The 72,089-nt window shown below is 35.5% G+C and overlaps 3 protein-coding genes, 2 long non-coding RNA genes and 1 pseudogene across 6 annotated transcripts; all 6 read right to left on the bottom strand.

The window, feature by feature from the left end:
- Positions 1-24,768: 24,768 nt before the first annotated feature.
- On the bottom strand, positions 24,769-25,439 carry LOC145051153 (bZIP transcription factor 29 pseudogene; annotated as a pseudogene). Its single transcript, XR_013683449.1, has 2 exons — positions 24,985-25,439; positions 24,769-24,874 (listed from the first exon to the last, which is right to left on the bottom strand). The product of XR_013683449.1 is annotated as a bZIP transcription factor 29 pseudogene (transcript).
- Positions 25,440-25,638: 199 nt separating this feature from the next.
- On the bottom strand, positions 25,639-26,146 carry LOC145052201 (uncharacterized). Its single transcript, XR_013684018.1, has 3 exons — positions 26,042-26,146; positions 25,863-25,961; positions 25,639-25,684 (listed from the first exon to the last, which is right to left on the bottom strand). It is a non-coding gene; the product is annotated as an uncharacterized LOC145052201 (long non-coding RNA).
- Positions 26,147-26,220: 74 nt separating this feature from the next.
- LOC145052200 (uncharacterized) lies at positions 26,221-26,689 on the bottom strand. The gene is made up of 3 exons (XR_013684017.1): positions 26,631-26,689; positions 26,439-26,489; positions 26,221-26,356 (listed from the first exon to the last, which is right to left on the bottom strand). It is a non-coding gene; the product is annotated as an uncharacterized LOC145052200 (long non-coding RNA).
- A 7,372-nt stretch (positions 26,690-34,061) lies between these two features.
- On the bottom strand, positions 34,062-34,442 carry LOC145051152 (putative mitochondrial protein AtMg00820). The gene has a single exon (XM_078999278.1). It carries the CDS (start codon positions 34,440-34,442, stop codon positions 34,062-34,064), a length of 381 nt encoding a protein of 126 aa, XP_078855404.1.
- A 1,425-nt stretch (positions 34,443-35,867) lies between these two features.
- LOC145051151 (uncharacterized) lies at positions 35,868-36,692 on the bottom strand. Its single transcript, XM_078999277.1, has one exon. The coding sequence runs from the start codon at positions 36,690-36,692 to the stop codon at positions 35,868-35,870; it is 825 nt and encodes a 274-aa protein (XP_078855403.1).
- Positions 36,693-45,379: 8,687 nt separating this feature from the next.
- LOC145055638 (uncharacterized) lies at positions 45,380-46,344 on the bottom strand. Its single transcript, XM_079004003.1, has 2 exons — positions 45,613-46,344; positions 45,380-45,534 (listed from the first exon to the last, which is right to left on the bottom strand). Exons 1-2 carry the CDS (start codon positions 46,105-46,107, stop codon positions 45,490-45,492), a joined length of 540 nt encoding a protein of 179 aa, XP_078860129.1. The 5' UTR covers positions 46,108-46,344; the 3' UTR covers positions 45,380-45,489.
- Positions 46,345-72,089: the final 25,745 nt, after the last annotated feature.

The following is a 72,089-nucleotide window of genomic DNA, read 5'->3' as shown; positions in this document are numbered from 1 at the left end:
TCATCATCTACTCTTTGATTTGAGTTATCATGTGTAAAGACGATAACTCAACCCGTAAAAAAGCCATCAGTAGTGATGACCTGAACCAAATACTCACAAACCTCTTCAAATCCCAAACACCAAACGCCAAACAAAACATATCCAATAGCCTCAAAATCATCATCACCCTCAATAGCCAAAATTACGCATTATGGGCTCGCATGATTCGAGTGGCAATTGGAGGGAATTCAAATTCGTTATTAAATCATTTATCTAGTAATCCTCCAGATGCAATAGATGAAAGCTACGAGCAATGGGAACATAATGACTTAGTTGTCTTCTCATGGCTAATACAAAACATTGAACCAAGCCTTGCTAGCAATCTCACTGAGTTCCCTACATCAAAGTCATTATTAGATGCTCTTGTAGTTACCTACAACAATGGAAAAGATAAGCTACAAATGTTTGATCTTCATGTTAAAGAAAATGAAATCAAACATAATGGAATGCCCCTTGAAGACATCTGGATTGTTTTACAAGGGATTTCGGGAGAGATAAAAAGAATAGACCTGAATCCTATGAAGTGTTCTGTTAATATTTCAACATACAACATAACAAGGGTGGAGAAAAAATTGTTACAGTTTCTGAATGATTTGTTCATCAAAAAATCTTAGGAGAAACATCAGACAAAACACTTTCACAAGTAGTAGGCACAAGATTGGCAATCAACACACCAGGTGAAACTGAAGGTGCCACCCTAGTTTCCAAAGGACACCATCGACCTTAAGAACAACCAGAAAAGCAGGATAAATATCACCTGAAGTGTGAGCACTGTGGAAAAACAAGACATGCCAAAGAGCAGTGTTTTAAGCTTGTAGGTTTTCCTGAATTTTTGAATGATGAAAGCAAACGAGGTGACTAGGTAGCTGTTGATGTTGGCAACACAACAACCAACAAGTTTTGGTGAATATCGAGGGGCCTGATACGACAGTACCACCTTATATGGGAGAAGCCAATAATGTTCAAAATATTAATAACAAACAAAAAAAATTGAATTTTGGATTCGGGGAAACCGACACCATGACCTTGGAACAATCTGATTTGGTTTCAAAAACCACACCCACTAAGACTCACATCCAAATAGATAATGGAGGAGTGGTGACAATGGAAGGAGGAGGCACAGTTGACATTTTGCCAACTTTAAAAATCTCAAATTTTCTCTATGTGCCATCTTTGTCTCACAAATTCCTATATATTAGTCATATGACTAAAGTGTAACACCCTGTTCCGAATCGTTTCCTAATGTGGGGTGGTGACCGAAGATCGGGTATCATCAGGCTTAGGGCCTTTGTGGAAAAGAGATTTCGACCCATTTGGGTGTGGGTAGTGGAATTTGGATGATCCGGGAGTTTGGTTTCTGTTTTGGAGCCAAGGGGGTATTTCGGTAAAGTGTCAATTCGGGCTTTTATGGAAATAGGATTTTTGTTCAGGAAGTTTTAAGGCAAGTATAAGTCGACAGAAGTGTAAAGCTTCTTATTAATTTTTCATGGTTATAAGGATTGTCGAAAACGGACTTATAACGAAGAAGTTATGGCCTTCGGAAGATCCATGGTTTTACAGTTAAATCAAGTACGCGGGGTGTACCCATGTGTACGCATGGCGTATTAGTGCTGAGGCCAGTATGTAGGGCGTACACTGGCATACGTTGGGCGTACTTAATAAATTGATCATGCATGTCTTATGGAGTACGCTGGGCGTACCAGAATTATGTTCGGCGTACTCCAGTCATATCCAAACCCTAATTTAGGGTCTTGGACGCTATTTAAGCTCCTTAACTCACCACCAAACCCTATTATCTTTAGCCTCCATCCCTCTAAACCCTAGAAACGAAACCCTAGCCCCCATTTGAGTGTTTTTTTGAGCTTTTGGTGGTATGTCATGCTTTTTGGTGTTCATAGACGAAGAAGGAACTTCTTGGAGAAGTGTGGGATTTCTTGAAGCTCTTGGATCCAGGCTTGCTGCATCTTGGTCTACATTCTGGAGGTATAAAGTTTCTATCTAGATGACTCTAGATGTTAGATCTAGGCCTGTCGAAAAAACCCGAAACCCGTTCTACCCACCCGACCCGTTCCGAATTTGGGTAGAATGGGTCGGGTAGAACGGGTAACGGGTATGAACATTCGGGTAATAGGTTAACCCGATAATAATATAGGTCGGGTTTTAGGTATGAATATTTATTTTCGGGTATACCCGAATACCCGAATTCGTTTTTTAACTAATACCAAATATACAATGTAATTACGTACGCACACTTCAAATAAAACAAAACCCTTCATAACATATTATAATGATTTGTATTGTTATTATATATGTATTTGTTAATTTTATGGAGTATTTTCCTAACCAATTCTTTATTAAACCAACCAACATGTAAACAACAAAAAAAATATATCAATAAGTGTGACTTAATAAATTTTCGGGTATACCCGAAACTTACCCGACCCAACCTCAAACCCGAATACCCGAAACCCGAAAACCCGAATTACAATATAGGTCGGGTATCGGGTATTATTTTCTTAAGGAAATACCCGTTCTACCCAAAACCCGAAAATTTTACCCGTTCGACACCCCTAGTTAGATCTAGTTTAAGATGTATTTTGGGTTTATTTTAGTCCTTAGAGTCTTCCTTGTGAGTATCAGCTACTCCAAGAGATTAGAATGATGGATCTTGGCCTTTGGGATGTACCTTGTTCATAAAAATATCATCTTGATGAGTTTTTGTGGTGCATGCATGAATTTGGGTTAGTATTAAGGATTTAATAAAGGTTTTGGTCCCATTAATCCTTGCAAATGAATAAAGTTTCCAACTTTACATGTTAAGACATCTCATTAGGGTCATATCCAAGTTTTGAAGTCATTGGCTTAACCACTAAGAGCTTAATATGGACTTTTGGTCCCTGATGAGTACGTTGGGCGTATATAGGAAGTACGCTCAGCGTAATGAAGGTTTTGTGCATTAGTCATTTGTACATTGTGCTTTGAAAGTGAGTATGTTGGGGCGTACCATTCTAGTACGCGAGGTGTACTTCCTAGTTGGCATTTTGGACTTTTTTGAGGTTTGGGCCTTGTTGGGCCATTGGACATCTGACTTTGGTCCACGGATAGACTTAGGGTTTTATTGGAAGTAATTCCATGATTGTTTTAGGAGCCAATCGGGTTATTGGGCCATAATGGGCTTTTGTTGCTTTTGATTTGGGATTTTGATTGCCATTTTGGGTTTTGTGCTTTTATGCATTTTAGGTTGGGTATGGATCAAGTAAGAAAAGGGTAAAATGGTCTTTTACCCTGTAGGGGGTTGGTTTATGGAGTGGGCCTTGGATTTTGGATTATCGGGATAATTATTGATTAAGATTGTATGTTGTTATTTGGCACGAGGTTATCCGATTCAGCGACTCGAGCAGTCATTCGATTATCAGTGGATTGAGGTGAGTCTTCTCACCATATCCATGGGTCGAAGGCACCAATGCCAACCCATTACTTGTTATGTGGAATGCCAGTTGTCTTTGGGATACTTGCTTGGAAGACCCCGGGGGTAGCCCGTGGCATTTGTATGGAAGACCATAGGGGTTACCCATGGCACTTGGATGTCAGGCCATGGGGGTAGCCCATCACATTACAAGGAAAAGACCATGAGGGTATCCCATGGCACTTGGATGTCAGACCATGGGGGTATCCCATGACATTTTAGGGAAAAGACCATGGGCGTAGTGTAACGCCCCGATTCTCAGGTATTGTTTTAAATAGGATTTCTTGGGTTAGGCCCTACTCGACGAGCTGGTTGCCCTACTCGTCGAGTAGTAGCGGGATGGGATCACGAGTTAAGTGACCTACTCGACGAGTCCATATTGGGCGAGTAGGAGCTGGCAGATGAAAACCTAAATCCCGGGGTTTTGCACCCTATTTAAAGGGACCTTAGCCTCCCTTGGGCCTCTTTACAGGTCTACAGAGTCCTTGAGAACCCTAATACATGTGTGTGTGCCCATTGTGTGTTTAAAGCATGAAAAGAGAATCTTTGGAGGGAGAAGGCTTGGAGGAGAAGGAGATTGGAGCAAGTAGAGTGTGGGAATCAACACTTATCTCAGTTATCATCTTCTAGAGGTACCCAAATCGCCATTTTCCTTGTAGATCTCTTCTATTGGTTGAGTTTTGAGGTTTTTGGTGGAGTATTAAGTTGGTAAGATGAGCTATGGGCTAGATCTAAGGTTGTAACCTCATATCTGGACCCTCCTTGGATTCTAGAAGCATAAAGTTACAGTTTTGGTCATGATTGAGGTCCCTCTTGAGCATGAAGCTCCATTAAGAACTTAAAATAGGCATTTAGAGCCTTTTATCCATGCATGCACGTAAAGTTTTAAGCATGCCCTAGAAGCTTGGATCTATGATTTGGAGTCGCTGCATGGATCAAAGCAAGTCTGTATGGAAAAGGGACTAAATGGACTCGGCGAGTCGCAAGGTTGAATCGACAAGTCACATGAAGATGGCCGTGAACTCGATGAGTTAGATGAACAACTCGGCGAGTCGGATGAAGACTGTCATAAGACTCGACGAGTTGAAGAACAACTCGGCGAGTCAGATGAGTTTTCTCCAGGATATGTATGCGTGTGTATCCATCGAGTTGCAAGGAGGAAACTCGACGGATGGCCTTAAAGTTTGATCGAGAATCGAAGGAATTTGACGAGTCACCCCGATGACTCGGCGAGTTGGAATGTGCTTCAAGGAACTCGGAGAGTAATCGAGGGTACTCGGCGAGTTGAGGTCAACATGGACTGTTGACCTTGACTGAGGACTTTGACTTTGACCAGGGGTTGACTAGTGGGTTATGGAGTATCTTAAAAGGTTAAGGACTTATGAGTATGTTGTATAATGATGATAGGTGGTGGAGCCTATGTCGAGTGATCTGAGTGTTGGAGTTTACCTTTCGAGTCGACATTTGCGAGGTGAGTTATCCTCACTATATCGATAGGGTCTAAGGCACCAAGGTCGGCCCTTTAGTTGTTATCCTTATGGCATGCTACATGTGGATATGCTCCGTTAGAACAGAATCAGGATAGACTATGTGTTATGTTTTTATGATCCGTAGGGATTGCTATGTTAGTGACTTGCTAGGTCAGTGCTCTAGTTATGAGAGATTGTTATGTGTAATGATCAGAGAGATAGATATGTTCGATGTTTTGTATATGCCAGTGAATGTTTGTATGCGCACATGGTTATTTTCTTGTTGATTTGGGTTGAGGCGGTCCTGCTTTGTGCTGAAGGCCAACATACCCTATGAGCGGTCCGGGGAGAATGTAGGCCCACGTGGCGGTCCAGTCATGCCGAAGGCTCGGTGTAGATTCAGTGGGCTGTAGGCCCTGGAGTGTGGTCCAGTCAGGCCGATGGCCCAGTATGCATGTTGTTGATTTGTGGTTACAGATTTGGTATTTCAGCGTGGTATTGGTATTTTGGGGGTACTTCGCTAAGCCCTCAGGCTTACAGCTTGCAGTTTATTGTTTCAGGTACTTCAGGAGGAGGTCATGGCAAGGCAAAGGCGTGACCGTACCGCTCCTCATCCTTATGATCTTGTTTTGGGACACTCTGATGGATATTGATAAAAATGTTTTGTAAACTGTTACTATCTGGTTTTATTTATGCTTGAAAAGTTTAAATTTGGCGTAAAATTTATGGGTATTACATGTAGCCCATGGAAAATGTATGTATGGTATGTGGTATTTTGGGGAACTCACTAAGCTTTGTGCTTACAATTTTATGGTTATGTTTTCAGGTACTTTCGGTTCGAAAAGGAAGGGCCCAACTTGATCGCAACGCATCCACCCATGTTTCCGCATTATGATGATTTTGGGATCTTCCTATGATAATTGTTTTCTTATAAAGTACTTTTGAATATTTAGAAAAAGGATGTTGAATGTTGCCTTAAAGATAATTAATGTTTTGGTTAAATTAAAAATGAATTTTTTACCTTATAATTTTAGGATGTTACATAAAGAGATGAATTATATTGTACTAATGTATCCCTTCTTTTGTATCTTACATGACATCAGAACGAGGGTGATTCTTGGGTATGGAACTGAACACCAAGGATTATACTATGTGGATGAGGTGAATCAGAGTGATGGATTTGACTCTATTTCACAGGTCTTGTCTGAGTCCAACCGTTGTAGGGTTGAGTCTTTTACTCGAAGGATTATCTAAGCTTTGTTGCATGTGATTGTATTCATGAAGTGGTTAGCTGACGTTATTGGGAGTTTTTCTGTAGTTGATGGCAGGGTGAGGTCGGAAACCTTGGAAAGCCTAGGAAGTGCTTTAGTGGGTTTACTTGCGCTATTTAGCGAGAATTTGAGTATCAGTTGGAGAAGGTGACTTAGAGGATTTGGGATGATTCTTGAGGAAAGTATGGATAGGTGTGGAAGGTAGTATTGGGCTCGTACTACTGAAAGCATATGATCTATACTCAAATCGGGGAGAGTCTTGGAGAATCCAGGAAGCCTGTGGGATGAGGATTGTTGGGTATGTTCAGATCTTTTGCATGTTGTTTTTTAATATGGTGGCGAGCACTCAGGAGGGTCGTTCAGGTTCTGGTTCCATTGTAGGTGTTGGTACTGAGTCGATTGATGATCGGATGCGGGAGTTCATCTCGTCAGAGATTACCCATGATATTTTGGAGCAGACTGCGGTGATCTTTGGTACAGTCATGGAATGGGATTTTGGAGATTATGGATGAGCGTCTGGGCACATTTCGAGTTGAGTTTATGGCTATTGTTGGAGCCTGCACTCTTTCTTTATGTGATTTTATTTTCACCCCTTAATTTGTATAGTTTAAATTTGAACTTAAAAGTTTTAGTTTTTGAAATTTAAGTAGTTACACCCTAATGTTTTGAAAGGTTTCAAAATTTGTCCTCAAGTTTTGGAATTTAAAATTTAATTAAAAGGTATTAATTTTAAAATATTAAATTCTAAGACCCTAGTATTTTGAAAAGTTTAAATTCCACCCTTATGGCTTTATTAAATTAATTAAATGTGTGATTAAAAGAAAGTTAATAAACCCATAACGATATGGTTTAATTTTAATTAAATTAAAAGTATAATTTATTAAATCAGACCACCTAGTATTTTAAAAGTGTAAAATACACCCTTATACTATATAGAATTAAAAGTCAGTCTTACCGTTAGTAAGTCTCATTCACAAAGTTGGTCTCTATGGGGTGTTTAAGGAAATTGCCTATAAAATGGCGATTTATTGGGTATCCACTCTTACCCACCGCATTCTTGACTAGTGGAGGGTCGTTAGCCGAATGGGTAGGATAGGACACAACCTTCCATTATAATTATAATGAAATACGAAGTAACTAAACACTCTCATAAATTCCCAAATCTTAGTTACTTTAGGAAAAATGTGGAGTTGGTGCTAAACCATGAAATTACACATTGCACCTTGTTGGTCATTAGTGCAGCGTGTGTGGTTTTCGGGCACACTAATATGGGACCAATGAAGGATGGCAATAGGTAGCTCGTAGATTATCATAGATCAATGGAGCGTGTGTGGTTAACCGACACATTGATTAGGTGATAACATCCTCGAGAGTACCAAACTAATTTGCATGGTTATCCACACCTTGTTTGTGGTTCTCGGGATCCCAATCACAAATTTGAAGGGCACAATCGAGATTTAAACATGTCATTGAAAAGTTCAATGAATCTTAAAGGATCTAGGAGTTTCAATTCATTTAAAACCTAATTTTCAATTTTCATTTTTCATTATGGAAATTGGTAAATCGTTATTTACCTACCTTCAAATGTTCTGCAATTTGGATTATGGCATACCTCTTCCAAATTGTAGAATATTGTGTTAGATCCTAGCCTTAATATTTCATTTGGGTGATATATTGAGGATTTTATCAACGAACTTGAATTTCTCCCGTTTTGTAGATGTCAAAGTCTATCAACTATGATCTTCCTGAATCCGTTGAAAAAAGCTTTTCACTTGAAGATGATGTTCCACGATTGGATTGTGGAAATGGAAATCATGCTTCACTTCCTCCACCTCCTCCAATAATTCTCCCTGACCCACATGTTCGAAGAATTGAAAAGTTCACTACTAGAAAAACAGACTTTTACGATGCTCATTGCGCGTTGTAAAAGGCTCAGACGATGCGCAAATGCGCGTCAAGGAAGGCCCTGTCATAAAGAGAGACGACGCTCATTTACGACGCGCAATTACGACGCGCGTTTACGACTCACAATGCGTATCAAGGAAGGCCCTGTCATAAAGGAAGACGACGCGCGTGTTAATGACACGCAACGCGTATCAAGAAAGACCCTGTCAAGAAAGGCCATGTCATAAATGAAGATGACACACATTTTTGCGTATCATAATTTTAAATGTTTAAAAAAAATATTATTTATAGATTTACTTATTTTCAAATTAAATTTGTATTTAATGTTTCTGAATAGAAAATAAAATATCATATACAAAAAATAGAATCCATTGCATAAATTTAATGTCATACAATTCTATTTCTTACAATATATAAATTTCCATCTAATCTACTATGTACATCAAATTCCTACTAAGTAATGTTGCATCTTGCCTTTTATAATTCTTTAAGACTAATGCTCCAAACAGCTGATTATATGGATAAGCAGTTGTGCATTGGATGCATCCCGGTTGCTGATATCCTTCCACATATCTTTGCACCACATAAAACTAGATCATACCTTTGCACCACATAAAACTAGAAGATGGAGAGAGCTAGACTCCATATCCTTAACAGCTCCACCTAAGGAGATGGAGTGATCCTTTTCATTTTGATCCCATTCATCCAAATAAGGGAAAATCAATAACAAAATGAAAATGAAAATGAAGTGAATTGACATTCTAACTTGTTTCTTGAGGATAGAGTGCAACTTTAAGTCTTGATTCAGCTGTTGTATCTGTAATCTTTTGGATATGACTGGATGCCACATCTTTGAGATAGTCACCCATGCGTGTCTGAAAGAAATTGTAATTATTTCAGATAAAAAGTACATAAATTAGCACTATAACTCTAAACAAACAAACTTGTGTCCCTGTAGCTCGGGACATTTTTTCTTGCTCCTGAAGATCCATTCGAAAAAGATTTGTTTAATAATATATTAACTCTTAACATATTAAATAAAAACAATAAAAAAATAAAATTAAATAGAGGTATGTATATGTTATATGTATATTTGCATCTTCACGGAGCTCATGAACAAAAAGCCTTTGTTTCCTGGTAAAGATATTGTCCATCAAAAGCACATATTAACAGAGGTATGTATATGGTATATGTATATTTTTACTGGTGTAGCCTTGTTTCCCTCCAAGGGCAAACCAGAAATTTGAGTTTTCAATTCCTTCTTTAGCAAATTTCACAGTGGTGCCAGGCTGGACAACAAGACAAAATAAACTTAAATTCAACCAAAACAAGATACGATACGATTCAAACTTATCATCAAAAACTCACCTTTTTGATAAAATGTATGTCATTGCATATAACTGCAACTGGTGATCGATTGTTGCAAGTATGCCATTGCATATAACTGCAAGTTCATCTTTTATCATAAAATGTATGTTTCTTTTAAATATCACAAATACTTTGCTAAATAACCTTTGTGATTTTATTTTTTAAAAAAATTTAATATCATCAGGAAGGGTGATTACTTCCGTTACTTGGCTGAATTTAAATCAAGTGGAGATCATAAAGAGGTTAAAGATCTGTCTCTGAAAGCTTATGAGGTTATTTCATTTCTTCCCATTACACCATTCTACTTTCAGTTTCTTTGTTTTTATTCATTGTACTTTAAAAATAAAATGCTATAATAAATAAATTAATGAAAGTACAATGCTATTTCTTGAAGGCTGCAACAGCTATTGCTGCATCTGACCTGGCACCTACTCATCCAATTAGAGTTGGTTTGGCTTTGAATTTCTTAGTTTTCTACTATGAGATATTAAACTCTCCTGAAAGGTTTAATTAATCATTATGTCATTAGTCTTTACCAATTTCTAAAATACAATCAATATTTCTTTTTGTATTTAAAAAATTGTTTTTAAACCAATCAGGGCATCCCATACCTTCAAAAATTTGGCGATTTTTGCATCTATGCTATGCTGTTCAACACTACTCTGGTTTCTATGCCAGGTGAACAATGAAGAACTAGATTGAAGAAGAAAGCATTCATACGTATTCAATGAGGTTGCCACCTGAAACAAACAAATTTCATTAGCCCTAATTTTAACAATTCCAAGGAATAACTTAGAAGGGGCTCATAATCATACGGCATCTACTTGAACGGCTTTATTATTATGGGGTGAAGTGCCAAATATCTGAATTAGGGCTACACCATCTAAAGTGTAGGTTTCATCATTCAATCCTTTGTCTGCAATGGAGTTATTGTATCCAGAGCTCAATCCACCCTAATAACACAACATTTTCCATCTGAATCTAATATCACAGCAAAATATTTGAAAAAACTAAAAATGTGACGTAAGTACCTACCTTTAAGACAACCATAGGCTGAAAGATGGAGACAAACTGTGGAGGCTCTTTCCCTTGAAATACACGACCCTGAACTGGTCTTCCCTTGAGTGAATTGAACATTGTAGTAGCCAATCGAGCAGCAATGTTACCTCGATGCTATCTTTGCCAATCCAACATCACAAATAGTAATCTTCTTTCTTTTCATTAGAATGGTAAGTGTAAAGAACAATGTAGCAATCTCCACTGTAGAATTTACCAATATCTTCTTTGGGTACTGTGGTTTTAGCATTGCCATTAATCCTCCACACCTCAATTTTCCCATTTTCTTCAAGCAAAGGTGGGACTTCTTCAATTGCAGTAGAACTTTTAGCCAACCCTTTGAGCCCAACTCCTTGTTGCTTTCACAAAGCTAGTAATATACAAAAATAACACTGAAAATTTCATCCTATTTGTTTTCATTCTCTTTCCATCAAGGATACACCAGTAAAAAAGCAGCAAGCGTTGACCTGGCCATCAAACCCATGATTTGACTGCATCCCAGTAGCTGATATCCCTTCCACATATCCCTGATATAATACCTGTCTTCTTGTTTTAACTCCAATATGTTGTTCAAGATATTCCTGAATAGATACATGGGGTGAGGTTCAAACTGTATGTAGGATTGGATAATGGATAATGGATAATGGATAATGGATAATGGATAATATAAGCATCATCATCATATGATATGGTATAAAAGAATGAAACCTAACCTGTGTGTAACGAGTGTCCAGATCAACAGCTGCCCTTTGCTCTGGAGTTTTGGCCATCAAGAAACGCATTGCAATGGATAAGGTTTGACGATCAAACTGCATCAACCATTTTCACCATGGTAGATGATGATATCAATAATCAGTTAAATATATATTATATTATTTTATTAAAAACAAAAAGAAAAAAAGGTGATCTAGGAAGGAGTGGCATGAATCAATATTTTATTTGGTTATGTTATGCTATTGCCACCACCTTTGCTGATTGGTCATGATGTAAACAGTAAAAAAAATACATACATACATCTTTCATACATATTTTTTAGTGTTTTTCCATATTGTTGTGCTTAATCTGTATAGGAACATATAGGAAAAACCCTTTATATTAATTAGATACAACTTTGCTGAAAGTAGATCACATAGGTGTATGGATTCAGAATATTCTAATGGCATATTTGATTTTGTCATTGTAAAACTATACAACTGGTGTTTTGTTTTACATATACTTGTTTTTGTCATTGTAAAACTGTACAGCTGGTCAGTGATGACCCAACTGCCAAAAGCTAATAAAAATTAATGAATAAATTTTGCGCTTTCTAAATGAGTAGATTAAGTGCCTCATCACCAGGCCTCAAGAAAGCAAACATGGCACATGTAATGGCATGGGTGCCTGAGAAGAACTGAACTAAAGTTTGTTAAGTAAATTGAGAACCTAATAAAAATGGTAGGAAGAACAAATGAATGATTAAAAATGGAAAACCTGTTAACAAACAATTGTTGATTCAACACCAAAATTTTCTACAAAATCTTGGTCTAGGGCTTCTCTGCCACCTGCTTCCTGTCTACAAAATCTTGGTCTAGAAAAATTTAGCTGGGAAAACAAAAGGATTTAGCAAGATAGGGTTCTGCTAGAAGAATGAAAACATAGGGAAAAAATCAACCGAAACACACCTTAATAAGACATAGGGCTTGTAAATTAGAGCAATAGAGGAAGTAATCCTAAGGTCGTCGGACCTAATGTTACCGGCAAGGGGAGAGGAGGTGAGATCTTGGAGTGATAGTACCTGAAGGTTTCTAGTTCGAATGATTTGGGCTCTGTGGAACCTTGATGCGAGGCCAATCATAAAGCATCCTAGTGCTTCATCGCAGTGGAAGGTGCGTTATGAGTGTCAATTCGCTTAGGTGGCGAAGCAGCAGCAGTGGTGAAAGTTAAAACCCTAAGTCGTCGGTTAATAGAGAACAACATTACATGCTTCCTTCTGTAGACATTTACCCCAATTTCCCCTTTCGTCTCTCACTCTAGAAACCCTAATCCCTCCGCCACAATGAACACCATTACAGTTTCCACGGCGCCTTGAAAGCCCCAACCTGAATCTCTCGATCAGAAGCTACTGAACTCCACAACCTGCACACACGCTGACCATGCTAGATCTACCACCGGAAGCTTTTCGAAGATCATACGCGGGATATATTTACAAATTAAAGCCGCAAAATTGGAATTCATCGGAGATATGGTGGTATATGACATCGCCGGTAATTGACGACACCATGGAAGAGGATGAGGGGTGTAGGGTTGGGGTTTGTTGTTGTTGGAGTTATTTGAAGAAGCGTATCTAGAAGGAAGCAGGTCAAGGAATAGTGCAAGAAAACTGTTGGCGAGTATTCTCAAGAACAGCAGAGAGATGAAGAAGGTGAAATTACAGCAACGATGAAGTAGATGAATGGAAATCAGAAGCCCTTTTTCTTGATTGAGATGATGAAGTCGAGAGATGGAGATGAAATCGTAACCTTCGATCTTTGATTGAGAAGTTGCACAACAGTGTGAGGAGAATGAAAGATGCGTGAAAATGCTTAGGGCAGGGAGGGTAGCGGGCTTTTCTAATTTTTTGGCTTTTCTTTTCCTGCTTGTAACTAAGGAACGCGCATTCATTAAAATTATAAAGCGACACATATAGAGGGCACGCATTTAAGGTACAACGCCCTCCGTGTTTTTAATTTTTTTTCTTTTGACACTAATTTAAAGGCACGCAATAATGCGTGACCTAAATCCTTAAATTTTCTGAAGAGATGACACTTTTTTAATGTCACTCTCGTTTGCGTAACATAAATTAATGAGTGTCGTAATTTGCGCGTCGTAAAAGGCTATTTTTCTAGTAGTGGTTCAAAGTCACTCAAGTCCTATTGGCAAAAAGACACGAAGATGGAAAAGTATGTATGTGCTCATGTCTTGGATATTAAGTTGCATATTGATAGATTGGGAATGTTGGGTGTCGATGTCTCAAGGAAGTTGGCTGTTGACTTGGTTCTTCAGTCACTTCCCGAATCATATAGTGAATTCATTAGAGAGTATTATATGATGGACGACGACGTAACCCTTATTGATTTGACTTATTTGCTTATTGTTGTTGAATCAACGATGATTTGGCGCACTGGTCAAGCAAATTTGTCTGGTAAATAAATGTCCCATCCTTCTATGGGAAATGGCAATATTGTAAGTCCAGAAAAGTTTTCTCTACGCAAGAGAAAGGATGAGTCTGAGATAGTCCCCTATACCATTCCAGAAGAATCCATATGTTTCTACTGCCAAAAGAAGGGGCATTGGTTACGAAGCTACCCTGACTACCTGGGAAATCTAAGAGATGGTAGAGTCAATATGTATGACTCTGCTTCAGGTAAAATCCACTATCTAACTCTATTAAGTTCCTATTTGTATATTCTTAATACATGATGTGATAAGATTGCATTTTGATGTGTTGTAGGATCGAAGAAAAGAAAGGAAGCTTAAAGAAAGAAGTGAGCTGAGTCTAATTGCGAAGAAATAGATTTCGATGGCATGATTTGATGATCGGATTTTTAAGTTGCTGCTTAGAGTTATGATAGATTGCATAGGAATAAGTAATAGCATAGTTTTCATTTGAATTTGCGTTGTAAGGAAAAGTTTTCCGCACCTTTTATAAATAAAATAAATTTTGAGTTTTGTCTTATTTATATCTCCTTGCAATGTCATTTGTGAAAATTGATGTGTGTTTCTATTATAAGCAATATTAAGTGGATGTGATTCTTGGTTATGTTATTTGTGGTAGTGTCGGAAATCTACCAAATAAGGAAAGATTCTCATCGCCCAAGTTTCAATTGGACAGAAACTTGGAATCATGCAACTTGTAATGTATGATGAATATATACCTTTGTATTTGGGAAATTAAGACTAATTCCTAGTTCACATAAGTATGTGAGTCAAGTGAATGAATAAAGGATCTAGTACGCATTGTTGTGCACTAGGTCTAGTCCGCCACAAAGAACAATAAGATTATTCGTCATGATTTACTAAAAGTCTAGTAAATGTGGTTATGCTTACAAGATTAAGTGTTATTTTGAATCATTGAAAAGTTTCAATGAATGGCAGAACGAATAAGAAGAATCAATTAGGTAGAAAGATAAAAGTTTCTCCAATCTAAAAAGATGGGAGAGAACTTTAGTATCATGTTTTATGATCGTCTTATTGATTATGTAACCAAATCACAATTGATCCTCTAAGGACACCTTAGTGCACTAGTATGGCTAAGAAGAGGAATCAGAAATTGTTGAAATGGTTAAATCAAAAGGTCAATCATACTTCGTTCCAAAATCAAGTCTTAGAGTCATACTCCGAGATTGTGACATGAGTGACACATCTTAAGAAGTTTTAACACACTCATCAAATGTGGAGTAGAAAATTGTTTTTCTTACTCTTGCACGTTTGAAATTGGTAAATTGTGATGTCTTAGATAAGACAAAGACCAACTAAGACCAATTGTGTGTAGTGTTTGTCTTGATAAGAATTCGCACTAACTCTTGAATATTTGTTTGTCAATAAATGTTTTTGACAAGAGAATCTTATATGTCAAGAGGTCAGTGGGAGTCTAAATGATCTTGAAAAGGTTCAAGAACTAATTAAGAGTAAACCTATTAGACACTAGCACATGACTTGAGGTTTGTAACCTATCATATTGACAAAATTTTGTTTCTATGTCATTCCAGTAAAGTTACTTATTCATATGAGTTCTATTAGTTCTCAATTGGCTGCATAAAGGCAAGCACCTTGTTCAATGAAAGTGCATTGACTAGTATAGGTAAGTTGCTAAATAACTTGGAAGCAATGGTAGGACCCTTGATGGCAAGAAATTAAGAATGAACAAGTTCTGTCCATAAGAGTTTGGATTTGCCACGAACATTATCTTATGATTATGGTTATGACAAATGCACATGGATAAGAGCACATACACCATAAAATCTAAGTGTCATAAGGTTTCTTTCCGTTCCATGAAAATAATTGTGAGGAAACGCTTTCACTAAGAGAGATTTTAAGGAGATGGCAATTGTGATATTTGCATTCTCAAATTTGATTATGATTACGGCATCCCTCTTCATAGTTTGAATTGTGAAACTTGGCAATTAGTCTAAACATTTAGGACTTATTGCTATACGTTCTAAATTAGTTTAGACATACATATGAGCTATCTAAGGAAAGGTGTATGAGTTTAAGAAGCTTAGATAAAGGATTATCGAAGCATATGGTATTAGAAATATGAACTTTGGAAGTCAATAAGTATTGATTACTAGAAGTCCAACTGTTTTTTGAATACGTGTCAAAGCTAGTGGGACCATAAATGTTATGTTGGTATGGATATAATTATCATGTTAGTGGGAGCATGATTATAATTTTAATTGTTGCAAGTTAGCAATATTAATTATAGAAAACAAAAGTTTCACTTTGCAAAGTTGTAGGGATTGAAAAGTTGTTTTGCTATAATTAAGGGAGAGAATATTATACTTCATTTCAAATCTAAAAGCTTAGATCGAGAAATTTTAATTGAGTTTAGTCAAAAGACATATATGAATGTTATGTTGAAAAGGTTTAACATAGGGGCATTCTATATATGGCAGTATTATAGCAAGAATCTGGTAAAGTATCACGTTTTTCATTATGAATCATGTCCCATACGCTTCGGGTATAGGATTGATTGCATATGCTCTAATATTCGAACGTTCTAAATTTTCCAAATGTCTAGGGCATTAAGAGAGAAAAAGAACTACAAACAAGATTTGACTAAAATAATTAAACGACTGTCAAGGACAATCTAAGGTTCGCCAAAGATTGGTCATTTGTGGGCAGTTGGAAGTATAGTATCGGATGGAACGTATTGACATTATTATCAATAGATAAGATTATATTAATAATGAGTTGTCATATGGTAATTATGGAAATGTTTCCATGTTGGGAGCTGGACGTTAAGAATCTATGTCTAGATTAGAAACTTTTATGCAAGAAGGATGTTCAAAGGAATGTACTTTGAATGTGAGACTTTATATCTATGGAATTGCCTTGTAGCAATCTACAATAGAGCACTTTGTAACATCATTGGCAAAGTCTTGGTGACTTTGATGTTGTGACATTACGAAGGGATCGTTGCATAAAATGTTAGAATCTAACATATTCTATTAGTGGCGCAAATATTGTATTCTTACTCTAACGATAAGGATTGGGAGTTGTGAAATGAGCATCATTGGAAATGTTTTCAATTGGTCTATTTCACAAAGTATGGACCATAGGAAAACAAAGTGTGCATGGTTGGAGCATGGTACAATTGCTGTTATAATTCAAGTAACAAGTTGATTATCTGAAACATTATACAATGAATAGTGAGTAATCAATATGGTGATTAAATAAAGGTGTTTTATTTATACTCAAAAGTTTGAGGTCGTATAGGATTTGTATTATTCTTGTGTTTCACTTTGCATGTTTTGACTTCCCAAATAATAGGATTATTCAAACCATCCACAGTCGATAAATACTTTGGAAGTAGGTAATGAAGCTAGACTGTCATAAATCTGACTGTAGATTGTCTAAAACGTTTTAGACATAGCAAAAGTTTGCTGCAGTGTTCATGAGTGCTCTTGAAATAAGATTTGAGTATTGGATTAAACCCACGCTCACTTGAATCACTTCATGGACTTTATCACGAGTGATTAGTGAGACGATAATATCTTATATTCTTGAAACGGAGACGTGTGAGTTGTAGTTTGCAAGTCGGTTGCGCATTGATAATATGTAAATGCACCAGTAACTTGGTGTTATAAAACATATTGTTGTGTGTGATTTGATGAGTAAGTACAAGCGAGCATTTGAGTCGAAGTTTAATTGTTCCTTTTACCCAAAGTGGGATAAAAGTGATATATGCGGTCCCCTCGATGATTTAGTGATGACACCCTAAGCGCTTGGCCAAGCCTGGACTAAGTTGATGTGTTCAATTGTAGTCTGTTGTCCAGTCATAAATCGGAAATCGGGAAACAACACATAAACAGAGAGTATGATTAAAATCCATGTCTCAGTTCATATGATATCTAGAATGGAGGAATATATGATCCCTTATCTAAAGGACGCGTTTCTAATAAGATCAGAGTTGACAGTGGCTTTTGAAAGCTACGATTTTTTATCATGTTCTGAAGTCGTACTTGCAAAATAGTTATTAGACTTATCCAAGTGGGAGACTGTTGGATTAGGTGTCTAAGCCCATAACTATTTTGGTATGTACTTGACCCGATTACGAGCATGGTCCTTTTGGGTTGCCTTCACCATAGCAACTGATAAGATGAATTACGGAGAAAGAGAATTAATTATGATTTATTAATATATTATATGAATAATATATTAAAGAAGAAATCATATTTTTTAATTAATATTGATCAAGAATTAATTAGAATTAATTTTGTGGTCAAAATAGATTAATTAAACTTAGGGGACTGATACTATAATTATAAGATAATTGCAATTGGGCTGATGGATCATCTTGGAATATAGGTTGGACGAATTTTGTGGGAAGCCCATAAGAAAATCGTCCAAGGGATATTCTAGAAGGAGTCCATGGGCTGCTTAAGGCTTAAGCAGTGATATTAGGGTTTCCACTTGAAAACCCTAGTAGCCACAAGTATAAATAGACCCCCTAACATAAGGAATTCGGCCCTATGCTTCTTGGTGTTGCCCTAGCCGATTTCCTCCTCTCTCCTAATTCATCCTGTTGCTAGTGGTGTTGTGACTCCATTAGAGGTGCAACATTTGAGTCACTAAGCTTTTAAAGGCCAAGGATAATCAAGGAGAATTTGTCATACATCCTTTATTAGAAAGCTCATATGTGTGTCTAAACTATTCAGAACTTACAGGAATAAGTTTTGAATGTTCAAACTATTTGCCATTTCTCACAATTCGAACTATGAAGAGGGATGTTGTAATCATAATCGAATTTGAGAATGCAAATATCGCAAATGCTATATCCTAAAAATCTACTTAGTGAAAGCGTTTCCTCACAGTCATTTTCATGAATTAGAGAGAAACCTTATTACACTTAGACTTTATGGTGTTCCTATCCATCTGAATTTTTCATAACCACAATCACAAGATAAGGTTAGTGACAAATCCAAACTAATATGGACTTAACTTGTTCAATCTTAATTTCTTGCCACCTGGCAGCTCGAGGGCCTACCATTGCTTCCAAGTTGTTATGCAAACAATTGAGTACTCATAGAACACACATGCATAGTCAACCAATTGGAACGATCACCGAAATAATATGTCAACACGATAGGTTACGAACCTCAAGTCGTGTGCTAGCGGCAAACAATAGTTTTATTCTTGATTTGCTCTTGAAAATTTTCAAGATCGTTAAGAATCCCATTGACCTCTTGACATATAAGACTCTCTTTGTCAATAATCATTCCTTGAAAAACAAATATTCAAGAGTTAGTGCGGTTCTTATCATGAAAAACACTTCACATAATTGGTCTTAGTTGGTCTTTGTCTTATCCAAGACATCACAACTTACCAATTTCAAATGTACAAGAGTAAGAAACATTTTACTCTACATTTGATAAATGTTATAAACCTTTCTTAAGATTATGTCACTCAAGGCACAATCTTGGAGTATGACTCTAAGACTTGATTTTGGAACGAAGTATAATTCACCTTTTGATTTAACCATTTCAACAATTCACGATTCCTCTTCTTAGCCATACAAATGCACTATAATATTCTTAGAGGATCAATTGTGACATGGTTCCATAATCATAAGGATGATCATAAAACACGATACGAAAGTACTCTCCCTACCTATCAGATTGGAGAAACTTTTATCTTTCTGCCTAATTTGATTCTTCTTATTCATTCTGCTATACATTGAAACTTTTCCAATGACTCAGAATTATACTTAATCTAGTAAGCATAACCATATTTACTAACTTTAGTAAATGATGACGAATAGGCTTATTGTTATTTGTGGTGGACCTAACCAGCGCACAACTAAGTGTACCTGATTCCCTAGTCCTTCACTTGACTCATATACATGTGAACAAGGAATTAGTCTTAATTTCCTAAAGACGAAGGTTCTCATTCCTCATGCAATACAAGTTTCATGATTCCAAGTTTCTTTCCAATTGAAACTTGGGTGATGAGAATCTTTGTTTATTTGGTAAATTTAGACACCACCACAAACGAAAGAATCAAATCTATATTCAATATTGCTAACAATATATAAACACCAATTTTCACAAATGCCATTACAAGGAAATATAAGATAAGATAAAATTCAAAATTTTATCTTTATTTATAAAATGCGGATAAATTTTTCCTTACAATGCAATTACAAACTACACATTCCTAAGCAATTTATCATAACTCCTAGCATTAGCTCAAAAATCCAATAATCAAACCATGCAATCGACATCCATCTCTTCGCGATCAAACTTAGCATGCTTCTCCTTTAAGCTTCCTTTGATCATACAACACATCAAAATGTAATCTTATCACATCATGTATTAAGAATCTGCAAACACGAACTTAATAGAGTTAGATAGTGGACTTACCTGAAGCAGAGTCAAACTTTTTGACTTTACCATTCTTGTGGTCCTTCAGGTAGATACGGCAGCTTCGCAACCAATGCCTCTTTTCTTTGCAGTAGAAGCAAACAGATTCTTGTGGAATGGTACACGGGACAATCTCAGACTTAGCCTTTCCCTTTCCCTTGGAAAGAGAAATCTTGTTTCCATTGTCAATGTCCATGGAAGCTTGGGAAGTAGATCTTCCAATCAAATTTGCATTACTAGTGCGCCAAATCATTGCTAATTCAGCAGCAATTAGCAAATATGTAAGATCGATAAGGGACATGTCGCGGTCTGTCATATAGTAATCTTTAATGATCTCACCATATGACTTAGGAAATGATTGAAGAACCAAGTCAACAACCAACTTCCTTGACTCAACGACTCCTAACATTCCCAGCATGTCAATGTGTGACTTCATCTCCAAGACATGTGCACACACAGACCTTCCATCTTGGTGTTTGCTAGCCAATAAGGTTTGAGTGCCTTGAACTTTTCAAGTCTTTGAACTTGTGGGTTAGGGAGAATAATTGGAGGTAGTGGAGGAAGTGAAGTATGATTTCTAGGAACATCATCTTCATGAAGAAAGTTTTTTCCAAAAGATTCGGGAAGACCATAGTTGTCTGAACTAGACATCTACATGGGAGAAATTCAAGTTAGATGATTTACGTCCTTCATATAACACCCAACATGAAATATTAAGGCTAGGACCCAACACAATATTTTATAATTCGGAAGAGGGATGCCATAATCCAATTGCAAAATATTTGAAGGTGGGTAAATGACGATTTACCAATTTCCACCATGAAAAACGAAAATGAATTTTAGGTTTTAAAGGAATTGAAATTCCTAGATTCTTTGAGATTCATTGAACTTTTCAATGGCATGTTTAAATCTCGATTATGCCCTTCAAGTTTGTGACTGGGATGCCGAGGCTCATAAACAAGGTGTGAATAACCATGCAAATTTGCTTGGTACACTTAATGTTACAAATCATCCAATCAATGTGTCGGTTAACCACACACTCTCCATTGATCCATGATTAACAACAACCTACCCTTTGCCACATATTGTCAGTCCTAGATTAGTGTCACTACTAGAAAAACGGCCTTTTACGACGCTCATTGCGCGTCGTAAAAGGCTCAGACGACGCGCAAATGCGTGTCAAGGAAGGCCCTGTCATAAAGAGAGACGACGCGCTTTTGCGCATCGTCTATAGACGACGCGCATTTACGACGCGCATTTATGACACGCATTTACGACGCGCGGTTATGACACGCAATGGGTATCAAGGAAGGCCCTGTCATAAAAGAAGACGACACGCATTTGCGTGTCGTAACCTTACGACGCGCGTGTTTATGACATGCAATGCGTATCAAGGAAGCCCCTGTCAAGAAAGGCCATGTCATAAATAAAGATGACACACATTTTTGCGTATCGTAAATTTAAATGTTTAAAAAAAATAAATTTATATATTTATTAATTTTCAAATTAAATTTGCATTTAATTTCTCATAATAGAAATAAAATACCATATACAAAAAATACAATCCATTGCATAATATAAAATAAAATTTCATACTCAAAAAATAAAATAAATTGCACAAATTGTAATGTCATACAAAGAATCATTCAAATGTTAAACAAAAATAATACATTGCTAACATGGGTTATACATTGCTAACAAATAATCATACAACTCTGTTTCTTACTGGAAAGGAATGTCAAACATGATTACAAGTCTCCCTTAATCTTGATTACTCACCTTCTTAAGTAGAATGTTGTTGTTGAGAAGGTTACCTAGCAACAGAGAAAAACACAACACCTCTCCCACAATCACAACATCATTTACAGAGAAAGGGTTGTCAATTACTTTCATTAAGACTTTCATTCAATCACAAAAATATTAAATAAAAGGGTGAAACAGTAACTCACTTTTGATAAGTTGATCTCCCTTAGAGAAAACACAGCTAAAGCATTGAACAAGACCGTATTTCAAAATTTTATAAATACACAAATCATGATACCTGATACTGGAATACACACTTTGAGACATGAATAAATACGAGTAGATTAACCTGGATACATAGGAAGTAAAGATGGAAGGTGCCAGAACTCCGGGGGCATTGGGTTGGTTCCTTCCCACTTGCACACACCAAGCCAGAACTCCACTTAATCCAGCACCAAAATAAGCCTACATTCAGAAAGCTGTAGGGGTGAGTCACAATTCAAGAATCTGTTAAAATTTGAGGAATAACATGTTCAACCAAAACAATATTAGAAAACCGGGTTAAATGTGAAACATAGCAATGTAATAATTATCAAGGTGCTGGAATACTTGAAATCTAGATTATTTGCTTGTTTGTACATCCAGACGATTTTATCACGAACATAAGTCATGTTATCAACTTTCTGAAGAAGTATACCAAGACATTTGTAGGAGAAGAATACTCTCAATAAGATAATTTAATTTAAAAAATGTAATGATAATGATAATGAGTTCATACCTGTGAAGTAGTGCAGAATGCTCATCATCATATGTATAAAGCTCATACTGCTTTGCAAAAGCATTTCCAAGAGAAATGACCCAATCAATGTCTTGAACAACATCCAAAGTTTCTGCAAGAAACTGCAAACAAAAAAAGAAATAAATAATAATGACATGAAAAGTAAGACTATCAGTCTATAACCTCAACAATAAAACAAAACAAATTATTATTAAAATCAAATAATGATAATACAAATTGTTACAAATTATGGGACAGCAGGGTCTTCTATGATGACATATAAAGCAGCCCTATTACAATATTACCCTTGTGGGACAGCAGGGTCTTCTAGGATGACAAATTGTGGGACAGCAGTACATGACTAAATGCATGTAGATTGATAAGGTTGTTTCTTTTTTACTTAATAAAATCAAAATGACTTGTCGTGCTAAGTGAGAGGTTGGTCACTTTATGTATTAAGACCCTCCCTATTACAATATTACCCTTGTTTATTTTTTTATTTTATTCAACTTTTGACAATCTCATGAAAAAGGCACTATCGACCTCGTTTTTTTTCAATGTTCACAGAATTTTAAGCAAAATGTTGGCATCTATTTACCTGTTGTTGTTTGTTTTAGAATTTGGAGAGAGAGAGAGAGAGAGAGAGAGAGAGAGAGAATCTTCATGCCTTTATGGTGTATCAAAGGAGGGCGCGAAAAGACAACCCAGTTACCATCCTAAGCAATTAGTGGTCCTAGACCATGTGAAAAACAGAGCTCATATCATAAGCTGATTTCATAAAAAGATATAAAAAGAAAGACTAAAGAGCCAGTACCAGTTGATCAAACCCATGACATCTTTTGTGTGCCCAATGAATTTGTTCATGACAAGTGGATCCGAAGGACATATTGCATTTGCTTGCAAAAAAAACTAACACCATGCCTGCAAAAATGTTAAATTTATTATTATAAGCATTGTCTAACCATGTAAGTAACAACTAATATCATGTCATGAACAACTTATACAGATCACACAATAAGGAACATGGACAACTACTTACTCCTTGAATATTTTCTTCATTTTTTCTTGACCTTCAGCTACAGCTGATGGACTCATGCCCTGAAAAGAGGATTTTAAGAATAACTTGAAATAAGTAAACAAGTTTCACTTTCTTAAATGCTTAAAGGTGTCTAATTTGATTAGTAAATAATTAATCAACAACTATTTTGGGAGCACACGAAGCATAAACATGATGTTTTAAGGGGTCAATGTTTGTGTTTTTTTAACTATACACCATTAAGGAAGAAGTTTGATGGATCAATTTTATGAGCAATGACAATCAATACCAGAGAAAAATGGTAAGTTAATAAAGTGGAATCCAATAAATTGCACCATCTTGCCACCATAGGTTCAAACTAAAAAATATATTAGGAAGAAAGTCAAGCCTAGCAAGTGGAAGTATCTCAGCAATTTCAGCACGTGGAACCTCAAGCCTCATTCTCCAGCGAGTTTCAGATATACACGTGCCATAAGAGATACATGTGGAACACCTCCAAAGCCATTTGGTGTAGATACTTGAAGACCAGAAGAACTTGAAAGCTCTATTGCTAGATCCTATAATAGAAGTAAAAAGAATAAGCTGATTATTACTTATAAATTATAATTAATACAATTAGCTTAAGTGAAAATTATTAAACCTTCCTAAGCTGATTTAGATTAAATAAATAAATAAAATTAAATACCAACTAACCTGTAAGAGTTTAATTAAAGTGGATTTGGCTTGACTAATCCTACCGCTTTTTCGGCAAAGTGAAGCAAATTTCAACCAGGTTTCACTATCCTCGTCTGTAGGAGGAAATACAAGTGACCTAACTACCAAAAGAGCTTGCCAAACCTTAACATTTCTTTTTGTGCCTTTAATACGTTCATTCCACATGTTACGGATGAGTGATCTTCTAACCTCAGCAGCAACAGAGTCGCCAACACATACACTGAAAATCAATACAACACAGGGACGAAAAGTGTAATTTTTAGTCATGTATTGTATAATGATATAATACTTAAGGATGGTAGTGAGATTTTTGTTTGTTGATTAGGTTGCTTCAGTCTGTAAAGTTTGAACCTTGTGCTCCAATTCTGTAATGTAACGCATTTTCCTCTCTTTTGATCTTGCAGCAGATTGTCGATTTGCCAAAATCCTAAAACATATCACATAAAAAATATATTTGTTTATTCAAATATCAAAATAAATATTCAGATTTCTCCAATTATAATGTAAATATTAATGAATTTGAAAAAAGCTACATACCTTTTGGCTCGTTTGGGATCAGATAAAGCAATCTCTGCAAGTTTCTCATTAGCCATGATTTTCTTGAGCTCAGCCCCTGTAAACTCACCATTTCCAAACTCCAAACTAAACGTATTTGTATTTGAATTTGAGTCGATTGAATTATTTGGGGTTAATTGACCAATATGCCCTCCAGGAGAAGGAGGAAGCTTAGGTGATTCATCAGCAAAGTTCATCCTCCCCATAAAACTATCCATTGACACACTTCTATAATGCCTTGTTGTTGGAGCAATGTCTCCACCTGCACTCCGTTTAATCCCTTTATCATTAACACTACTTGTAGCTTCATTATCACTGCTATCACCTCCATTTGTTTTTGTTCCACTAGCTCGGCTATCTAAATCTTCACGATTCTCAGTTCCTTGTTTATCGTCAGTTCCAGAAGAGTCTAATGTGTCAAGATTTTCAAGATTCATATAAGCAGAAAACAAATCGTCAACAACTTCCCCTTCGGAGGCTCTTTTAGTTGCTCAGGTATGCCAGCTTTATCCCAATGTAATACCTAGTATGCTAGTTTCCTGTTTTTTCAGAGTCTATACCAACTGGTGTTTGCCAAACCCTGTCATGCTATGCCCAATTGAACAGGATGATCTTGGATTTAACATGTGGGACCCACGTAAATGGTTCGGTGATCGAACCCATCTCATGCCCATCATCATTCCTGCATACCCATGCATGAACTCTAGTTACAATGTTTCCCACCCTGGTTTAGGCCCAAGGGCAACTGCCACCATGGAACTTGCCTTACCCTAAAAAATATATATATATATATATATATATATTAAAGTAATTATGGCTGAAATAAAATAAACCAAAATGAAAAAATTACTAAATCTTACTTGCATAAATACACTTCCGTTTGTGACCAAAGGATGATTGTGCAAATCAGTAGCTGGTGGAAGCACTAATAAATCGGGAATCATGTCATCCTTCTCGACCTATAAAGATTATTATAACTAAAATCAGAAAAATAAAAAAGATAAATTAAATAGGGTACCATAATGTATATTAATGTTACCATATTATCTTTGCTTAATTCAGACACAGCAGTTTCAACATCCAATTTCAGAGTATTGACACGAACATAGCGAGGTTTTTTAACATCTGCTACATAAATGATAAATCATAGATCTCGTTTAATAAATATGGTTGTGTAAATTATAAATAATAAAGTGGAATGTTATTGGTAGAACAAACCGGGAATCTTATATTGGGACATTAAATCTTCTATACGTTTTGCTCCCTTCTTTAATAAGATCTTTGCAAGAGCTGACTGTAGTTGACTTTTCCTCAAAATAAGGTACTTTTCTGGATCTCCTGTTAGAGATGAATCCTATGAAGAAATGTTAAAATTATGTATATGATTAATTTAAAGAAAATATTATATGATGTGGCATCCTAGAAAGTGAAGATACCTGTCCGAAAAGAATGTCATAGGTGATTATGTACATTAATTCCACTTGCCTCTGTTACAAAACGAATAACAGAAGCAATAAATTTCAAATAAATAGTAACGGGAGATTAAAAAAAATAATAACATTCGAATATATATGGTGAGTATGGAATGAAGATCAGGTATCAAATATGTTTTTTGAGGTATTACTTACCTTCCATTTGCTGTTTAATACATTAGCAATCTCCAATACATCCTTGATGATTGGAAGATCTGTGAATAGAGAAACAAGAGATGAAATCAATATGAAATTAGAAAAAATCATTAAACAAAGAAATTAGAAGAAAGAAATTAGAGAAGGATGCGATAGGAGGAGGATTCCCCAATTTGTAATCGTGTTTTAAACAAAGAAGCACAACCCATAAGATGAGTTGATGAGGAAGCATTTTTGTTATCGCTTTTTCTAATCAAATATGAAAAAATATACTTACACAGTCTGGCATTTCATCGAGCACCTTGAGGGCACCTTGCATCTCCATAACTTCAAATCCCATAAAAACCCCAAATTTTGAAACCCATATGTCAGAAGAAATGGATAGACCTTCAATATTTGTGATACAAACATGAAGTATGACATGATTAGATGGAGCATGTAAGTTCTTCACACTTTCAAGCATAATTGTAACCCAATCGTCGGCTCAAGCATAATTGTAACCCAATCATAGTCACTCAACGCGAAAATATGCGCTTTTGGAACGGCGGAACTCTGTGGCGAAACCGATAGCAGCTTGGAACGCGATTCAAGTAAGCCAAATTCAAGATTCATGAAATTTTAGGGCACACGAGGCTACATGTTGCCTGAATTTCAGTCTACCGGAGTTCCGACACATAAGTCCGACTTGTACGCTTTCGGAGTTGTACTTCTTGAGATATTGTCAGGCGAAGAAGGCAAGTGAGGAACGAAGGAAGGAGTGTTGATAACTAGGAAAGGCGGCAGTCGAATCTATGGAGGGGGAAGGATCGTAATTAGGGCAAGAAGGAAACAAAAGAGGAGGATAAAAATGAAGGCGGGTGTTCAAAATTTTAGGGATTTCATTTTCCCCCTATCTACTAAACGCGCTTTTCATTAAAATTATAAAGCGACACTCATAGAGGACGCCCATTTAAGATACAGCGCCCTCCGTGTTTTTAATTTTTTCTCGTATGACGCTAATTTAAGGGCACGCAATAATGCGTGACCTAAATCCTTAAATTTTTTGAAGAGATGACACTTTTTTAACGTCACTCTCCATTGCGTAACATAAATCAATGAGTGTCGTTGTTTGCGCGTCGTAAAAGGCTATTTTTCTTGTAGTGTGTGTTGGTTAACCACACACGCTCCACTAACGACTTAACAAGGTGCAAAGTGCGATTTCATGGGTTAGCACCAAATTCACATTTTTCCTAAGTAACTAAGATTGGGAATTTATAAATGTTTAGTTACTTGATATTTTCATTATACTTTTAATGAGAGTATCAAAAAATTTCATAACATTTATCATGTGTTTTTATTCAGAAGAATTTTAATAAATGTGAAAAAACTACAAAAGTTTATTATTCAAAAGGTTTCAGTTCCATGTATTTTTATTCAGTTTAACCGGTTCAATTGAGTCGGTTCAACCAGATTTTTGTAAAAATCGGCCGGTTCGATTTGGTTCAGAAATAGACATAAAAACCGGTGATAGTTGAACCGCTCACTTCCCCGATTCCCGATCCAACCGGTTCAAACCGGTTTTTAAAACGTTGTAATTGACTGTGAGGGTTTAGATATGTACAACATATTACATATTGGTTGGTTTTACTTTTACTTGCTTTGTTTTTCTAAAATTTTTTTATTCTTTTGCTTTTGTAAATTTCTTTCCGTGTTACAGGAAAGAAAGAGAGAAAACTTATTTTTTCTTTCCTTAATTTTGTCAAGCAGCATCATACAACACCAGGTAAGTTCTTTTTTTTTAAGTTCTTTTTTTTTTTTTTTTGTTACGTATGTTCATATACGTATTTTAATAAAATAGGTTTGTTTTTTTTAATATATGTCTTAGACACAACTTATATGTTTGTTTGATTTTGTTTTTTTGGTGCATATGATCATTATATGTGAATGTGTATATGCATATGTTTTTTAGTTCTCACTATAACTCAACTATTCCATTTTCAGGGCTACAAAAGTAGTTTGCGCAACAAAGCAAGCTGTTGAGATTGGTGACCGCATTGAAAGAAGTTAGATTCCGTCAGTTTTCGGGACTCGGATAACTTTTAAAGTATATGATAATGCAACATTTAGAAGAAGTTAGCATAAGAAGCTTATCTAGAACTCTAAATTCAAGAAAATAACCACCTTTCTAAAACTCAGCTAAATGTTTACATTTTGCTGGTTGAATTTCTTTTAAGAGTATTGTGTGCAAAGATGTTTTTTTTTTCCGAAACTATTTTGTTGCAGTTTTTGCTTTTTCAAAAGTGTTATGTTGCAGTTTTATAAAGTTATTTTGGTGCGGTTTTACAAAGCTACTTTTGAGATATATCTATCAACCTTTGCAAACAACAAATCAAAACGGTTGAGGATATGAAGCTCAATAATGTAAAATTGGTAATCTACAACCAATTTTGTAGCTAGATTTCTTAAAATTTTATAGTTGTCTTTAAAACAAATATGTCCCACAAAACAGTTATAGTAATGTAATCCAAACACAAAATGGTTTCAACTGCTATAATTGGGCAGTTTATTTATTTATTTTTTTCAAAATACAATGTTCTGGTAAGAAAAAAAAAAAGGCTCAAAGTGGTAGATTTTTAAAGTATATGCCTTAGTAAGAAACAAGTTGAAAGTACAATGATTTATGATCTAGTGGAAAGAAATGGAAGCGGGATGCCATAGTAAACAAATAAATGGAATTACGTTGTTATTTCTTTCATCTAGCTTTATATTTGTATCTCTATGAAAACCCATAAATAGCTTTTCTATTGTGCAACTGATATAACAGAAGAAATCACTGGAAAAGAACAAACAACATGAAGCAATAACACATTCTATCCATTTTATTTTTGATTTTTTAGACTTCTTAATGGTTTTTTGATTTAAAAAAAAAACTTCGCTAGATTTGCCTGTGGTGCCTTTTAGATCTTTTGGTGCAAATCTGAATTGACCAGTATTACTAATGGTATATGGAGAACCATTTATCTTAGGGGTGAGCAAAAACCGCACCGCAACTAAAATTAACCGCAAAAACCGCATAAACCGCAACCGCAATAAAAACCGATGGTGAGGTTTTCTGTTTTCCAAAAACCGCAAACTTGCGGTGCGGTGCGGTTATTAGTTTTCAAAAACCGCACTGCACCGCATATATTTTATACACTTTTTTATTAATTATTAATATATCAAATATTAAAAATAAGACAGGTTTCATGGATGAAAGATGGATAAATACCAGAAGACAAAAGTGTTGGTTTTTTGTTATGTTAACCTTTGAAAAATGGTGAAATTAGACAAATTTAAGATATTTATTGTTAATTACTATTGATTTGACGTTTTTAAGATATTAGTTGTTTGTGATTTAAGTTTATTTTCTTATACCTTATGGTTTTTTTATTATTACAATTAATATGTTTGGACTCTTAAAACCGTTTGAGCTCTAAACTGTGGTTAAAAACCACACAAAACTATCACATCAAATCCATGCGGTTAATAACCGCAACACAAAAAAAAAACTAAACCGCACCGCAAAAATAACCGCCTAACCGCACCGCAAAAATAACCGCATCAAGCGGTTTTGAAAATGGATTAACCGCATTTGCGGTTAGTGGTGAGGTTTTAGCTAATAACCGCACCGAGCTCACCTCTAATTTATCCCCATGAAACCTGACATAAGCCAAAAGTGCTTATTTTCTATGTGCCTTTATATTTGTGTCATCCATCCGTGTGTTTTGTGTCTTGAATCTTATATGTCCAAATTCAATTGCATAATTTCCAGCTGATTGGTGTGTATTATGCATATCACCTCAAGGTTGCCAAGATCCGGATCTTACATCGTTTTTGGGTTTGCAAGATTGGGATCGGGATCCTAATTCTTAGCTGCTTAATTACTAGTAATAAGTTAGATTTACCAAATATATGCTTCTCAAAATGTAAATATGAGAAATTAAATATCCTTCTACTTCTTTTTCGTACTTATAATCCTATATATATGAGATGATGACAAATGTTATATTTGGATAATATTTATTATATTTTAATATATTTATCATCATTTCAAATGGGTATGACGATGAGTAGGAAGAAAAATAGAAAGAAATTTAATTTCTCTTTCTTTTTTCTTATTTAAATTGAAACTGTTAATATTTATATCTTAAAAAACATAGTCCGTTTTATAACCATGGAGAATCTAAGAAACTAAAATCGAATATAACTCTAATACAATTCTTTAATTAAATCAGATTAATTTTGCTTAATGTTTATGACATGTATCTCGTATTGAAATTAGTTAAAATTATTATTCCAAATACATCCCTAGAAAAAACAAATAAAAAAACATAAAAAATTCCCCAAATAACCCAGCCCTAAAAACATAATTATCCAAGTATAACAAAAGCCCAAATAAGCCAGTCCGTTGTAAAGCCTAAATATCCGCTCCATTATTTTGACCATTCTCATTTAAGAGCTTAAATGATACATAAATGATACAGTCCAATAACAGGAACTCAGGAAGATTTATGACTTTATGTATAACATTTAGGGATAATTTGATGGTAATTGGGTAGATCCTTAAGAGCAAAGAAGATAATGGGATGAGTAATTGGGTTGATTGTTTAATGTTTAAACTTAATAATTATATTATTGTGGGTTGAAAATCCTATGTGTTCATCAGGTTTTCCAATCTGACTAACTCAGTTTATTTGTATCACAGGTGTCGATATGAATCTACATTACACCGAGAGATTAAGGAGATGTGGATCACTAGTATAAATGAATGTAAGGTCTGTTTATGCTTATGTTTCTGTATTGACGGTGACATCCCAAAGTTTTAAAATGAATAAGATACATTTCTTAGGAAATGCTTTGATAACGTATTTATCATGTTTTTCTGGAAACAAATTCCGCAACACTTTCTTTAAAATGTTACTCTGGTTTTAAAATAAGCATAAATAAAAATTTTAAAATGACCGTGAATTTTGGGATGTCACAGTCTAAGAAACATGGGTAGGGTCACCGTAGAATCATTTCACTTTTCTAGATCTCTCGATGCTTCTTTATCTAGTTATGATGATGTTTGCATCAATCGATTCAGAAGTATTACAATTGTTATAGGGGAAGAGATTTAAAACAAAACCCATAACTTTTGTTATCGTTTTTTGTTTGCTCTCTTTTTTTCTCAATTGGTGGAAGGAATAAAGAGAATGCATAAGAGATATCCACCAAACCTTATTGAGAATGAGAGTAACATTGGGGATCGATTTTTGTAGTTTAAGTATGTCTTCATACCTTTTTTCAAGAACTTAACAAATCAATTTCTAATTTCATGAGAGAGAGAGAGAGAGAGAGACCTTATTATGTTTTTAATTAAGTAAAAATATTAATTTAAATATAAAAAATTAAAAAAAACAAATATAAAGGGTATAATAGACTTTCCGAACTGATAAGGACGAAAAACACAAGAAATATTAAAAATTGGACCATGATCACCAAATCTTTTCGGACCAACAACCACATAATTTTGACAACCATTGCAATTTTATCTTTATTTAAACAAATACTCCGTATAGAAACGAAGTCTCATGAGACTTTGATTTGTTCTAAAGCAATTTTAGGGCTTGACGAATGATTAGTCCAGCAAACGTGTAGGTGGGCGTCTTTCTCGTTTGGGCCTTTCTGTGAATTGGGCTGGAGCAGGAAGGTGGACCGTGTCACACCACTCCGGCACTCCGCGACACCTCCGCTTTCTGTAAATTCGATCGTCAATCAACATGATTATCGGTGTACCGGAATTAACCCTAACGCTAAGTCCTCTTTATTGGGGTTGAAACAAACTTTTATTCAGAACTAGAACAAAAGGAGGAGCTTACTAGCTCAATTACAAGAAAAGAAAAACAACCCTCTATTACAAATACTCACTCTATCACTCTCTGTTTTTTTGGTGCTCTACAACTGAAGTTAGAGCTCTTATTTATAGTTAAGCTAGTCTACCGTAACTACTATTACCATTTAATGTGTTCATCATGTGAAATGAAGAAGCTGTCATTTGAGTTCTTATTGTCAACATAGATGGAGGTGCAACTAGTGGTGTCAGGTTCACACCCAAGTCTCCCAAGTCAGGTGTACGCTCACATTCTCCCACTTAAACCGAACTTGGCTCGAGATTCGTCACACCGATCATGTTTCGCATTTCACTATGTTTCACGTATGCTAAAGCCTTTGTAAAGATGTCCGCCCGTTGATCCTTCGAGTTGACATATTCCATTATAATTTGCCCACGTTCAACACATTCTCGTATGAAGTGATAACGAATGTCAATGTCTTTGCTTCGACCATGAAACACGGGATTTTTCATCAATGCGATTGCTGACTTGTTATCAACATATAAGGTGATAGGCATGATATGATGTCTCGTGAGCTCCTTCACGAGATTAGCAAGCCAAATGGATTGACATGTTGTTGTTGTAGCTGCCATGAACTCGGCTTCACATGTGGACAAAGCAACATTCTTTTTCTTTTGGGATTGCCAAGTTATCACGTTCCTTCCTAGATAGAAAATCATTCCACTTGTTCTCTTGCTATCAACAGGGTCACCTCCAAGATCACTATCAGTAAAACCAACAAAATCTTCAATTTCATGACCTCTTCCATAGTTGATTCCATAATTAACGGTTCCTTTCACATACCGTAAGATATGTTTCACAACTTGGAAGTGCAAAATGGCCGGTTCCTCCATGAAACGACTTGCAATTCCAACTGAAAATGACAAGTCCGGTCGAGTGTGAGTCAAGTACCTCAAACAACCTACCACCCGCCTATATTCGGTTGGATCAACTTTTTCACCATCTTCATCCTTCTTAACCTTCAACTTAGGTTCCATTGGTGACGTTGTCGGATTGCAATCCAGCAACCCAAATTGCTCTAAAATCTTCTTTGCATAAGCTGTTTGTCGCAAAGATATTCCCCACTTCTTTTGCGAAACTTCGATTCCAAGGTAGTAAGAAAGTAATCCCAAGTCACTCATTTCGAATTCTTTCTTCATTTGTTCTTTGAATTCGACAACGTCGTTAGTGTTCGACCCGGTAATGATCAAGTCATCAACATAGACACCAACAATAAGAATTATGTCTTTTGAGTTCCTTTTGTAAACAGCTGGGTCTTGTGAACTTTTTGTAAAACCAAGTCTTTTTAAGCTTTTATCTAAAAAATGTTCCAAGCTCGAGGAGCTTGTCATAGACCATAAAGAGCTTTATAAAGCTTGAACACCTTGTGACTGTTTGGTTTATCAACATATCCTTCTGGTTGGGTGACATAAACCTCCTCTTTGAGATCTCCATTGAGTAAAGCTTACTTGACATCGAGATGATGGACAACCCACCCATGTTGAGCTGCTAAGGCAAGAATGATCCTTACGGTGTCAAGTCATGCTACCGGTGCAAAAACTTCATCAAAGTCGACTCCTTCCTTTTGTACAAATCCTTTTGCTACAAATCGAGCTTTATGCTTCACCACTTTTCCCAAGTTGTCTTTCTTCACTTTAAACACCCATTTCAAACCGATTGCTTTGTGTCCGGGTGACAAATCGGTAAGTTGCCATGTCTTGTTCTTCTCGATTGCATCCAACTCTGTTTCCATAGCCTCCTGCCATGCCTTAGAGGTTACCGCCTCTTTAAAATTCAAAGGTTGATCCGCTGCAATCATCAACAATTCTCCGGGTTCAAGGAATACATTTTCGGTTTCAGAATAAATATCGGTTAACAGACGTAATCCCCTTGGCCCAATCTCACTAGAAGGGCTTTCCATATGGGGCGAGGTTGAAGAAAACGGGGCTGAGACAGGAGTTTGTGGAGCTGGTTCAGGCTCGTCAAATTCAGCATATGGTTGTCCAACTTGGATAGCATCGATTCCTGGACTGTTTGGTTGTTCTGGGTTGATTTCGGGGTCATTTCGAGGTGTATTTGGGGTTGTGGTTCAGTTATGGTAAAGGTCTTAGGAGTCGCCATCTCTTCTTCTTTGTTTTTGTACCAATTCCATTCTTCTTTTTCGTCAAAAACAACATCGCGACTAACTCGCAACTTTCAGTCTTGTGGATCAAACAAACGGTTGCCTTTAGTTCCATCTTCCACACCTAAATACACCATCTTTTTACTTCGATCATCAAGCTTCTTCAAGTGACCACCTACAAGTTTAGAAAAAGCAACACAACCACAAAGTGTTAGATGTTCAAGGTTGGGCTTTTTGCCAAACCATGTTTCATAAGGCATCTTGTCGGGAAGTGCTTTTGTTGGCAGGCGGTTGAGAAGATAAACTGCATGTCTAATCGCTTCTCTCCAAAACTCTCCCGGAACATTTCTACCTTTGAGCAGACTTCTTGCCATGTCCATAACGGTCCGATTTCGCCTTTCTACAACTCCGTTCTGTTGAGGCGAATATGGTGTCGTAAGATGTCTTTAAATACCATTTTCTTCACAAAATAATGAGAATTATTTTGAAGTGAACTCTCCCCCTCGGTCTGTTCGAAGTGTCTTTATTTGATAACCTGAATTCTTTTCAACCATCAACTTGAACCGTTTGAAAGCGCTCAAGGCTTGCGACTTCTCCGATAGCATGTAAACCCACATCCACCGGCTAAAATCGTCTACTAAAAGGAGAAAATATTTACTCCCTCCAACAGATGTAGGTGTGATCGGACCACATAAGTCCGCATGAACAAGTTGTAGAGGCTTTTGAGCCCAAAAAACTGCATGATCCGGGAAAGGAATTTGGGTTTGTTTGGAAAGAACGCATCCTTCTCATACTTGGTTTGGGTGCTCAATCTTTGGGACTCCGATTGCCATATTCTTTTCGGACAACTTCTTTAAGGCGAGAAAGTTAACATGACCGAGTCTAGAATGTCATATCCAAGCTGGTTCGTCTTTTGTTGCTAAAAGACAAGTCGGTCTACCGGTCCTTAAAGGAGTTTTATATAACCGGTTTGGGGATCGTTTAACTCTCAAAAGTAGAGTTTTGTTTCTGTCAAACAATGTCAGATCCGACCCATCCATTATGACCCGAATCCCTTCCTCCGTCATTTGTCCAAGACTAATAATATTGTTTTTTTAGACTTGGAATGAAATATACCTCATTAAGGAGTCTTTGGTCGCCATTTTTGCTATCAAATAAAATCGACCCTTTTCCCAAAATAGCGACGGTCGAACCATCCCTAAATTTCACGTGACTCGTAACGTGCTAATCTAGTTCGCGAAACTTTGAGTGGTCTCCAGTCATGTGATTGCTATCACCGTTATCGAGATACCATACCTCGGACTCGACTCGACTTTCTCCCGATGCAAGAAGATTAACACAAATCTTCTCTCTTAGAGACACCTTTTTGTGTGTATATTCTTGTATGGCTGCCATCATCAAAATAGGATCTTCTTCGTTGGCTTGAGTGAGGTTCGCCTCCTCACCTCGATTCTTGTTTGGACACTCCAAAGCATAATGACCAAATTGTTCACAAGTAAAGCATTTGATTTTACTTTTATCCTTTCGAGAAGGATTATGGTCATTCTGATTTGTATTGTACTCGCGACCACCTCCTTGGCCACGTCCACGACCTCGGCCTCGTCCCCGGCCTTGGTTACCATGTCCTCCTCGTCCTCTTGAAGTGTTTGACGAGTTTCTCTCGCCAGTTTGCTTCGAACGAGATGCCCACTCGGCATGTGTAAGCAATAGAGAAGGTCCTCCTTCTTTTTCTCCATAGCTTCGAAGTCTCTCTTCATGGGTCTTTAGACGACCCACAACTTCTTCCACCGTCATATTCTTCAAATCTCCGAATTGCTCGATCGATGTTACGATTTGTATAAATCGTATCGGTACGGCTCGCAGAAACTTCTTCACAACCGTAATTTCTTCAATCTTTTCACCTAGAGATCGAATACCGGTTACGATAGTATTCAATCTCATGGAAAAATCATCTACCGATTCACTGTCTTTCATCTGGATCACCTCGAAGTCACTTCTCAAGGTTTGAGCTTTAGCCTCCTTGACCCGATCGACTCCCATGTGCATCATCTTAATTGTTTCACATACTTCTTTAGTTGTGTCCTTCTAAGCTAATATCAGAAGTACGTCCTCTGGAATTGCTTGATAAATAGCCGCAAGAGCCATCCGATCTTTACGTTCGTCCGTTTCTGCATTTTTAATTACATCCTATACTCCTTGTGCTTGTAAATTCACTCGCATTTTTATGGCCCACACCGCGTAGTTCATCTTCGTGAGCATTGGATAGTGTAACATAACACTACCGCCTTTCCCGGTCCTTTGAAAACTTTCAACTTCGGCTTGAGAAGATGACGAAGTTGGTGTAGTCATTTTTGGCATATACTTGGGCATACACGACTATGAATTTTTTTTTGAAGTACAGGGACCAATATGAACTTTTCAGAAGTTCAGGGGGCAAATAGAACTTTCACAGAAGTAAAACGGGGGCTAAACTGAAAATTTTCTGAAAAACGGGACCAAAAATGCAATTTTTCTGAAAAACAGGGGCTAAATTGCACTTTTCGGAAGAACAGGGGCTAAACTGCAATTTTCAGAACTTTGGTCAGCTGCTGACGTCACTGATGACGTCACTGCTACAGTACCCGCTACAGTGTCGTCTTCTCCGACGAACCCTGGTTTTTCCGGCAAACTTTCTGGCAACTTTTGACCAACTTTGATCGGCGATTTGGAAGCCTTCCGGTGGTCAAAAAAATATATTTTCGGAATCCTTGGAACGAGACCTTTCCAACGGTGTACTCAGAAATTGTTTTTGAGACAAAAAGTTTCCAAAAAACAGAGAATGCTCCCCCGGAGCTTAACCAAGCTCTGATACCACTTATTGGGGTTGAAACAAACTTTTATTCAAAACTAGAACAAAAGGAGGAGCTTACTAGCTCAATTACAAGAAAAGAAAAATAACCCTCTATTACAAATACTCACTCTATCACTCTCTGTTTTTGTGGTGCTCTACAACTGAAGTTAGAGCTCTTATTTATAGTTAAGCTAGTCTACCGTAACTACTATTACCATTTAATGTGTTCATCATGGGAAATGAAGAAGCTGTCATTTGAGTTCTTATTGTCAACATAGATGGAGGTGCAGCTATTGGTGTCAGGTTCACACCCAAGTCTCCCAAGTCAGGTTACTCTTTACCTTTTTGATAGGTATGCACAATTAACCTCGGTCAAGTAGCCACCCCATCGCCTCTTCCGATACTCTTACCAGATACTATCTCTCCGTTGCTTTCGTCTTAACACCACCGCTGATCCCTTTAAGTCCAAATTCGATCATCAAGTTGCAACTTATAAATGATTACACACAAACATTTACATTCAAAATTAGCATGTCATTCCTGCTTTTTATACGAAAAAAAACTTCCGTATTGAAAATCATCATCTGATTTATTATGCTACTAGTCATGGTGTCTAAACAATCAATGGAATTCGTGGGATGTGATGAAGAAGGAAAGTTATTCGTTAATGAAAAAACCATGGATCTTGTTAAGACGTTCAAAGAGGAAATAGCAGTTATCGGAGTGATAGGGAGCGCTGGTGTTGGCAAAATAGGTACAGTTTGTTAAATTTAGCAAATAAAGAGGCGTTGATTTTGTATTCTATGTTCTGTTGTGTGTTGTTATATTTTTTATATTATAAATATATTTTGTAGATTATGAACGAGTGTAAAGGTATTAAAATGGCGGAGAACTGGAAACCATGCACAAGAGGTTTGTGCTTGTGGAAACCATGCATAAAAGAACTCCTTCCGGTGAGGCACTGCTTCGGTCTTCCAAGTCCATCTAACGAAGGATTGTCCCTCGTTCGCCTAACTGCAAGGGTAAGCAAGCAATCCTTATCATGAACACAAATTATTTTCACTCATGTTAGTTTATTTTGAAACTGTGTACGGCCCTCATTTGACAAACGAATACCGAAAAGATGGAGATGATTTTGTGAAGTTTATTTTGAAGGAAACTAAGATGAAAGTGGTGGACAAAGTACCTCTTACTGGACCCCTTTTGGTAGAAGCTACACGCATGTTTGTGGATGCATTTAATTCTGGAAGGAGGCTGGTAATAAGAACTATGGCTATGTTTAGCGTACTAGCTGAAAATGTAACAACGTAAATTTCAAAAACAAATTTTCTCATTTTATAAAAACATAATTCATTCATTATTCATAAAAGCATCATTGTTTGAAAACTCAATTCATAACATATATCAATCCCAATATCTCATAGCATAAAAATCCTGTGTGTGTACTGATCAAGCCGGTGCCTTTCCGCGATCCTCACTAGTACCTGAAACACCTAACATAAAACACTGTAAGCACAAAGCTTAGTGAGTTCCCCAAAATACCACATATAACACATATTAGCCACTCGAGGCTATAACTCTATGGGTCCGTGCACCCAAACTCTGTGAACCCTCAGGTTCTAACTCTGCAACATGCACAACATAAATCACATAGAAGAATGCAGTGCAACACATAACACATATATAGCATACAAACACTTTATCACATAACTCTATTTACCTACTCAAGGTAAAGTATAGTGAGAAGACTCACCTCGAATATCTCAGTAAATCTCTGACTCGGTAACTCTGGTCTAGCCCCTGCCTAATCACATGAAATAAATACTCTAATTAATACAACCCTCATGGCTAGGCTAATCTCTTCCTCTCAATACATCCTCTAGGAAGGATAAAAGACTATCCTACCCTTCCGATGACTCTAAGGTCCAAACATTGACTAACCCTAAAAGTCAACGAAGTCAACAGTCAACCTTGACCAAACTCACCGAGTGCGCAACTATGACTCGACGAGTCCACACATACTCTTCACTCTCTTAGTCCTCATTTGACTCACTGAGTCAACCTCAACTCTGCAAATCATCACTGATCTCAAACTGTGAAATGTCCCGACCCAACTCGCCGAGTCCGGCTCCTGACTCGGCGAGTACCATCGTGCACTCTGTCCTCTAGATTCCCTCTGACTCACCGAGTCGCTTTCCCCAACTCAGTGAGTCACCAACTATGTGATTATCGGGAAAACCCTCGTCCTACTTGCCGAGTCGGCTATTGGACTCGGCGAGTCCATGTCATGCTCAAGCTGAACTGACCTCTTCAGGTCAGACCCGCTCCTCTAAACCATAGATCCAGCTTCCCAAAGCATTATAATCACGTAAAGCTAACATCTTGGTGCACATGCAAAGGATCAAAGGCCTTATTTGAAGATAGGGCCTCTAAAATGACATCCTAAGTTCATAACCTCCATTAATACCCATAAAGCTCAAGGGAAAAGGGTCTCTGGACCTCTTTGGGTCCAGATCTACAACACAAACACGAGAAGGGACCAATTGCTCCATATAACCATTCTCTAATGGGGATAAAAAGCCCTAACTCTAAGAATTACACCATAAACTAAAGAAGGGTCAAATGAATACCTCAAAATGAAGTCTCTGAGCCCTGGAATCACTGGATTAGCACCCTCTTCAGCCTCCTCTTGCCTTGGTCCTCTTCTATTTGCAAAAACACCAACAAAGGATCAATAAATGACTCCTTTCCTCTCACAAACGCTCTAGCTCACTTAGGGTTTCTCTCTGGGGTCTGGTAGCCGCAAATGACGGCCATAAGGCCCTTTAAATAGGCCCCAAACCCGAGGAAGTAGGGTTTTATTAAACAGCGTAGACTCGCCGAGTCCAGCCATCCATCCGGATAATGATCCGCGTCTCTACTCGGCGAGTCTACGCATCAACTCGCCGAGTTCTTCCACAAAACTTGAAATTCAAACGAATAAATATAATACCTGAAATTCCGGATGTTACAGAAAAGCTAGCTGTTAAATAAAAAACTAGCTGATAGCTAAAAAGTTAGCTGATAACGTTTGGTAAAATTAGCTGAAAAGCTAGCTAAAATATATAAAATTACATAAAAAGACATGTAAGAGTATGTGTTTCTATAATTAATTAAGGGGTGTATTTGAATATTTTAATAAAAGCTCCTAAAAAGCTAGTCTATGTAGCTTTTCAAAAAGCTAGCTTAAAAGCTAATTTTTGGCTTACCAAACACGACAACATAAAAAATCTCGAAAAATAAGCTAGCTTATCAGCTAACTGTGGCGTGCCAAACACAGTCTATATGGAAGGTCAGTTTTTTTTACAAATTAGGAATCGGATGAGGTGAATTTGAGCTATGAAGGGCCTACTTTCATTATTTTTTGCAGTTTGCCCAATAAGTTTTTTTTTTCTTTTTTTTTTTTTGTTTTTTTGTATAAATGTTTATTTTCAGGCCGCTTCAGATAACCTACGTGACATTCGAAATCTAGAGAAGGAGTCATTAAGCGGCATTGAAAGTCAAGGAAATGAATCATCAACTATTCCTTTTTACCAGGTAAACACTAAGATTAAAAATTACTCGCTCAAATCTAAAATAAACTAACGAAATTTTAGAAAAACATGATTAATTAATTAACACATTGAATTCCTTAATGTATTTTTTTTTTGTTATGTATATTCATATACATATTTTAATATAAAAAGTTTGGTTTTTTTTAATAGATGTCTTAGGCACAACTTATATGTTTGTTTGATTTTGTTTTTTTTGGTGCATATGATCTGTTTGTGTATATACATATGTTTTTTAGTTCTCACTATAACTCAACTATTCCATTTTCAGGGCTACAAAAGTCGTTTGCACAGCAAAGCAAACTGTTGAGATTTGTGACCGCATTGAAAGAAGTTAGATTTCGTCAGTTTTCTAACATTTGGGGACTCAGATAACTTTTAAAGTATATGATAATGCAACTTTTAGAAGAAGTTAGTATAAGAAGCTTATCTAGAACTCTAAATTCAAGAAAATAACCACCTTTCTGAGACTCACCTAAATGTTTACGATCCCCTTCTTACATTTTAGAACTTAAGAGTTATTTACATTTTGTAGGTTCAATTTCTTTTAAAAGTATTGTGTGCAAAGATGTTTTTTTTCCCCGAAACTATTTTATTGTTGTTTTTGCTTTTTCAAAAGTGTTATGTTGCAGTTTTACACAACTACTTTTGAGTTATATCTCTCGACCTTTGCAAACAAAAAATCAAAACGGTTGAGGATATGAAGCTCAATAACGTAAAACCGGTAGTCTACAACCAATTTAGTTGCTAGATTTCTTAAAATTTTATTGTTGTCTTTGAAACAAATCTATCCCACAAAACAGTTATAATAATGTAATCCAAACACAAAAAGGTTTCAACTGCTATAATTGGGTAGTTTGTTTATTTATTTTTTCAAATTACAATGCTCTGGTAAGAAAAAAAAGCTCAAATTGATAGATTTTTAAAATATATGACTTAGTAAGATACAAATTGAAAGTACAATGCTCCGGTCGGAACAAATGGAAGTGGGATGCCATAATAAACAAATAAATGGCATTACGTTGTTATTTCTTTCATCTAGCCTTTATATTTGTATCTCTATGAAAATCCATAAATAGTTTTTCTATTATGCAACTATATAACAGAAGAAGTCACCGGAAAAGAACAAACAACAGGTGCAACTTGTTGCTCGTTTACCTTCTCATTCGTTGTACGATAATAACTAAGATTTATATATTAAGCTCGCGCACAACCCCGTCCCGTTATGTTATAGAAGAATTGAACTTCTTGTTGGGTAGTTCAGACTCAAGTCGGTTAAGCGGGGGCGGCCGCGGAAGAATTAAATTATTGTTCCAGTTAAGTGCCAAACGGTGTTTATTTGTCTTATAAACATTTTTGTTTAAACTTCTTAATGGTATTTTGATTATATATTTATAAATAAAAAAAAATTAAAAATAAAAAACATTTCGCTAATTTATAACAATAGAGAATCTAAGAAACTAAAATCGAATATAACTCTAATATAATTCTTTAATTGAATCAGATTAATTTTGCTTAATGTTTATGACATGTATCTCGTATTGAAATTAGTTAAAATTATTATTCCAAATACATCCCTAGAAAGAAAAAAAAAATCCCCAAATAACCCAGCCCTAAAAACATAATTATCCAAGTATAACAAAAGCCCAGATAAGCCAGTCCGTTGTAAAGCCTAAATATCCGCTCCATTATTTTGACTGTTCTCATTTAAGAGCTTAAATGATACAGTCCAATGACAGGAACTCAGGAAGATTTATGACTTTATGTATAACATTTAGGGATAATTTGATGGTAAAACCTTAGGAAAGCCCAACACATTTTCATCTAATCCTTAAAAAAATCACTATATTATTTGTTTTCTTACGTTAAAACTCTTATATTTTTTAAAATGTCTAATTTAAAGCTTTGAGTTCAATAAACCCTAAATAGCAAAAAAAATGTTAGATGATCGATTCTCAACGGTTTGATAATTACGATCCATTACATTAAAAATTTTCAAAAAATATAAAGGTTTTGATGTACTAAAAATGGAACGGATTGACCATAATACCCCTTTAAAATTATAAAAATACTTTGTATATCATTCCATAAAACCTTTGCCGATTCATTTCTTCACAACGTCGGTAGGATTTGTGAAAGTCATCAATGAAACTAATTACGTTTGATTCTTTCATCTGAACGTTGAATTTTTAGTTAATTAATTGCTAATAAATCGGATTTCTATATTATATTATTATATTATTATATTATTCATGGAATTTTTGTTGACTCTTTCAAGAAACACTACTCTTCTTGGTATGATGTTCCATTGGCATTGGGTAAAGCTGATCAAACTTTTTTTTATGATAAATTGATGTTCACAATTCTTTTTTCCTTTGGTCATTTTACTTGAAAGAACACATCTGGTATTGCAAGTAGCATCAAGGACATATATATAACGCAAATTTTTGCGTTGGCATCTCTTACCTCTACTGCCAAGTAATAAAACAACATTTGCTTGAAAACTATACTCAAAAAAAACACAATTACAAATCAATGACAATTTTCCAATGGAAAAATTAACACAGAAATTCAAAATCCTCCTACTTTTTATTTATACTTATCTTCCTACTCATATTAAATAACAATAATAAGATGTGGAGTCCATTAATTTTCTCTTTTAATGGCATCTTTTGATTTTGACACTTGCCTTAATCTAATGAGTAAAAAGATTAATAGGATTAAAAGGTAGGAGGATAGATTTCTCTAAAAGAAAACAAAAGAATGAAATATCATACACAATTACATAAATTCAAATATATATATATATATATATATATATATATATATATATATATATATATATATATATATATATATATATATATATATATATATATAGCCATCATTTTCATTGTGCTCAACTTTATACATGATGAGAACTAGACGAAAAAAAAAAGTACCATGGACCACATTACCAAAAACAACAATAATTTCAAACCAACAAACTGCTGAATGCATCTTGCAAATGTACTAAACGTTTACATAACAAACCCGTGACATATGGACAAATAAAGTTGGAGTACTTGCTCATGAAAAAAAGCTTAACTTTCAATAAATAGGAAGATAAAAAGAAAAGAAAAAAGTCATATAATTTAATAAAAAAAACATATGATTCAACCAAATCATGCGAAAAGTTGATAACATTCATCCACTAAACAAACACTAAACAAACAAAAGGAAGCATTGACCAAAGAGCATCCTTTGGTCCCACACTTTAAATTTAAAAAAGAAAATAATTTAGGGTAACATCAGCCAAGATGGTTCTCATTTTTTGCATAATAACAACCAACTTGTGTCATATTACCCAAAATTACAAGAATGGTCCCTATACTTTACCTAAAATTGCAAGTTCAGTCCAAATGTTGAAGTCATCCTTAAGTTCGTATTTTGTTGCGTATACAATCTCTGACCCATATAAAATGACTTCAATATTTGGATAGAGCTTGGGATTTTGAGTTAAAGCACATGCACTAAACTTGTGATTTTGTGTAAAGCACAAGGACCAAAATTGTAATTTACTCTTTAAACAAGCTTGGTTACCATTCTTTGCAAATTTACCCCACAATGCAAGCAAATGAAGACAAAAAAAAAAAAAAAAAAAAAAAAAAAAAAAAAAAAAAAACGAATTCATCATATATGATTTTCATAGAATTCATAAGGAATCCCATTTTTGGTTCTAAAAGTAGTTAAAAGGTTGAAGCTTTTATGAAAGTAAGAGTAGAAGGAAACCAAGGGAAGTGGATTGATTAGGGGCATCTTGGAAAGTGATGAATGAGGGCTGAAAAACTATCCTACATTCAATGATCACAAAAGTTCCAACAAGAAACATATACCCTTTTAGACACCATATCTATTTTAACAAATGTACGATATAAACATTAAGTTTCATAATCTCTACAATTACGTCTATGACATAAAGTAGAAACAACATATTTTGAGATGAAATTATTGAGGCCTACTTTAAACAGAGAATCTCTAAGGTGAGCATGAGATAGATATTGAAGGAATATATACTCTAGCTACTTTATGATGGCAGGAGCCCCAAAGGGAAAGAAACACTAATTTGAGTGGTCTTACTGGATTTGTGTTGATAGGATAATCATAATTCATAAATACTTGCTCTGTAGTCAAACTGGTTTCAAATCCTCACCAAAATGGTAGTTTCTTTAAGGATAAATACTTCTAGTGAGTTCATTCACACAGTTAGCATGATAAAGCTCGTTGTTAGATACATTGACAATGGATTATGATTCGATCAATGATGATAAGAAGCATTTGTAACTCAATAAATCTTTAACATTATAGAAGCACATAGTTAGGAGGTCACAAAAATCACATAATTCAAATGGAATTGAAGGCTCGAAATCAGGAATCATCATCAACATCAACATACATATTCATTGAGGACGATGATCATCAAGACATCAACCTAAAACAACATTCGATCAAACTTAACAAAAATGGCAAATTTAAACTGCAAAATGTATTCATATTGATATTACTGTACCATAACAAACCGTCCAGTTCCGTTACCTTCACCCCAAACTTCCTGATTCCTCACCAAATTAACATCTTTGGGTACAGTAACAACAAGCTCTCCATCGCTAAAAGCTGCCGTAGCATGCTCCGGCTGCGTAGACTCCGGAAGCCTAAACCGCCACAAATCAACCTCCAGCTGATTAACACCACCACCAGAATCATCGACACCACGTGTCCCTCTTACAACAACTTTCGTCACGCCAGGATAGATCTCGATAGTATGAGCCGCGACGTCGGTGGCGATATCGTCGTCCGTATCGACAACAAACTTCAAGGAATCTGACGTTTCCTGGATCGAAACCTCGGCGTCGGAGTAAAAAGGAAGCTCGATTACTTTAGCAAAGATGTGAGGGAGTCGCCGGAGCTTCTTTTGACGGCAGATAGCAGCGGTGTCACCAGACTGCGAACCAAAATCGTACCGGACAGTGATGTTTCGCCTATTTGGCGCCGGATGAACCTTCATAGCTCTTCGAATCAGGGAAAAACAGGAAACCCTAGCTATGAACACTGAATTTGCGTTACAGATCTCAAAACAGGGATGATAACTGGTAACTGATTGTGTAAGTATTCGTCAGCGATACGTAGAGATTAGGTATATCTAGATGAATTAAATATTGATATATCCAGGAGATTGATTATGAAAGTGAGAGTGGTGGGAAATTATAAGTGAAGTTCTATATGAATTTGGGATAGAGCAGGTAACCGGGTTTTCTAAAATTCGAATTGGGTAAAAAAATTAAAACTGAATGAAGGGAAATCGAATGGAATTAATTCGATTCGTCTAATTATGGTAAAATTTAAACAAGTTTAGACTATCGAATTATTTATTTGATTTTTATAGGATTGTAAAAAATTCATCAATGTTAAATTGAAAGTAATCCACCATTATTGTTGTATAATCGGTTTTGAGGCTCCCAAACAATTCCTTGACAAAGACATCCCCTATGGATGAAATATATATTTTTAAAATTAAAATTATAAAATTTTTCTAATCAATAATGAAAATTTTGTTAATTTTTTTATTTCTTCTTTCTCATTGGTTGAACGGATTGAATAGAACCCAAAGAAAGATGTCACTTATGTGATTGCACCCAAGAACAAATCTGCAACACTGGAAACCACCAGCTAAAACCCTAAACAATTATGGTTTATGTTCTCAAAGGAGAAGGGAGTGTGATACGATTATGTTATACACTAGGACAGTCTCATGTTAGCATGTATATCTGCCAGTTTTGTTTGGTTGGGGTATTGTTAATATTGATAGAGGTAAAGTGAATGTCATAGGGTTTGTATGCATTTAAAATCATATTACCTTAGAACTCTTGATCTAGCCTTATTGCTTTCAGTTAGGAACGTCTGTTTGACTGTATATATATTTTTTCCGACTACATATGACTATGCATTCAAAAGACGTTTTGTCAATATTATCAATAGTTGTTGTATGATTGTATGATTACGAAGAGCCTGTAGTAGTATTATTGTAGTAGTATGCAAATTGTGTCTTTGTGACTCTAATGAGACTATAGTTATATCATAGCTTTGATATTGAAGACTATAGTTGCACTATAACATGGTAATGGAAGACAATAGTTGTACTATAGTAGTTGTATATGCAAATATTGTTATACTATAGGAATTAGGGGTGTTTAAAATATCCAAAAAACCTAAAAATCGTACCGATTTTCAGGTTCACCGAATGGATATTTTTGACTTTTTCAGTTTGGTTAACCGAATAGATAAATCTTCGGTTTTTCGGTCCGGTTATGGTTCATGTTTTTTGCCACGGATGGTTAACCAAAAAATCGAAAATTTATTTTCTATTTTTTAAATATTATTTATGTTTAGACGTTTAAGTTAATATCAAATTATTTCTTATAAATTTCTAATTACAATTAATAATTGTCATATTATTTACATTTGCCATTTTAAACCATTAATTGTCATCTTTAACATTTATTATATATAAATAAGTTAATATAGATTAAAATCGGCATTTGCATTTCGTCATCATTTCATATAAACAAGTAGATATTTGACTATCTTTTATCTAATAATTAAAAAATATATTTTTATAGTAGTCAATATTATTTTCCATATTCCTCAAATATTTGATAACTCATCTGAATTTGATTATTTTTAATTATATGGATTAATCATTGCAATTCATTTTTTAAGGAAATTTTTTATGGGGTTCGGTTATCTTAACATATTTTTATTAATTAATAATGGTTAACTAGTTAACCGAATAACCGAACCTAAAAAAATTGGTTAACCAAATACCAGTTAACCTGATTTTTTGTTTAGGTTTAGGTTCAAGAAATGAATGAACTGATAGTCGTGGTTAAAATACTGAAATATGTTTTCGGTTCGTGATCCATCAGGTACTGTTTTATTCAATGTTTGGTCAATTACTCATTTACCCACAAAGGCAATATAAGCAGTGGGTTCGACAATAATGATATCCCCCAACATACCAAAACTAGTTATCATCCCACCGGTAGTAGGAGATGTAAGAATCGATACATAGAATAACTTTTTATTTAATTGATAATCATATAAAGCAAAAGATATTTTAGCCATTTGTATCAAGCTCAAACTTCCTTCTTGCATGTGTGCCTCTCTGGAAGCACACACTATAATAAGAGGTAGAAATTCTTTAGTAGTGTATTCAATCAAATCAAACGGGTTGTAACATCCCGAAAATGGTAACCAAAATTTTCATTTAAAGTTCAATCAAATCATCCATTAATTGTTCAAAACCAACATCAAGTCATAATATTCAAAACATCATGGTACAATTATTTCAAATGTGGAAATCATGAGCGCGGGGGGGGGGGGGGGGGGGGTGTTATGATATCACGTCGGGCCCTTCCCTTTCGAATCGGAAGTACATGAAACCATAAACATAAATTGTAAGCACATAGATTAGTGAGTTCCCCAAAATACCACATACATAAAACATACAAGTACCCTAGGCTACCCCTATGGTCTTTCCTTTCAATGTAGAGGGTCAAATCCCGATCTTACATACAAGTGCCAAGGGCCAGATCTTGGTCTTTCATGCAAGCATCATAGAGACAACTACTGTAACGCCCGTGTTTCGAGGCTAAACATTAATATGATGATGTAATAGTTAGGGTCAACAAATGTAACTTATTTTGAAGTAATAAAGAGAAATTACTTGAATATTATGTGGATTATGTCATTTTATGTGCATTATACTAATTTATAAGATAAAATAAATTAAGAATGAAAATAAGTACTTGCAAATGTAAAGGATGGGAAGGTTAAACCCACCCATGCAAGTATTTACACTATTCTATCTAAAAACTCATCACATGCTCACTCTTGGGCCCTTGATATAGGTTGTGGATTTCACATTTGTTCTGATATGCAAGGTTTACTCTTTATTTCTTAGTAGAGAGTTAGAAATATATTTGAATAATTGTTGTGAGTTAGAAATATATTTGAATAATTGTTGTTACTTGGAGTTTACTCTTTATTGCTTAGTAGTGTGTTAGAAATAGATTTGAATAATTGTTGTTACTCGTCTGATATGGAGAGAAATATTATTTCCTTTTATGGTTTGTACAAACAAGGTTATAGTTTTTCATTTGATAATGAAATTGGTGCTATTAATTCTTTCAATAATGGTGTATTTTATTTTAAAGCATTGCCTTGTAGTTGTGTATATGAAACTGTGATGGTTGTAGACAACTTAGGAAATAATGTGTTACATATTGATTCTTCCAATAGTTTGAATAAGGCATCCTTGTGGCATTGTCGTCTTGGACATGTCAACAAGAAGCGCATATTCCAACTCCTAAAGGCTGGAGTTTTGGAGTCGTTTGAATTAAAGTCGAACGACACTTGTGAATCTTGTTTGCTTGAAAAAATGACTAAGTCACCCTTCACCGGTACTTGTGAGAGGGGTGAGGGTTTGTTGGATCTCATACACACCGATGTGTGTGGTCCCTTCAGAACCGCCACAAGGTATGCTAACCACTTCTATGTGACTTTTACTGATGATTACATTAGATATGGATATGTCTACTTAATCAATCATAAGTCAGAAACCTTTGAAAAGTTCAAAGAGTTAAAATAAGAAGTGGAGAATCAGCTGGGCAGGAAGATAAAGATGCTCCGATCCGATCGGGATGGTGAGTATCTTAGTATCGAGTTCCAAGACTACCTTAAGGAATGTGGGATTGTTTCACAGTTGACGCCACCTAGGACACCACAACTTAATGGTGTAGCTAAGAGGCGCAATCGAACCTTGTTGGACATGGTTTGTTCCATGATCAGTCAAGCTTTGTTACCTATCTCATTCTGGGGGGTATGCCTTAAAGATTGGTGCCCATATCCTTAATCTTGTCCCAACTAAGAAGGTTGCCAAAACACCTCACGAGATGTGGACAGGGAAGGTTCCCTCGTTAGCACAAATCAAGGTTTGGGGTTGCGAGGCTTTCATGATACGCAAGACTCACGAAAAGCTTGAAACTCGTAGTGAGCGGTGTATTTTCATCGGTTACCCACATAAGTCCTTTGTATATCTATTCTACAGACCGAGTGACAATGTTGTCTTCATTGCGAGGAGAGGAGTCTTTCGTAAGAGAGAACTTATAGGCCAAGGAGACAGTGGGAGGCAAATTGACCTTGAAGAGCTTCAAGAGTCAAGCGGTGAAGGAATCTCAAACACTAGCAATCAAACTGAGGAAGAAACTCCTGTTGAGCCAATTGACGAGTCTATACCTCTGAGGCGTTCCAGTAGAGTTAGTGTTCCACCCGTGTTGTATGGTTTCCATATAACATCTGAGGGTGATACATTTATCAGTGATAGCACACTGATAAATTTGGATGAACCTAACAACTACAAGGAAGCCAAGGCAGGCCCCAAATCTGCTAAATAAAAAGAGGATATGGACAACGAGATTCAGTCCATGTATGCCAATCAAGTTTGGAACTTGGTTGACAATGTACCGGGTCGTAAGATAGTCGGGTGCAAGTGGATCTTCAAGAAGAAGACCGACATGGATGGGAAAGTACACACATATAAGGCGCGACTGGTTGCGAAGGGCTTTACTCAAACTCCAGGAGTTGACTATGATGAGACCTTCTTACCAGTGGCGAAGATTAAGTCTATTAGGGTTATGCTAGCCATAGCTGCATTTCATGATTATGAAATATGACAAATAGATGTCAAAACCGCTTTCCTTAATGGAAAGTTGGCTGAGGATGTTTACATGAGTCAGCCAGAGGGTTTTGTCAATGCAAAGTATCCTAATAGAGTATGTAAGCTTGATAAATCCATTTATGGATTGAAACAAGCATCTCGCAGATGGAATCTTTGTTTCGATGAGAAAGTCAAAGAGTTTGGATTTTTGAGAAGCGAGGATGAGTCTTGTGTGTATGTCAAGGATAGTGGGAGTACAGTTAGATTTCTGGTATTGTATGTGGATGACATACTACTCATAGGAAATGACATCCCAACCTTGCAGGAGGTTAAGTCCAGGCTTGGGAAGTGTTTCACTATGAACGACCTCGGAGAAGCTGCCTATATTCTTGGGATAAGGATATTGAGAGACAGGAGTAAGAGAATAATTGGACTTAGTCAAAGTAACTACTTGGAAAAGGTGTTGAATAGGTTCAACATGATGGATTCCAAGAAAGGTGACTTTCCGATCCAAAGAAATGCCAAACCGAGTAAAACTCAGAGTCCGAGTATAAAGGCCGAGATAGATGCGATGAGTCGAATACCATATGCTTCCGTTGTTGGCTCGATCATGTATGCTATGACTTGTACTCGCCCTGATGTGGCCTTTGCCTTGAGCATGGTCAGCAGATATCAAGGGAATCTTGGTAAGGCTCACTGGACTGCGGTAAAGAATATTCTCAAGTACCTATGAAGGACTAAATAATGGGTCCTTACCCTCAGTGGGAGTGATGACTTGAGAGTAACGGGGTATAGTGACGCCAGCTTTCAGACCGATAGAGATAATTTCTGCTCTCAGTCGGGATGAGTATTTACCCTGAATGGTGGAGTGGTAACTTGGAAAAGTTCTAAGAAGGAGACTGTACCTGATTCAACATGCGAATTAGAGTACATAGCCGCAAGCGAAGCGGCAAAGGAGGCGATATGGATGAAGAACTTCATCAGAGACCTTGGAGTTGTACCAGCTATAAAGGAGCCTATAGAGATTTTATGTGACAGCGATATTATTAATTATTGTTGACTTTATATCATTTTATGAACAAAAGATACTTAATTAGCTTAATATTTCAATTTCAGCAATAAAAGACATGCTCGGGTGAGAAAGGAAGAGGATTGAGTGATTGGAAGCTTGGATCTTGGATTTTGAAGAAAGAAGGATGTTGCTGGACAGCTTGACCCCTCATCAGTGTTTTGGCCATATCTCTTGAACTGTAACTCCGATTGACAAGATTCAAAATGTTATGAAAACTAGACACAATTTTGGACGACTGTCGTGTTTTGAGAAAATGTTGATTCCAAAAGAAACTCGACGAGTTTTTAGCACAAACTCGACGAGTTGGTTAGAATGTTCCAGATTCGAAGATGCCTTGCCGTACACGCTGTATACGCGGATTATCGAAAAAACTCGACGAGTTTTTGGTGAAAACTCGTCGAGTTGATGCTGTTTTCAGAATTTATATATAGAAACTCTTCTCATTCGAACCCTAACTTTTTGTGGAGGCTAGCTGCGACTTTTGAAGACCAGAAGGGTTCTTGGAGCTGCTATTTTCGAGATTGCAACATAAGAGACAACTTAGAAGAGAATCAAAGGAAAATAATCATTCTTCTTTTCTTAATATTTGTTTTGAACCATGTTTGAAACATTAGATTTTGATTTTAGGTTGTTACTTGCTTTAGATATGAGCTAAAAGCTTTTTACTTCTGTTTGGATGAGATAATCTTATGAATATGGTTTGATTGAGTGGTTGAATTGATATTAATTTGGTTATTCATCTTGTTAATCTTATTAAAAATCCTTATGTATTGATGATAAGTGTTTTTAGTTAACAAATAAGTGATTGAGTTGCATGAATATCTTCTTGATCACTTTATTCATATAGTTTTATGAATATAAGATTGTATGCCCAAGAATAGTGAATATGAAACTAGGGTTAATTATAAAATATGTAAATCAATGTGTGAGCATGTGTGATGAACATCTATACATGAGTTGATTGAATTGAACAAATTTGATTAACTATTATTATAAGTCTTGCTTGATACGAACTAAACACTAGGAAACTTGTTAGTTTAATCAACTGGCCATTGTTTGAATTAACTTGTCTACTAAAGGATTGGTAATAATGAACATGAACCCAATCACATTAGGAATCGGTAACCATTGACATATTAATCCATTGCACTTGCCACGAAATCAACTATATGAATAAGTGAATCGAATCTGAACAGAAGTCTCTTTTATCATTGAATCTAGTTGTCATTTCTTGTTCTTCTTAGTTGTTAATTGCCTTTGTTTGAAAGTTAATTGATTGATTAAGTTTCTAGTCTTGCAAAACTAGAGAAACCCCCTCTTTTATTAATTGTTTTTTAATTAGGTAATACTAGTACTTAATTTGATTGTTACCGTTCCCTGTGTTCGATACCCTACTTGCTTAAACTATACTATTAATCGATAGGTTCACTGCCTTTCGTGTGTTTAATTTGTTTTTGAAGTAATAGGATTAAAACTAGTGCGTTTTACACACATCAAGTTTTTGGCGCCGTTGCCGGGGAACGATTCTAATAGTTAATTTTATTTGCTAGCGTTATCGATCCTTTGTGTGAGATTTATCTCATATAAAGTTACACGTTTTCTGTTTTAATTTTTACTATAATATTATTATGTATTTTCCAAATCTCGATGCTTTTGATGCTTTTCTTGAGGAAGTAGTACAGGAAATAGAGCAAGAAGATGAGGAATATGACTTAGATGAGGATTTGATGAAATTTGGAAGATGGTTAGATAACATCTTGCCTAATGAAAAAGAGCAATCTGAGTTACAAGAGCTAGAGTTAAAAGATGAAGAATTTAATCCAGAAAGAGATTTGGAGGAGCTGGAAAGATTGCTAACAGAAGGGTCAAATGAAGAACGAGAACAAGCTGAATTGCAGGAACCAAGCTGTGGTTTGACCATTACCACGACATGGCCCCCTGTATTTCCAGTTTGTGTTTCGAAGGATGGGGTGACGATTCCAACTTTGGAGAAAGTTCTGAAACGCGATCCATTTCTGATTAGTATCCAACCGGTCCCAACCCTTATCAAGATTCTTGGGTTTTATATATTCAAGCTCGTTTGGCCAATTATAGAAGCAAAGAGCCAAATTTTACAAATTGGTCCACCAAAGAAGATATTCAATGCAACAGATGGATTGGCATTGACTTTATTGGAAGTTTATCAAGTTGAGAGTCCAGCGAAAGACTCGCACAAAAAGAAGTGCTTGCGGGAGGCAACCCGTCATTAGAAGTTTGCTTTTCTTTTTCTTTTTGAACTTCTAGTTTATTAGGGTAGTGTAGGATTTTAATTTAATGATTGTTTTCCTTTTTATTATTTGGTTCTTGATTTTGATCTTTGCAGAAGTTAGGGCGAGAATCGATCAAATTGTTAAAGCGTGAGGAATAAATGTGAAATCGAGTCTAAAACGAGAAGAGTGGGAGAATTGAGTCTAATTACAAGTCTGGTGAATAAATGGCTGAAAGGATGAGCTTTTACTGAAGAAAAATAAGGGGGAATATTGCTATAATCATTCCCTTAAAATCCAGAAACGAAACTGAAGTTGGAGTATATTTTGTTCACTCAGTGCATAAAACTCGTCGAGTTCTTTTGGAAAAACCCGACTGTGCCAGTTTCAGTGACCCAACTCGACGAGTTGCTCTTTCTCTTACCTTTGAGTTGGTGATTTGATTACATTCTACGAAGGCAATTGGCTATGCTATCACTGTTTATTTTCCGAGCATTTCCAAGATCTTTTTCCTCTATATTTTGGAGCATAACCATACGAGATTTGACACCCATGGCATGGATGAGCTGTTCCCATGTCCAAAGTCAGCTGAAGAAGGAGCTCAAAAGAAGAATATCAACCTCGCAACTACTATCCCAGGGGAGTTTGTTCTAATTTTCTCTACTTTTATGTTCTTTTTCATGCATAACATGCAATGGGGACATTGCATAAATTAAGTGTGGGGTAGGGGGTTGATTACATTAGTTATATTAGAATCCTAGGATTAATTTTTGAAAATTGCATAAAAATTGCTAGGGTTAATTTAGAAAATTTTGGTAAAGCAATTAGGATTCCATGCTAGTATTGTATTTGATGATTCTATGAGAACCCAAATGTTTAGTTGAGCCAACATACGTTATAGTGCATTTGTGGCCCCCTTTATTCTAGTGAAATCATGGGACAAAAACACAACCTCGCTTAGTTTGAAGATCGCAACATGTTTAGCATCGTGTACCAGAAATGTATCCAGGAAAGCTTAAGTAGTCATTGCACACTAGACTAATGCCTTTAACCAATAAAGGATGAAGTTAAATTCCCTTGCTTAAGCATATGTTTTTCTAGGTTTTTAGTTTTGAATGGAAAAAGTGTGTGAAAAAAAAAAGAACAAAAAAAGAAAAAAAAATTGAAAAAAAAGTGATGAAATGTTTGAATAAAGAATCTACAAAGCTATGAAGACAAAGAAGAATATCATGAAGAAAAGCTACAAAGTATAAAAGATTCAATCAAAAGTTGTATTTGTCTTTTATTTATAATTTTCTTTTCTAGGTTATTTTATCGTATGTATGCTTGGGGATTTAACCAAAAATGACTTGAGGTTAAGAAAGTTTTCTGGGGATGGATTCGGAGGGATGCATAAAATGAGCGTTGTTCGAAAGAAGTGGGCGAGTGTTTATGAGGATTGTGAGTATTTAGAATTGAGGGGGGTTCTTAGGAAAATTTTAGACACAAATGGATGCGTTGCGGTCTTGGCATAATGGCTGGGTTCGATTGGGATTGTCTTATGTGGTATTAGTGTGCTAAAATTCGGTTTTGCTTGGGGGCAAGCAAAAGTCAAGTGTGGGGTATTTTGATATGGGCTTATTTAGTCATAGAAATAATTCATTATCTTATTAATTATTGTTGATTTTATATCATTTTATGAACAAAAGATACTTAATTAGCTTAATATTTCAATTTCAGCAATAAAAGACATGCTCGGGTGAGAAAGGAAGAGGATTGAGTGATTGGAAGCTTGGATCTTGGATTTTGAAGAAAGAAGGATGTTGCTGGACAGCTTGACCCCTCATCAGTGTTTTGGCCATATCTCTTGAACCGTAACTCCGATTGACAAGATTCAAAATGTTATGAAAACTAGACCCAATTTCGGACGACTTTCGTGTTTTGAGAAAATGTTGATTCCAAAAGAAACTCGACGAGTTTTTAGCACAAACTCGACGAGTTGGTTAGAATGTTCCAGATTCGAAGATGCCTTGCCGTACACGCTGTATACACGGATTATCGAAAAAACTCGACGAGTTTTTGGTGAAAACTCGTCGAGTTGATGCTGTTTTCAGAATTTATATATAGAAACTCTTCTCATTCGAACCCTAACTTTTTGTGGAGGCTAGCTGCGACTTTTGAAGACCAGAAGGGTTCTTGGAGCTGCTATTTTCGAGATTGCAACATAAGAGACAACTTAGAAGAGAATCAAAGGAAAATAATCATTCTTCTTTTCTTAATATTTGTTTTGAACCATGTTTGAAACATTAGATTTTGATTTTAGGTTGTTACTTGCTTTAGATATGAGCTAAAAGCTTTTTACTTCTGTTTGGATGAGATAATCTTATGAATATGGTTTGATTGAGTGGTTGAATTGATATTAATTTGGTTATTCATCTTGTTAAGCTTATTAAAAATCCTTATGTATTGATGATAAGTGTTTTTAGTTAACAAATAAGTGATTGAGTTGCATGAATATCTTCTTGATCACTTTATTCATATAGTTTTATGAATATAAGATTGTATGCCCAGGAATAGTGAATATGAAACTAGGGTTAATTATAAAATATGTAAATCAATGTGTGAGCATGTGTGATGAACATCTATACATGAGTTGATTGAATTGAACAAATTTGATTAACTATTATTATAAGTCTTGCTTGATACGAACTAAACACTAGGAAACTTGTTAGTTTAATCAACTGGCCATTGTTTGAATTAACTTGTCTACTAAAGGATTGGTAATAATGAACATGAACCCAATCACATTAGGAATCGGTAACCATTGACATATTAATCCATTGCACTTGCCACGAAATCAACTATATGAATAAGTGAATCGAATCTGAACAGAAGTCTCTTTTATCATTGAATCTAGTTGTCATTTCTTGTTCTTCTTAGTTGTTAATTGCCTTTGTTTGAAAGTTAATTGATTGATTAAGTTTCTAGTCTTGCAAAACTAGAGAAACCCCCTCTTTTATTAATTGTTTTTAATTAGGTAATACTAGTACTTAATATGATTGTTACCGTTCCCTGTGTTCGATACCCTACTTGCTTAAACTATACTATTAATCGATAGGTTCACTGCCTTTCGTGTGTTTAATTTGTTTTTGAAGTAATAGGATTAAAACTAGTGCGTTTTACACACATCAAGTTTTTGGCGCCGTTGCCGGGGAACGGTTCTAATAGTTAATTTTATTTGCTAGTGTTATCGATCCTTTGTGTGAGATTTATCTCATATAAAGTTACACGTTTTCTGTTTTAATTTTTACTATAATATTATTATGTATTTTCCAAATCTCGATGCTTTTGATGCTTTTCTTGAGGAAGTAGTACAGGAAATTGAGCAAGAAGATGAGGAATATGACTTAAATGAGGATTTGATGAAATTTGGAAGATGGTTAGATAACATCTTGCCTAATGAAAAAGAGCAATCTGAGTTACAAGATCTAGAGTTAAAAGATGAAGAATTTAATCCAGAAAGAGATTTGGAGGAGCTGGAAAGATTGCTAACAGAAGGGTCAAATGAAGAACGAGAACAAGCTGAATTGCAGGAACCAAGCTGTGGTTTGACCATTACCACGACATGGCCCCCTGTATTTCCAGTTTGTGTTTCGAAGGATGGGGTGACGATTCCAACTTTGGAGAAAGTTCTGAAACGCGATCCATTTCTGATTAGTATCCAACCGGTCCCAACCCTTATCAAGATTCTTGGGTTTTATATATTCAAGCTCGTTTGGCCAATTATAGAAGCAAAGAGCCAAATTTTACAAATTGGTCCACCAAAGAAGATATTCAATGCAACAGATGGATTGACATTGACTTTATTGGAAGTTTATTAAGTTGAGAGTCCAACTAAAGACTCGCACAAAAAGAAGTGCTTGCGGGAGGCAACCCGTCATTAGAAGTTTGCTTTTCTTTTTCTTTTTGAACTTCTAGTTTATTAGGGTAGTGTAGGATTTTAATTTAATGATTGTTTTCCTTTTTATTATTTGGTTCTTGATTTTGATCTTTGCAGAAGTTAGGGCGAGAATCGATCAAATTGTTAAAGCGTGAGGAATAAATGTGAAATCGAGTCTAAAACGAGAAGAGTGGGAGAATTGAGTCTAATTACAAGTCTGGTGAATAAATGGCTGAAAGGATGAGCTTTTACTGAAGAAAAATAAGGGGGAATATTGCTATAATCATTCCCTTAAAATCCAGAAACGAAACTGAAGTTGGAGTATATTTTGTTCACTCAGTGCATAAAACTCGTCGAGTTCCCTATATAAACTCGACGAGTTCTTTTGGAAAAACCCGACTGTGCCAGTTTCAGTGACCCAACTCGACGAGTTGCTCTTTCTCTTACCTTTGAGTTGGTGATTTGATTACATTCTACGAAGGCAATTGGCTGTGCTATCACTGTTTATTTTCCGAGCATTTCCAAGATCTTTTTCCTCTATATTTTGGAGCATAACCATATGAGATTTGACACCCATGGCATGGATGAGCTGTTCTCATGTCCAAAGTCAGCTGAAGATGGAGCTCAAAAGAAGAATATCAACCTCGCAACTACTATCCCAGGGGAGTTTGTTCTAATTTTCTCTACTTTTATGTTCTTTTTCATGCATAACATGCAATGGGGACATTACATAAATTAAGTGTGGGGTAGGGGGTTGATTACATTAGTTATATTAGAATCCTAGGTTTAATTTTTGAAAATTGCATAAAAATTGCTAGGGTTAATTTAGAAAATTTTGGTAAAGCAATTAGGATTCCATGCTAGTATTGTATTTGACGATTCTATGAGAACCCAAATGTTTAGTTGAGCCAACATACGTTATAGTGCATTTGTGGCCCCCTTTATTCTAGTGAAATCATGGGACAAAAACACAACCTCGCTTAGTTTGAAGATCGCAACATGTTTAGCATCGTGTACCAGAAATGTATCCAGGAAAGCTTAAGTAGTCATTGCACACTAGACTAATGCCTTTAACCAATAAAGGATGAAGTGAAATTCCCTTGCTTAAGCATATGTTTTTCTAGGTTTTTAGTTTTGAATGGAAAAAGTGTGTGAAAAAAAAAAGAACAAAAAAAGAAAAAAAAATTGAAAAAAAAGTGATGAAATGTTTGAATAAAGAATCTACAAAGCTATGAAGACAAAGAAGAATATCATGAAGAAAAGCTACAAAGTATAAAAGATTCAATCAAAAGTTGTATTTGTCTTTTATTTATAATTTTCTTTTCTAGGTTATTTTATCGTATGTATGCTTGGGGATTTAACCAAAAATGACTTGAGGTTAAGAAAGTTTTCTGGGGATGGATTCGGAGGGATGCATAAAATGAGCGTTGTTCGAAAGAAGTGGGCGAGTGTTTATGAGGATTGTGAGTATTTAGAATTGAGGGGGGTTCTTAGGAAAATTTTAGACACAAATGCATGCGTTGCGGTCTTGGCATAATGGCTGGGTTCGATTGGGATTGTCTTATGTGGTATTAGTGTGCTAAAATTCGGTTTTGCTTGGGGGCAAGCAAAAGTCAAGTGTGGGGTATTTTGATATGGGCTTATTTAGTCATAGAAATAATTCATTATCTTATTAATTATTGTTGATTTTATATCATTTTATGAACAAAAGATACTTAATTAGCTTAATATTTCAATTTCAGCAATAAAAGACATGTTCGGGTGAGAAAGGAAGAGGATTGAGTGATTGGAAGCTTGGATCTTGGATTTTGAAGAAAGAAGGATGTTGCTGGACAGCTTGACCCCTCATCAGTGTTTTGGCCATATCTCTTGAACCGTAACTCCGATTGACAAGATTCAAAATGTTATGAAAACTAGACACAATTTCGGACGACTTTCGTGTTTTGAGAAAATGTTGATTCCAAAAGAAACTCGACGAGTTTTTAGCACAAACTCGACGAGTTGGTTAGAATGTTCCAGATTCGAAGATGCCTTGCCGTACACGCTGTATACGCGGATTATCGAAAAAACTCGACGAGTTTTTGGTGAAAACTCGTCGAGTTGATGCTGTTTTCAGAATTTATATATAGAAACTCTTCTCATTCGAACCCTAACTTTTTGTGGAGGCTAGCTGCGACTTTTGAAGACCAGAAGGGTTCTTGGAGCTGCTATTTTCGAGATTGCAACATAAGAGACAATTTAGAAGAGAATCAAAGGAAAATAATCATTCTTCTTTTCCTAATCTTTGTTTTGAACCATGTTTGAAACATTAGATTTTGATTTTAGGTTGTTACTTGCTTTAGATATGAGCTAAAAGCTTTTTACTTCTGTTTGGATGAGATAATCTTATGAATATGGTTTGATTGAGTGGTTGAATTTTTTATTAATTTGGTTATTCATCTTGTTAAGCTTATTAAAAATCCTTATGTATTGATGATAAGTGTTTTTAGTTAACAAATAAGTGATTGAGTTGCATGAATATCTTCTTGATTACTTTATTCATATAGTTTTATGAATATAAGATTGTATGCCCAGGAATAGTGAATATGAAACTAGGGTTAATTATAAAATATGTAAATCAATGTGTGAGCATGTGTGATGAACATCTACACATGAGTTGATTGAATTGAACAAATTTGATTAACTATTATTATAAGTCTTGCTTGATACGAACTAAACACTAGGAAACTTGTTAGTTTAATCAACTGGCCATTGTTTGAATTAACTTGTCTACTAAAGGATTGGTAATAATGAACATGAACCCAATCACATTAGGAATCGGTAACCATTGACATATTAATCCATTGCACTTGCCACGAAATCAACCGTAGGAATAAGTGAATCGAATCTGAACAGAAGTCTCTTTTATCATTGAATCTAGTTGTCCTTTCTTGTTCTTCTTAGTTGTTAATTGCCTTTGTTTGAAAGTTAATTGACTGATTAAGTTTCTAGTCTTGCAAAACTAGAGAAACCCCCTCTTTTATTAATTGTTTTTAATTAGGTAATACTAGTACTTAATTTGATTGTTACCGTTCCCTGTGTTCGATACCGTACTTGCTTAAACTATACTACTAATCAATAGGTTCGCTGCCTTTCGTGTGTTTAATTTGTTTTTGAAGTAATAGGATTAAAACTAGTGCGTTTTACACACATCATTAGTACAAGCATATAAGTCAAAGTTTATATGTTCCTTTTAGTCCTTGGAGGATTAAAAGCGATATCTTGGGCCCCTCGGTGATTTTGTTTTGACTTATGTGTCGGGCCCGGTCAGAAATCAATTGATGTGTTCGATTAAGTTCTATGTCAAACAAATCGGAAATCGAGAAACAAAATGTTGGACAATAAGTATGACGTTGTTCCATGTATTTTTCCAGCTGATTTCTTGAAGAACAAAGGATTATATGATCCCTTATCTAAATGGCATGTTAGGTTTTGACAGAGGCTTTTAAGAGCTACGATTTCTAGTCGGTTCCTGAAGTCATACTAAGAGCTATAGTTATTAGACTTATCCACGTGGGAGTCTGTTAGATAAGGTGTCTAAGTCCATAACTATAATTGGTATGTACTTGACCCGAGATTAGCATTGTCCATTTGGGTTGCATTTCACCAGAACAATTTGTAAGGATGGACTTTTGGAGAAGAGGTTATTTATGATTTATTAATATATTATAAGTTCTAATATATTAATATGAAATCATATTATTTAATTAGTATTGGTCAGGAATTAATTCAGTGAACAAAAAAGACTAATTAAATGGACTGGGATTGATTTGGTAAATCAATCATTCTTATGGTATGGGCTTATGGTTATTTAGGATGGGCTAAACCAATATGGTAGTCCATGTATAGTCCATGGAGGTTTAACCCATGGATCCTAAGTAAGATGAAAAGTCATGTCCATTAGGGTTTACATGGATACAGCCCTAGAGTTTGCCACACTATATAAGAAGTCCCTAAGCTCCTAATTCCTAAAACTGGCACTAGTGGTTCAAGGAGTTCTTAAGAGCCGATTTTTGTGCTAGACGATCTCTCTCAAGTCCTCCATTGTTGGTGGTGTTTTGTGAAGCATTTGAGGCGTCACATTTGGGGTTCTAGGCTCTTAAAGGTCCAAGTTAACAAGCTACAAGAAAAGGTAAGTCATCTAACTAGTTTTGTTATTCAAGTACCTATGATATGTATGCTAGTTAGGACAATGCTTTGGAAAATCAAATTGCATGTATAATTAGAGAAAACATAGATCCTAATCATTTAGGGTTGTATGTGTACCATAAGGTTGTTATAGTGCTTATAACCCATTAATGTTGGCCTTCAGCACAAAGCAGGTCCGCCTCAACCCATCCCCCAATCAAACAAACATGTGCACATAAATATCATACACTAGCATATATATATATATATATATATATATATATATATATATATATATATATATCAGTCAAACCAATCTAACAGATCACCAATCATAGCAACATCCTATAACTAGGATACAGACCTAACCAATCACTAACATAGCATCATCCTATACCAGGATACTGACCTAACCAGGTCACGAAGCATATCACCATCCTAACCAGGACGTAAATCAATAAGCATATCGTGCAATAAACCCGGATACAAACCCGATAAGGGCCGACATTGGTGCCTTAGACCCAGTTGATATAGTGAGGAGAACTCACCTCACAAGTAGCTCGAAGTGATAAGGTCAAACTCCACCAAATGCAGCTCCAAGTCCAACATCTACACCCACTGATTATCCTCTTCCTTAAATTCCCAAATTACTAAAATATCCCCCAGAAGTCAAACTTGGTCATAGTCAAATTCAACGGTCAAAGTCAATAGTCCATGTTGACCCAACTCATCGAGTGCAGCTAGCAACTCGTCGAGTTCCTTAAGAACTCAAAAAGTCATAAAACCCTAACCGACTCGCCGAGTTTCCAACCAAATCGTCGACTCCATGTGTGTCTATGAGTCGGGGAAAACCCTAACTGACTCGTTGAGTCCTCTTACTAACTCGCCAAGTTCATGCAAAGTTAAATACGAGCAACCTTCATCCGAATCGTTGAGTCGGCTAAGCGACTCGTCGAGTTCATGCAGTCCATTACTTATACATATGTTTTTAAGCCACTCCAAAGCTCCATATTGCAGATCCAACCTCCTAGGGCATGTTTTCCACGTAAAGTTGCAAATTTACGTACATGTATGGCCCTAAATGTCAAAACCAAGTGAAAGGGAATGTTTAACCCAAAAGGAAGGGCCTTAGCTTGCCAATTCTCATAACTTTATAGCTATAAGGACTAAAGGGAGTTCATATATGAAGTTACAACTTCAGATCTTGCCCCATTACTCGGAATGACTCCTAAATGTGCTAAAGATAACCCTAAACCTAAAAATGAAGAGATTTAGCTAAAGATAAGCCAAGGTATCAACTTGATACCTTCAAAATGATGCCAAGCTAAAGTAGAGGCAGATCCACAAGCTCCTGTCCACCCCAAGATTCTTATACTTCACATCTCCTTCACAAAATGCACCAAAATCACTTTTTAAACCTCACAATCACTCAAGAACAAGGTAATATTAATTAGGGTTTCTCTCATCCATCAAGGGGGGGGGGGGGTAGGAAAGGACTAGAGGAAGGGACTTAAGGTCCTTTAAATAGGGTGCAAACCCTAAAAATTAGGTTTTCATCTCCCAGCTCCTACTCGTCAAGTCCCGGTCCTCCGACTCGTCGAGTAGATCCAATAATTCATGCGGGCTAACCCGCCTTTACACGACGAGTTGGGGGAAACCAACTCGTCGGGTAGGTCCATAATTATGTCATAAAAAGCTTAAAACTTATACCTGGGAGTCGGGGTGTTACATTATAACTTGGTTAAAATTATTCCTTCTAAATAATCTCCCATCAAAAAGTCATTTTTGACGCTCATTGTCTCTAAATTGACTAGCCCCAATCTGCGGGTGTTACATGTGGGTATGTCATGGAGCTTGCAGATGAATCAGATGTAGTTCACCTAAGACATGTAATCTCATAAACAAAGCAGACAATGTAATTGTATTTATCGGTGGTAGGTGAAGAAGTTGATGAACAACTAGTGGTGAACAACCAGTTTATTGTAGCAAAAAGTACTAGAGGTCATGGAAAAAGATAATCTGGTGGAAACCGGTCCAGGGGACGAGGAAATGACGTGGGAGTGGGTTATGAAAAGAAAGCTTCAGTTGCTGATAAGTTTGTATTAGATAATGATAACTCTTTATCAGATAAGATAATAAGCCAAATTTGCGCATGATAGAATTAAAACAACAAAATTTATTTGAGTTTGGAGAAGAACCTAATTTTGATGATCAATTATATAATGAAAAATCTAATGAAGGCTAGTCGGAAGATGAGTACACGCAAAGGAAAATTGCTTTTAATCCCTGGTATTGTATTCTTCCTATTCCCGATTGTCCAAAACCTATTCTTGAACATGAACCATTTCATAGTTTAGGTCTGAATAATAAAATATTTGTGAATCAAACCTATAACACCAAAAAATACCTAACAACTTCTATTAAATTCAAAGCGGTTAAAGAAAAGTTTCAGATTAAGGTTCAAAAATCAAGCAAATCTCAGTATGAGTTTGTTTGCAAGAAAACTATCATTGGCGTTTATATGCAACTGTCATTAAAGGAACTAAAATGTTTGAAATTAAGGCTTTTAATTAGGAGCAATCATGTTCTTCATTACTTATACACCCAAATCATAGGCAAGCAACTAGTGAAGTTGTGGGAACCATAATATATTACATTATGGGTCAAGGTAGTTTGAGAGTTTGGAGGCCTAAACATATTAGAGATATGAATGTGTTGCTGGAAATTAATTTGAATTATTCACAAGCATGGCATGCTAGAGAATTTGATATGGGATTGACGATGGGAACCCCCGAAGAAAGTTTCTCCAAACTTCTAGTTTATTTTCACAACTTGAAGAAACATAATCCTAGGACTGTGGCATACATACAAACTGATTTGGAGGATCGCTTCGAGTATTGTTTTTTCGTTATTGGTTACGTGGTAAATAAATAAATTAAATTTAAAACTTTGTAAATATATAGTGCTTATAAACAAAGTAAATTGTTAATATATTCATGTTTTTTACAAAATTGTTGCAGATACATGCTTTCAGAGGGTTTTGTAAAAGTTATTATTATGGATGGTGCCCATCTGAAGGGAAAGTACAAATGCACCATATTACATGCAGTAGCCATGGATGGCAACAATCAGATATTGCCTATTGGGTATGTAATTTACCCGAAAGAGACTACAGATTCTTAGACATGGTTCCTTGAAAAACTACATGAATGTATTGGTGTTTGGAAGGTCTGACATTGGTAACAGATAGGGCTACATCAATTGCAGTAAGTACTCAAAATGTTTTTCCAAACGCTCAACATGGCTTGTGTGGTTTTCATCTAATAGGAAACATAGTGCACACATTTGGAAAAAATAAAAAACAACAATTTTGTTTTGGAAGCTTGTAAGAGCTTACAAGACCACTGAGTTTGAACAGTATTGGAGGAGTCTTTGTACTCTTAGACCAGATGTAGCGGCGTACCTTAGTCAAATTCCATATGATAAATAGACTAGACCGCATTGCCGTACCATGAGGTATAATTATTTGACCTAAAACAGTGTAGAGTCCATGAATGTTGTTTCAAAACAAGCAAGGAAGTTGCCTATATTACCACTTTTTGAGTTCTTCCACCCGCCCATAAATGGTTTTACAAACGTCGGGTGGTTGCAGGTATGACTAAAATTTTGTCATATTATACGATAAATGTCATATATAATGATATATCATTGTTTTAACAGAAAAAAGTACAATAATACTTACGAAGTGGGGCGAAGCTATGGTTAAAAGAATAAAGACGGGATAACAGGATGGTCGGTATCTGGTCTTGACATTGCAACATATCAAGTCCACAAATTCAAAAGTGGTGGCATAGTTGATTTGAGGCAAAAGACTTGTTCTTGCAATTTTTGGCAACTAAATGGTTTGCCTTGTGGTCATGTGATAATGGTTTTAACGCACTTGAAAAATGAAAACTGTGGGCATATGGCTATAGATGCTTATAAAATTGAAATGTATCAAAGAACGTACGAGGAGGCCGTCTACCCCTTACCAAAACATGGTGATTGGTTGGTTCCGAATGACCTTATGGTTGTTAACCCTCCAGTAATGGAAATACGTCAAGTAGGTAGATCGAAAAACACCAACTATATCCTCTCACAAGGTGAGGAACCGAAAATAAGAAGATATAGTAGATGCCATAGTACAACACAAAATGCAATGATGTGTAAGGAAATTGTCCCAAAGAAGCAAAATAAAAGTAGAAAACATAGTGGGGCTTCAGGAAGTGGGACAAAAGCGACAGAAAATGAAGGGACGCAAGCAACAAAAAACCAATGAAAGCAGGAGGCAGAAATCCGAGGGACGCACAAGACAGAAAACCTAGGGACGCATGCAACAGAAAACCAAGGGATGCAAGACTCACAAAACCAATGGACGATATACGAAGACGGAGCATACTTTCTGTGGTTCGATTTGAATGAATGGAGTTTATTTTAAAATCTATTTATTATGAAGTTTGTATAAGAAAAAAAAATTTAGTATTCCAACAAAAAATTTCATTACTATTTCATCAACTCCGCAGCAAAGTAGTGTTAATTCCGCAGTACTGTTTCATCTACTCTGTATCAAATAATGTTAGTTTCGCAGTAGTAATATTTTCTTATATTAAAATTAAGGTTTCATAAGTACAAATTTTACTATAAAATGACTTTAGAATGCGTATCATTTCATCTACTAGGTACCCTTTCTTCGATTCATTTTTTTGAAAATTACCCCTCATATTTTCACTCACAATGGGTTCCAGACCATGGAGCACCGAGGGTAACCTACGCCTAACTTGTGCATATATTAATGTGTACGAGAGCATCAGTGTGAATGACCCATTTTTTTGGACTCGTTTAACCTATACCTTCAACGATGATCCTCAAACCGCCGCAAAAAACTATCGTAACACCATTGATGTCACAGCAAAATGGTATGAAGTAAAAACAAAAAAAAAATTATTCAACGATCTTTATAACAAAATTCATGACGCACGGTTGAATAAAGATGAGGAAGTGATCTTGGAGGTGACAAAATAGGAATACAAATTCGTTAGCGGCAGGTCGGAAGTCAAGTATGAAGCCCCTTGGAATCTTATTAAAGATCTCCTGTATTTTTAATTTGTATTGCGTTTGTAGTAGGTTATTTTTATGTACTTGGTTTTATTAGGTTATTTAGATGTATTTTGTTATTATCATGTTATTTATATGAACTGCTTTATATCAGGTTATTTTTATGTATATGGTTTTTATCACCGTGATTTACGAAATAAGTTGAGTTGTTTTCTACTTTATTCCATGGAACAGAAACTACAAACACTACATATACATGGAAGCAAAAAACACTAACATTAAAAATAATAAGATAAAGTAGTACCAAACATTACATAAACATTACGCATAAAACATTACCGTCTACATGAAATACTGGTTTTTTTACCACATTCCAAACGTCCTCATATTCGAACTCACTTCCATCATGCTCCATCATGTAATGATCTTTAACAAATTGTAAAAGTTCATCATCGTCAGCGTAATAATATGGCCTATTTTTAACATAATTATACTATCGATTGAACCATGTGATTTTTTTTCCTTTTATTCCATCCGCTTACTAACAATATTTGTTTTAAGCCAACGTTGTCCTTCTCCCATCTCATGGTTGAACAAACTTATTATGCGGGTCCATTCATCACCTACAAGGCAATGCAGAGGTGTTGTTGGTGTTACGCCCTCATAAACGTTCATCCAACATCATGTTAGGACCATCACCTTTGTTGTCATCCATGGACATGGAGCATCGGACGATGTCGCTACATTTGAAGAATTTGGTACATTGCAAGCCATTTCAGAATAAAGGTGTGAGTTTATTGAAGAATAAATGATTACTTCAATAAGAAGAAACAACTGTTAGTTGACTATGCGGAATGAGAAACAACTTTGAGGACTGACAAACAGCTCTGCAGAATAAGAAACAACTATGTGGCCTGACAACAAGCTCTGCAGATTGACAAACAATTCTGCGGACTGACAAACAGTTATGCAGAATCACAAACAACTCTGTAGAATGACAAAACAGCTATGAGGATTCCCAAATAGTTATGCAGACTGAAAAACAGCTTTGTGGATTCCCAAACAGCTCTGCAGATTCCTAAACAGTTCTGCGGAATAATGAATACATATTCCATTTAAATTGGACAATCATTTTCATTTTTAGAAGTTTTCGAAAGTTGTCAAATTCAATGAGGTATTAAAAAAAATTTCCAACCTACCGATTTTCTTTCATAATCATCAAAGAACCAATCCTAACACCTTCACGTGCATTAAGAAAGATTCGTACAATCGTTTCCAATTTTGCTTTGTGGCATTGGGATGTGTGGTATATAATCATTTATACTAAATTTTTTGTTATTTGAAGTTGTTATATGGCTAGTATTCTTATCTTTATCAGTGAGCTTATTCACTACTGACGGAATGCACGTATTTGTATCGCGTCCTATGAGACCTTTCAACAAAAACAAGATATTCATAAGCATTACCGCCTTAACGTCGCTACAAGTCAAGAATGTGGCCCTTTTATGTAGTGTTCTATATCTTTCAGCCGTAAATCTCCATCTCTTAAATTTGGGAACAACCGACTCCGTAATGCAGATTTTGTGTTGTGTTTTGTATTGATTACATCAACAAATGGTTCAAATCTCAAACCGCTAATCAAACAAAATTTGTTTTCACCATATTCCCCCACCCTGCCTTGTAACTCGAACCGAAACCTCCTAGCCCTGGCTACCAACACATCACGAACCTCATGTTACTTCATCAAATGATAGAGTATCGGGTCACTATTCGGGGTGGACATACCAATGAAGATCCCAAACGGTGTCTCTCGAAATAATTCAAGTCGCCTACTATTTAGTTTTGGAATAAACTTCCTCAAGACAGTCCCCACCACCCCTTTAAAAGTTAATTATGCAGGCCATCCATGCATACCATGCTGCAAAAGTAAAAAAATAATAATATCGAATTTTGTATACAAAATCGAAATCATATATATATATATATATATATATATATATATATATATATATATATATATATATATATATATATATATATATATATAATTCCACAAAACATCATTTGTGCAATTTTTTATCTGGGTTTATTCATATTTTACTTTCTACGGCATTTTGTTGAATCGTTTTATGGACCTTTCCAAGGCTAATTTGCTACTGGCTTTGGACTGTTTGGGTGATGAATGGGGTTGTTTCAGGGATTTATTGAAGCTAAGCAGCAAGGTTTGTAATAGGGTTTAATGCACTAAAAGCAACATAGATTCTTGGCATAACAGAGATTTAAATCAAAGCAATATGCGCATGTTACATCTGTTTGCATCCAACTTCATATTACTGATAGTATGAAGTCAACCCTTTTATGATTTTGCTGGCCTATATCTTTTCCCTATTTTTTATGAGTGATGTATGAGGAGTACGATGCTTTATTTGAAGAAAATTAAAGTAAAATGCTATTATTAAGAAGAATATCAAGGAACTTCCATTTTATTGTTTATTCTAGCATATCTTCAAATAATCTGTTGTTTTGGCTACCAACAAAAAATATCATCCTAATTCTGATTTGAAAAATACAATGTTGTAATAATAAAAATGGAAGTAAAATGCTATAACAAAACAAAAAATAGCAAAGTACTTTCAGTCAATTCTTTATTATACCTTCTTCTTACTTTCATTTTCATTTTCTTTTTCCGGCTAACATGTGAAATTACTTATATTTTCTATTTATTATAGCATCTTAAAAGTCACTCACATGTCCAATAATTACTTAGTGCCAACAAGTCTAGGTTAATAGCAACAAGTCTATTTTTTTTTTAATAATTTTGTTACTTAATAATCATATTTTATAATTTTAAATCATTATAATCGAAAAAAATAATAAATGGACAATAACGCCCTAATGATGTTCTTAATGCCAATCTTGTCATAGTTTTGATCGTTAGGAAGTGGGTCACAAGTAAAATAAGATTTTGTTAATTAATTTGCCAACATAACCTGTCATTAATAAAAAAAATGTACGAATTCCGCTGAGATGAACAACGATCCTTAGAGGGGGCTCTGTGGATCTGTCCTTTAGATAAAAAATACTTTCATGGCAAAAATTGGGATTTACTAATCACTAAACTGTCATACACCCTAACAACATATAATTAATTCAAAAATCGGGCAATTACATTTTCATACAATTTTAAAAGGAAGAAAAATAAACTTATATTTGTTCCATAGCCATCGGATAACACATTAGAGTGTAGTTGTTCCACAATCCGCGATTTATGAACCATTAGAATGATCGATTCAGCATCTTCGAGTCGCCTCTTTCCTCTTTCCATAGTTAGGGTATTAGGAATAAAGTTGGTTTTGGCAATTTTGGGGTATTCAACCGATCCTCAAAAACATTAAGCAATCTGTAGATGTGTTCAAAGGATCCGCAGAGTCACCTCTGCAAAACCATAAAACCCCAAAAAAATTATCCTTTAGTGGTGCCACACCATTTCCTCGGTACTATGTTGTGTTCCTTAGAGGGTTAAAGCGATCTGCAGAGCCCCCTCTGCAGATCTCGTGGTCATTTTCCAAAACTCCAAATTTTATGATTAAATGCTTAAAACACCCCCTAACTTTTGGTTATTTCATGAATTTTCTCTCTATATAGGTTTACTTTGTTTTTTTTCTTCCAGAAATAGTTATACGAAAAAATATAATTATTTAGGCAATAAATAAAGAAGCACTGACATATAAACGAATGATTTTGTTTATGTTCGTTTAACAAATAAATGAACACAGACGAACAAACGAACAAGTGGTGTTTGTTTATCTTCGTGTCCGTTCGTTTAAGTTAGCCGAACAAACAAACAAATATGAACGGATAAATGAACGAGATTTTTTTTTTGTCTTCGTTCATTTAAAAAATTATATTGCTCATGTTCGTTGGTTTATGTTAGTGAACATACTAAACGAACATATAATATGGTAATATAATAAAAAAGTGAACATAAATAAATATAAATTAATTAAACAAATAAACATAAATGAACATAAACGAACATCATAATTAAATGTTCACAAACATAAATGAACGAATTAAACCATTGTTCATGTTTGTTTGTTTAACTAAACGAACGATAATTTTTGTTTATGTTTGGGTTATTGTTTTAATTAGTTTATTCGAAAAAAATGTCAAAAATTCATTATATAATTTAAACAAACAAAACGTCAAAAAAAACAATAAAAAACATTTAAAAATATATTTAAATAAAATGTCAAAAATATTAAAAGATTTTTAAATCACAAAAGCATAGATAAACAAATAAAGAAAAAAATAAATAATAATAATAATAATAAAAATAATAATAATATGATTTTATATAATTTAGATAATTGATTTAAACAATAAAAACAATCTTATAGATAAACTATATTAATTTTATAAAAATATAGATAAACAAAACAATTATATATATATATATATATATATATATATATATATATATATATATATATATATATATATATAGTTAAAAGAAAAGGGAAAAAAAGGTAATTTGGTCTTTTAATATGGACCAAGGACCAACAATGTAATTTTCACAAACCACAGGGATGTAACCTATCAAATTTTAAACTTAGGGACTAAACTGAGAATTCGACCAAACCACAAGGATCGTTTCTATAATTTACCCTTTTTTGAAAGAAAATGAAAACAAAATTACATAAGGGCATATTAGTCATTTAGTTGGGGGGGGGGGACCATAACCACAACTACAACAAAAGTTGCTGGAGGAGGA

This window comes from Lactuca serriola, chromosome 5, assembly GCF_051521515.1.
Source record: "Lactuca serriola cultivar US96UC23 chromosome 5, Lser_US96UC23_V15, whole genome shotgun sequence".
Classification (NCBI taxonomy): domain Eukaryota; kingdom Viridiplantae; phylum Streptophyta; class Magnoliopsida; order Asterales; family Asteraceae; genus Lactuca; species Lactuca serriola.
Note: the sequence above shows the minus strand (reverse complement) of the source record. Positions and strands in the feature narration are given on the sequence as shown.

Excerpts from the sequence above, each read along its gene's own strand:
- LOC145055638 (XM_079004003.1), bottom strand. The coding sequence starts at position 46,107 with ATGAAGGTTCATCCGGCGCCAAATAGGCGAAACATCACTGTCCGGTAC. Across the intron at positions 45,535-45,612 it reads GAACTGGACGGTTTGTTATG|GTTGATGTCTTGATGATCAT; the intron begins GTACAGTAATAT and ends ATGTTGTTTTAG.
- LOC145051152 (XM_078999278.1), bottom strand. The coding sequence starts at position 34,442 with ATGGAAAGCCCTTCTAGTGAGATTGGGCCAAGGGGATTACGTCTGTTA.
- LOC145051151 (XM_078999277.1), bottom strand. The coding sequence starts at position 36,692 with ATGATGCACATGGGAGTCGATCGGGTCAAGGAGGCTAAAGCTCAAACC.